General features: G+C 55.7%; 5 protein-coding genes across 32 annotated transcripts in view; all 5 read left to right on the top strand.

Annotated features, from left to right (window-relative positions):
• The window catches only part of LOC111151727 (radical S-adenosyl methionine domain containing 1), a 10,678-nt gene extending 2,644 nt beyond the window's left edge, over positions 1 to 8,034 (top strand). Inside the window, exons 4-10 of one of the 3 annotated variants that reach the window (XM_022509891.1) lie at positions 995 to 1,360; positions 1,543 to 1,606; positions 2,047 to 2,194; positions 2,345 to 2,399; positions 2,746 to 2,849; positions 3,036 to 3,185; positions 7,590 to 8,034. In XM_022509891.1, coding sequence (XP_022365599.1) covers positions 995 to 1,360; positions 1,543 to 1,606; positions 2,047 to 2,194; positions 2,345 to 2,399; positions 2,746 to 2,849; positions 3,036 to 3,153 — 855 coding nt within the window. In that variant the 3' untranslated portion in view covers positions 3,154 to 3,185; positions 7,590 to 8,034. Of the gene's footprint in view, positions 1 to 994; positions 1,361 to 1,542; positions 1,607 to 2,046; positions 2,195 to 2,344; positions 2,850 to 3,035; positions 3,186 to 7,589 lie in introns of those variants that run through there. The other 2 variants (XM_022509893.1, XM_022509892.1) reach the window with 2 other exon arrangements.
• An 11,157-nt stretch (positions 8,035 to 19,191) lies between these two features.
• LOC111151545 (MYCBP associated protein) lies at positions 19,192 to 39,010 on the top strand. Its single transcript, XM_022509609.1, has 19 exons — positions 19,192 to 19,267; positions 24,887 to 25,014; positions 26,062 to 26,221; positions 26,359 to 26,462; positions 27,203 to 27,386; positions 27,642 to 27,757; positions 28,511 to 28,661; positions 29,549 to 29,664; positions 29,746 to 29,861; positions 30,292 to 30,400; positions 32,059 to 32,248; positions 32,890 to 33,077; positions 34,039 to 34,185; positions 34,671 to 35,096; positions 35,480 to 35,601; positions 36,202 to 36,317; positions 36,717 to 36,853; positions 37,018 to 37,188; positions 38,843 to 39,010. The coding sequence occupies exons 1-19, from the start codon at positions 19,192 to 19,194 to the stop codon at positions 38,942 to 38,944; spliced, it is 2,859 nt and encodes a 952-aa protein (XP_022365317.1). The 3' UTR covers positions 38,945 to 39,010.
• Positions 39,011 to 41,969: 2,959 nt separating this feature from the next.
• On the top strand, positions 41,970 to 49,502 carry LOC111151745 (epsin 3). Its single transcript, XM_022509918.1, has 10 exons — positions 41,970 to 42,153; positions 43,687 to 44,363; positions 45,202 to 45,320; positions 46,008 to 46,088; positions 46,390 to 46,518; positions 47,458 to 47,545; positions 48,021 to 48,290; positions 48,469 to 48,585; positions 48,717 to 48,947; positions 49,165 to 49,502. The coding sequence occupies exons 2-10, from the start codon at positions 43,826 to 43,828 to the stop codon at positions 49,500 to 49,502; spliced, it is 1,911 nt and encodes a 636-aa protein (XP_022365626.1). The 5' UTR covers positions 41,970 to 42,153; positions 43,687 to 43,825.
• A 5,432-nt stretch (positions 49,503 to 54,934) lies between these two features.
• Positions 54,935 to 61,605, top strand: LOC111151587 (spermatogenesis associated 20). Its single transcript, XM_022509664.1, is given in 16 exon segments — positions 54,935 to 55,074; positions 55,188 to 55,252; positions 55,391 to 55,545; positions 55,630 to 55,695; positions 55,697 to 55,774; positions 55,864 to 56,065; positions 56,447 to 56,577; positions 56,678 to 56,782; positions 57,009 to 57,083; positions 57,180 to 57,389; positions 57,472 to 57,664; positions 57,979 to 58,147; positions 58,424 to 58,635; positions 59,939 to 60,138; positions 60,993 to 61,073; positions 61,241 to 61,605. Coding segments are annotated over 16 exon segments (2,238 nt in total). The 5' UTR covers positions 54,935 to 54,949; the 3' UTR covers positions 61,412 to 61,605.
• A 5,418-nt stretch (positions 61,606 to 67,023) lies between these two features.
• Positions 67,024 to 67,224, top strand: part of LOC111151233 (calcium voltage-gated channel subunit alpha1 G) — a 61,292-nt gene continuing 61,091 nt past the window's right edge. For all 26 annotated transcript variants that reach the window (XM_022509064.1, XM_022509058.1, XM_022509054.1 and 23 more), the window contains exon 1: positions 67,024 to 67,224. This exon is cut by the window's right edge and continues 41 nt beyond it. In XM_022509064.1, the coding sequence (XP_022364772.1) occupies positions 67,024 to 67,224 (201 nt within the window).

Below are 67,224 nucleotides of genomic sequence, written 5' to 3'. Positions count from 1 at the left end.
GTCAGCAAGCACTTGGAATATGGTTATTAAAATTTAGCTAACTTAAAATTAAATAGCCACATGTGGTTAGTGTCTGCTGTATTGTATAGTGCAGACAGAGGACATCTCTGTCATCCCGGAAAATTCTTTTGGTCAGTGCTAGCCGATCACTTACTGCCAAATGATTCAACATTGTAATCACATCCGAGTATATTTAGAGACAAAGCAAATGTGGTGAAATGTTACTTGCTGAATCTAAATGAAGGTGTTTATGGTACTGGTCTTTCAGTTTTTCTGGAGGTTTAAAGTATTTTTCAAAAAGGAAAAACTTAAAAATACTCTTGGCTTTGGAGTCAGACAGTCCTAAATCCGAGGTCTTTGTGTGACCTTGGACAAGTTACTTGGCATTTCTTTTTTTTTTTTTTAAGACTTTATTTATTTATTTGAGAGAGAAGGAGAGAGCGAGCACACAAGAGAGCATGAGCGGAGGAGGGGGTGGATCCCAGGACCCTGGGATCAGGACCTGAGCCCAAGGCAGACGCTTAACTGGCTGCGCCACCCAAGAGCCCCTAACACATCTAAAGCTTAGGTTTTTTTTGATCTATAAAGTAGAGCTAATGTCGGAGGATTATCGGATACATTACATGTTGTTTAAAAACGCTTTGCGGGGGCACCTGGGTGGCTCCGGCTGCCTTCGGCTTGGGTCGTGATCCCAGGATCCTGGGATCACGCCCCGCATCGGGCTCTCTGCTCAGCAGGGAGCTTGCTTCCCCCCTCTCTCTGCCTGCCTCTCTGCCTACTGTGTGACCTCTGTCTGTCAATTAAATAAATAAAATCTTTAAAAAAAAAAAAAAAACGCTTTGCGCACAGTGAACCATAACCCTTGGTCATGGCTTGACCATGGCCTTCTGGCTCCCTGCTGCGTCCTGTGTATCTGTCCTCAGTAAGGTCGGTCACATGTTCCTGTCTGACTCTGAGCTGGCCTCTGTGCTTATACCGGACCCTCTTTCCTCAGTCCCTGGATGACACCGAGCTCCAGCTGCTGGGGCGGACACACTCGGCCCGCGATGCTCTGCAGACACTGGCAGAGGCGCGGCGCCTCTTCCCCGGCCGTGTGTCTGTGGACCTGATGCTGGGGCTGCCCGCCCAGAAAGTGGGGCCGTGGCTTGGGCAGTTGCGGACGCTGCTGGGCTGCTGTGACGACCACATCTCCCTCTACCAGCTGAGCCTGGAGCGGGGCACCGCACTCTTCACCCACGTGCAGCGGGGCACCCTTCCTGCCCCTGACCCCGAGCTCGCTGCTGCAATGTACCAGGAGGGACGGGCCATGCTCCGGGAGGCCGGCTTCCGCCAGTATGAGGTCTCCAACTTCGCCCGGAATGTAAGTGCTGGGGAACAGGCAGGCTAAGCCAGGACTGGAGAACTGTGGCCCTCTGGGGAGGGTGGTTTCTGCTGGCTGCTCTCCAGGCCTCAGCTAGGACCTTCTATCCAGGTGGCCCTTACCTTAGCAGAAAGGGGCCCACCTTCTTCACTCTGAACGGACTATTCCCTCCCTCCCCGCAGGGGGCGCTCAGTACTCACAATTGGACTTACTGGCAGTGTGGTCAGTACCTTGGCATTGGGCCCGGTGAGTCCCCCGTGAACCTGAACCGTGAACCAGAGAAGGGATGACTCAGGAGCGGAACGTCACGGCTGTGTGGTCTTGGGCCACTTATTAACCTCTCCGAGCTTCTCTTTCCTTCTGCATAAAGTGCAGCAACAAATAACACAAATTTTGTGGAGCCATTGAATACATATTTTGAGATGCTGGATGTAGTGCCTGGCACTGTGGTTCTCAGTTGTTAGCACGTTTATCAGAATTACCGGGAGGGCCTGTTAAAACGTGGATCGCTAGGCCCCACGGCCAGAGTTTCTGATTGGGCGGGCTTGGTTGGAGTAATTGACATGTCTAGCATATTAGATGATACCTGTCCAGGGACCACATCTTGAGAACCACTGATTCAACTCTGAGCTGGCAAGCACCCAGCATTTTGTGGCTACTGAAATGGGGTTGCTTGATGTTGCCAGGGGCCCATGGGCGATTTGCGCCCCATGGGGCCAGGAGCCACACCCGGGAGGCTCGGATCCAGACCCTGGAGCCGGATAACTGGATGAAAGAGGTGATGCGGTTTGGACATGGCACCCGAAGGCGCGTCCCCCTGGGCCGGCTGGAGCTGTGAGCATCTGAGGGGGGCCTGCACCCCCAGAGCCGTCCTGCCTTGCCCTTCCCCCCTCCCTTCCCATCCCGCATGTCCTTATATGTGTGTTTAAGTATGGGGGAGGCCTATGTCTCCTCTACAAGACAGGCTGATGGTTGTTCTCCCAGGCTAGAGGAAGTTTTGGCCATGGGGCTACGTACGGACGTGGGGATCACTCACCAGGTAAGGCGGTGGTGGGGGGCTGTGGCACACCACTTCCTTCTCCTAGGTCTTGCAGAATCCCTCTCCCTTCTGTGCATGCCCACAGGCACCGCAGATGCAAACCTAGTTCTCTGGGCCGGGCAGCTGGAGGTTGGCCTTGGCCCAGCCAGGGCCTGATGGGCAGAAATGCTGGGCAGGGTGGGGCCATGGTGAGGACCCTGGACTAGGGCCGCAGCCCCTCCCCCCCCACTCTAGATGGCATGAGTCATTGCAGAAATCCCTGTGCAGACCCCCAGACAGGGGACCAGAGTAGCCTGGCCAACTCCCCGCCATGGTCTCTGCACCCCTCCCCCTTCTGCTTTCCCAGCACTGGGGGCAGTTTGAGCCCGAGCTGAGCCTCTGGGACGTGTTTGGAGTAAGCCAGGAGGTGAAGGTGCTGCTGGTGCAGGGCCTGTTGCTGCTGGATCACAGGTGTGTCGTGGGGGGGTGGGGGGCAGGAACCAGGAGGCCCAGGGAGCCCTGACTACAGATCCACGGGCCCAGGAGAGAAAAGGACGGATGGGGGGGCGGGGGTGGCTGGGGGCTTCATACTGTTGAAGGGCGAGGATTGAAATCGGTAAGATGAAGCGGTCACACCCAGGCCTCTTGTTTTTCCAGGGGTCTTCGGTGTTCCTGGGAGGGTCTGGCTGTGCTAGACTGTCTGTTGCTGACCCTTCTGCCTCTACTCCAAGAAGCCTGGGCACAGAGGACTCCCTCCCCTGTGCAAGGAGGATGACCAGACATTCCTGTGTCACAGGACCACGCCAGGTGGGCTTTGGGGGCAGGGCTGATGCTCTTCACTAGCAGGTGCTGTCTCAGTGCCCAGACTTGGCATCCCCAGGGGCATGGCTACAGCAAGGTGCATGGGAGGACATTTCTGGTTTGGGAACTGGTATCAGGTCCACCCACCACCACCAGAGAAGGAGTAATGGATTCTGCAAGTACCTCTCGCTAGTGGGCTCTAAAGCAAATCCTGGCTGGCAAGAGATTCTGAGAACTCTAGCTTTCAGGCTTCTAGTCCCTACAACATAGGGCAGGGCATAGAGGTCCCCCTGGCGTGTGCTGGGGGGCCCATGCCTACATCCAGTACAGCGGCCTGCCAGACTCTGAGGACAGTAGGAAAGATCAGAGCAGGCCTTACCCTTTCTCTTTGGGCAACCATGTTATATCTGGGGTGCCAGAGCCTCAGGACCCTCCTGCGACCCCCCACTTCCCTCCCCTCTACACCCCTTCCCTCTAGAGAGTGAAGGTGGGAGGGAGCTAAGCAGGGAAAGGGGAGGAGAGAAGAAAGAATTCAGGAACACCCAGAGCCTGGTAATTTTCCCCTGGCCTTTTACCTACAGAAACATTTGCCTGGTTTTATTTAAACAGCCTAACAAACTCAGTGAGCCCGCCTTGACCTTGGTCTTCTTTGTCCAGCCTTCTTCCCTGGAGGGTAGAATCCTGCTTTGGGGGGCCGAGCCTTCGTCCAGGGCTGATTCCTTCCCCCACTGTACATTCCATTTTGAAAGATTCCAAGCCTACAGAAAAGTTAAAAGCACAGTTCAATGTAAAGCACATAGCCTTCGCTGCGGGGCGTCTGTACAGTCTGGAAAGAGTGAGCATTCGGAATGTCACCAAGGACATCTCCGACCTGTAAAAAGAGAAAAGAGCCATGTTTCCAGACGTTATGCTGAGCCTGTAGAGTTACTGACTGCTAAGTTCTGGCCACATTTACTTTACCTCTGAATAGCCAGCTCGCTCGCTCTTTCTTTTTCTTTGCTGCACCCTTTGAAAGAAAGGTGTAGACATCAAAGATTTCAGCTTGTATCTCTTAAGAAAAAGAACATTCTCCTGCATGACCACAGCCCGGCTGTCAACCTGAGAAAGTGTCCATTCATGCAGTGACGTCTGGTCCTTTTTGTTATTTCCCCCAAATGTCTCCAAAACACCATCAAGTTCCTTGGCCAGGGCAGAGGGTGGGGGGAGGGGTGGGGGGAGGGGGAAGGCCACAGGCTCCAGGGACATTTTATGCTTTACTTATGGCCATCACATATGTTTGGTTTCTTTTGAAAAAGCCTCCTTCCTTTTTGTTTATTTTTATGACAGTAAATTTTTCCAAGTGGAGGCCACTTGTCTTACAGAATGTCCCACATTCTGGGTGTTATCTGTTTACTAATGATTGGGTTAGGTAAAACAGTCTGGCAGGAGGTACACACAGATACTGTGTAGCTCAGGGTACACAATATAGCAGGTCAGCCCACTCTCAATAATGCTGATTTTGATCACGTGACGAAGGGGGGTGGATGACCAACCTGCCCGTCATCCAAGTACATTTTTCTTGGAAATGAATAGATTATTAGTAGGGTGATACCTTGAGACCAAATGAATGCCCTGTTCCCTAACAGTCACTGCGGCAACGATGTCAGCATTCCCTACTGATCCTTGCGGAAATCAGTGACTACACCAGGAGGTGCAGAACGTGCGTTCCTAACTCTAACACCCTGTCCACATTTGTAACTGCCATTCATCCATAAAAAAAGAGCTTTCCCCATTTCTTTCTTTCTTTTTTTTTTTAAGGGCTGAAACTCTTTTTTTTTTTTTTTAAGATTTTATTTATTTATTTGACAGAGAGAGAGATCACAAGTAGGCAGTGAGGCACGCCGAGAAGGAGGGGGAAGCGGGCTCCCTCCCTATGCGGGACTCGATCCCAGGACCCTGAGATCATGACCTGAGCTGAAGGCAGAGGCTTTAACCCACTGAGCCACTCAGGTGCCCAAAGGGCTGAAACTCTTAACCTAGAAATTGTATGCAGGGTGTATGTGTATGTGAGAGAGACAGACAGGGGTAAGGGGGAGAGAGAGAGAAAGAGAGGAAGGGGGCATTTTTCTGTGAAGAGGTTCTGTAACTTTCTTACCTTAGCATATCAAAGGGTCCTGTGATGTCAAACATAATTTAGTACCGGTGCTCATCGAAGCATGCTCAGTGCAGCCTCTGGCCGGGTGACTAAGGATGGGGTTCCCTGCATCCTCTCAGATGTGGGAGCACGTGCATTTCCTGGGCACCTAGCGGGTGTGAGTATCAGTCCTTCTCTGACCCTGCGGTTAGGTGGTTAGTGTTACTAGCTCTCCTTTATTCATGAAATATTCAGCAAGCACTAATGGTGTGCTCCGCTAGGGGCGGGGCGTGCAGAGAGGAATAAGACCCACCCAGCCCTCGAGGAACTCACTGCTGGTGTTGATAAATGGGTCGAGAGATAAAGCCCAAGGTTATCGGTAAAGATGGGCGGGGCGAGCTAAGCCTGCTGGGAGTTTGGTTTTGAAGGGCCGGGAGCTAGAAAGGGTGCCTTCGGGTTTTTTTTGTTTTTTTTGTGTGTTTTTACCTCCCCCTCTGGCCCTGGGGCAGCTGGAAGGGTGAGCTGTGCTCCTGGGAGGGAGGGGGGAACGGACACCTTTCTTCCCAAGGCTTCCCATGAGCTTGATACCCAAGAAGTGAGCACGGGCTGGGGCAGGTGCCCCATCAGATAACCTAGGCACACTCAGGTTTCTCCCAGCTGCCAGGGCTCGTGCTACTTGAGATGTCTGGGCCCTCCCTGCTGGGGCACCTCCAGAGGCAGGTGCAGAGGGCTTAGACAGGAGCCAGAGCCCAGTGGGGGCGGCATGGATCACCTTCTGTGACTGGGCCTCCTCCCACTCTCAGCCTCCTAGTCAGAATCTCTGGCAAGTAGAGCCTAAGGCTGCTAGCTTTTATTATTATTTTTGTTTGTTTATTTTTTTGAAATATTTATTTATTTGACAGAGATCACAAGTAGGCAGAGAGGCAGGCAGGGGGGTAGGGAAGCAGGCTCCCGGCTGAGCAGAGAGCCCGATGCGGGGCTCGATCCCAGGACCCTGGGATCATGACCTGAGCCGAAGGCAGAGGCTTTAACCCACTGAGCCACCCAGGCGCCCCTGTTTGTTTACTTTTTAAGAGAGAGAGATCGCAAGTAAGCAGAGAGGCAGGAAGGTGGAGTGGGGGGGCGGAAGGAGGCTCCCTGCTGAGCAGAGAGAGCCAGATGTGCGGGGCTGGATCTGAGGACCCCTTGGATCATGACCTGAGCCGAAGGCAGAGGCTTAACCCAGTGAGGCCCCCAGGCACCCCGGCCGCTAGCTTTTACATGTGGGCCAGTTTGGGAAGCGCTGACATTTCCCCCTTCCATCCTGAGGGGATGACGTTAGGAGAATCGAGGGGAACATGGCTCCTTTCTGACATGATTTGTTGGAGTGGGGTCCCCCCATCTTTGTCTTGGGCCTTCCATGGTTCATCCATCAGGGGGTTTCTCCTCTGCCCTAGTGAGGCTCTGGTTGTCATCTTCCCACCCAGCAGGCTGAGAGCACAGGAACAAATGAAAGGGGGACAAGAAGCCACTTTGGGGACGAAGTGATGAGAGGAGTTGGGGAAGTGGAGTATGTCTGAGTGTATGGTTACAAACCGAGGGACCAAACCTTCCATGGGCTCTAAGAGCCGTGTTACCAGTTTAAGCCTTAAACTGAGTTGTCCCCATCCCCAACCAGGCAGTGTGCAGTGGGCAGAACAGCGATTTTATTTTATGGTATTTTATTCTATTTTAGTTATTTTTTTTAAGTAGGCTCTATACCCAACATGGGGCTCGACCTCGAGACCACAAGATCGAGAGCCACATGTTCTACTGACTGAATCAGCCAGGCGCCCCAGGACAGCTCTTTTATTTTTATTTATTTATTTATATATTTATTTTAGATTTTTTTTTTTTAATGTATTTGACCCAGAGAGAAAGAGAGAAGGAGAAAGCAAGCAGAAACAGGGGGAGCGGCAGGCAGAGGCAGAGGCAGAGGGAGAAGCAGGCTCCCCGATGAGCTGGGAGCCCGATGTGGGGCTGGATGCGGGGCTTGATCCCAGGACCCTGGGACCATGACCTGAGCCGAAGGCGGACGCTTAACTGACTGAGCCACCCGGGCACCCCCCGCGGGGCAGCTATTTTAAATTTTCATTTTACACATGGGGACATTCAGAGAGATTCTTGACTCAAGTCGTGTGAGGAGAAAGTAGCACACCATGGTGTAAAGCTTCTGGACATCCAGAACTTTCTGCTACTTCGTCATTTCATAACAGGTCGGTTAACCTGTCTCTTAAATTAGGCAGATTTCTGACCGCTTTCTGGCCTCTGTCCCTCAGGCTTGAAGCTGCTGTGTCTGCCCGGCACCACGTAGCTGAACTTGAGGTGTCTGTTTTCCCTCCCGAAGAGGCACCAACAGCGAGGCCGTCCCCTTCCTGGGACAGGACTACATGCTGCAAAGAAAAGGACTTGAAATAATAGGATTGCTATGAAGTCTGTGTTTTTGGCTCCTGGCCCCCAGGAATTCATACCTGGAAACAGAGTCCCCAAGGGGACAGTATTAGGAGGTGGGACCTTTGGGCGGTGACTAGGTCATGAGGGTGGAGCCTTAGTTTTTCTAAAAGAGGCCCCAGAGGACTCCCCAACTCGCTCCACCACCTGAGAAGATGTGGACGTCTGCAAACCAGGACGTGGACCCTCCGAGGACCGGAAATCTGCCTGCACCTTGATCTTGGACTTCCCCCGCCTCCAGAACTGAGAAGTAAATAGTTATTGTTGAACACACCCAGGTTGTGTTACTTTTGTTACAGCAGCCCAAAGGTGCTAAGACAAGGGGGGAATAACTTGGGTGATAGGTTGCGTTAATTGTTCAAAATGTCTACTAGCCCTCCTTGAGTGCTGCTCCCTGAGGACCCACGGGAGAGGATCTGCCTGCCCTGTTGGACCTGGTTAGGGGGACTGTGACAGTGGCCTTAAACTGCTGTAGGAGCCCGGGGAGGGGTTGGGGTGTGGGTGGCACTATCTCCTTCCTCTGCCACAGAGGCCTGCCACGTTCGGGTAGAGACTGTCAGTCTGGGTCCCAGAGTGAATATGGGTGCCGATCACAACAGATAGAAGCAGGAGTGAGAAATCACCATTTTGTTGTTGGAAACCGGTAGGTTTTCAGGGTGTCACTGCAGTGTAATTGAGACCGCCCCAGCTGACACAATCTGTAATCCCACCATTGAAAGATGGATGACCGTCAGGATTCCAGTGGGCGTCTGTAGGAATTCTTACATGCAAATGAGCATGTTTACACACACAGTTCTCCAAAAATGGGAGCATCTCGGTCTTGCCATGGAGCCTTCTCGTACCTAATATGTGGTGAGCATCTCTTCGCGTCAGATCTGTGTCCATAGCGTACCACTGCGTGGGCATGCCAAAATTTGGTTTTCCAGTTCCTTTTTGGTGGACCTGAGCGTTTAAGTGTTATTTTTATAAGCTCTGTGATGGACGTCTTAGGTAAATATTTGTACACACTGGCTTGACCATTTCCTTAGGTTTAGGATGAGTCCTAAGAAGTGGGATTACTGACTCTGAGGATATGCACATCCTTGAGCTCTGCAGTGCCAAAATAACCACCAGGAAGTTTGCCTGGATTTCCCCTCTGGCTGGCTCACTAGTGCTCATTTCTCTGTAATTTGTCAGTAGCAAGCATGATTGACTTTTCCAGATGGTCCCAAGCCAAAGAGTCCTCAACCCAGTCAGCTAATGGCTTGCCTTCCTAACTTCGGCAACTCTTCCATCCATCTGATCCCTCTCAAGTCAGGGAGCCAAGTGGGCACAACCTCTGGGACCACCCAGGTGGAAGGCTGAGCAGAAACTGTTGCCCTGTATTCTAGATTCCATCCGATTTCTCTTATGCACAGCCCCTCCCTCCCATCTTCCTCTCCCTGTCTTCCCCTTCTTTTCTCTAAGGGGATTTTTAAAGCCGCTTAAAAAAAAATTATTACACAAATAACATTATGGAAACATTAGAATTCTAAATGAAAAAGAAAGAATAAAAAATCCCCAGCCATCAGTGGCCCTAACACATTCAGTGGTTTTTACTGGCCTGTGTTCCCTTGCAAGGCAAATGAATGCAAGCTTTTTGCCCAGTTGGGCTCCAGCACAGATCTCATTTTGCATCTGCCCCTTTGGCCTCTCCCTGGGTCAGAAGCTTCATTCGATGTTGTTACATGGCCGTCCTGTCTCATTTTAACTGTTGCGCGATGTTCCAGTGGGTGAATCATTTCATAATTATTACCCTGATGGAAGTCACTTAAGCGGTTACCCGTTTTTCTCCACTATAAATCATGCCCTGGCAACGTGCTTTTATGGATTTAGCTTCTTTCTTCATTTCAGTTCTTTCCTCCGGTCAGTTCCCAAGAAGGAGAGAGTTTGGGTCAAAGTGCGGGAAGGCGCAAATGATTCTTGGTGTGAACTGTTAGAGTTTTCCAGAAGATGTTTCTTTTTCTATTTTCCAGCTCAAAAAATCATAATGCTCTTTTTCAACCATGGAGAAGAAAGCAAAAATTCTACTCCCCAGAAGTTCCCACTACTAACATTTGGACAACCATCCCTCCAGGCGTCTCTCGATGCATTCGTATACATAGAGATGCAGAAATAAAAATAGTTTCTCACCAAAGGGACCATATTCATGTGCCAATTTTGCAAGCTGTTTTTTTACTCAACAGTATGTCCTGGGTTTTTCTCATTGGTTCTACCACCAACAGGGCCTATGTGGTGGCGTTATATAGTGTAGTTATAGCTGTGAGCCAAGAGCCATGCCAAGAATTCTATCTGCATTAGCTCATTTAAGCCCCACACCAACCCAGTGAGATAAGTTCTATTATTATCATGCCCATTTTATAGATGCGAGAACAGGCTCGGAGAGGTAACTGACTACCCCAGGTCCCCTAGGTGGCACTGAGTTTGTATTCTCCAGGGCTCTGAAACCCATGTGTATACAAATAACACACGAATACATTCTTATTGTAAAAAGCACTAACCGTACAAGCATTCCCACAGCATAGAAAGTAACTTGTGCAGGTCCTCCTCTATACTCCACAGAGTTTCAGCACATGTGTCTATGAAGTTTAGGTTCACGTGTATGTGACAGAGAACCAAAGTAACATAAGCTAAAGCAAATGAATAATGTTTCTTTTTCTTCCAGTAGAAGAGGTCTGCCCTTGAACCTGACCAACTTACAGGTTTCCCTTTCTTTGATGACCTTTCTTATTTCGATCAAGCCCCCAGGGAGAGGCCAAATGCCTTTCTGAGGACCAGTGGGGGACAAGCAAGGTCTGGGCTCCTGGAGGTTGCTTTAGATCACTGAAGAGGCAAATACCCCTCCTCTGGGTCCACCACCACCAGCAATTCATGAGCAATACAAATGAGTGATGCAAACTGTCCAGCAGGCAACCCTAATCTTGAACAAGGTCTGCAGGTTCCGGGGACAATTCAACAATCCTACTCACACATCCCCCAGCTTGGATGTACCTGGATGTACATGGATGTACCTGGATAAAATGCTAAGTGAAGGAAATCAGACAAACAAGGCCACATACTATATGACTTCATATACATGAAATGTCCAGAATAGTTACGTCCATAGAGATAGAAAGTAGATGAGGGGGTGCTTGGGTGGCTCAATGGGTTAAGCCTCTGCCTTCAGCTCAGGTCCTGATCTCAGGGTCCTGGGATTGAGCCCCGCATTGGGCTCTCTGCTTGGCGGGGAGCCTGCTTCCCCCCTCTCTCTGCCTGTCTCTCTGCCTACTTGTGATCTCTGTCAAATAAATAAATATTTTTTTAAAAAGATTTATTTAATCATTTAAGAGAAAGAGTGAGAGCCCATGAGCAGGGGGAAGGGCAAAGCAGGGGGGATGGGGAGGGGGGCGCTGAGCAGACTTCCTGCTGAGTGGGGAGCCTGACACCAGGCTCAATCCCAGGACCCTGAGATCAAGACTTGAGTCAAAATCAAGAGTCAGATGCTTAATTGACTGAGCCACCCAGACGCCCCAAGAAATGTTTAACATATATTAAGTATGTGAATTCAACCTCTAAAGGTCACATGCCTTTTAAGAATTTTTTTTCTATCAACTCAATCTGGACCGCTCTACAAATCCCAGAGTTTAAGCTAAATGGCAACTAACCTCCCTGAGGGCTCACCGTGGCCTTGGTAGCCTTCTAAGAACTTCAACTGTACTTCTTGTTTTAAATTGAGACAAAATTCACATGACACTTCAAATAACATAGAATTCACCATTAAGGGGCCCCTGGCCGGCTCAGTCAGTGGAGCGTGTGACTCTTAATCTCAGGGTTGTGAGATCCGGCCCCACATTGGGCATAGAGATGACTCAAAGAAAAGTAAAATCTTTCTTTTTTTAAAAAAGATTTATTTACTTGAGAAAGAGAGAGCACGTGAGCAAGGGAGCGAGCACAAGTGGGGAGGGGCAGAAGGAAAGGGAGAAGCAGACTCCCTGCTGAGCAGGGAGCCAGATGCAGGGCTCCATCCCAGGATCCCAGGATCATGTCCTGAGCCAAAGGCAGATGCTTAACAGAGTGAGCCACCCAGATGCCCCCAAAATCTTTTTTATTTTTTTAGAATTATTTATTTATTTGAGAAAGAGGAAGAGCAGGGGTGGAGAGGCAGAGGGAGAGAGAATCTCAAGCAGACTCCCCACTGAGCATGGGGCCAGACTCGGCTTAATCTCACAACCCTGAGATCATGACCCAAGCTGAAATCAAGAGTTAGATACTTAACTGACTGAGCTACCCAGGTGCCCCAAGAAAAAATAAAATCTAAAAAAAAAAATTAAAATTCACCATTTAAAGTGTACAATTCAGTGGGTTTTACTATATTCATAAGGTTATGCAACCATCACCACTATCTAGTTCCAGAACATTTCTGTCACCCTGGAAAGAAACCCATATCCATTAGCAGACACTCTTCAACCCCCCACCCCCCACCCTCCATCCCTGGCAAACACTCATCTACTTTTTTTTTTTTTTAAAGATTTTATTTATTTATTTGTCAGAGAGAGAGAGGGAGAGAGAGCAAGCACAGGCAGACAGAATGGCAGGCAGAGGCAGAGGGAGAAGCAGGCTCCCTGATGAGCAAGGAGCCCGATGTGGGACTCGATCCCAGGACGCTGGGATCATGACCTGAGCCGAAGGCAGCTGCTTAACCAACTGAGCCACCCAGGCGTCCCTACTTTTTTTTTTTTTAAGATTTTATTTATTTGTTTGACAGAGATCACAAGTAGGCAGAGAGGCAGGCAGAGAGAGAGAGAGGGGGAAGCAGGCTACCCGCTGAGCAGAGTGCTGATTCGGGGCTTGATCCGAGGACCCTGAGTTCATGACCTGAGCTGAAGGCAGAGGCTTAACCCACTGAGCCCCCAGGCACCCCGAATAAATAAATCTTAATTAAAAAAAAAAAAAAGCACTTCTTAACATACAGTTTCTTCCATTTATTTTCGTACTGTTTCAATTTTATATACTTATACACATGTTATGCATACATATAATAGATATAAACATTTATTTGTGTGGTGTTTTAAAATCTGATTTTCGTGGTGTGCTGGCTGGCTCAGTCAGTACAGCATGTGACTCTTGGTCTCAGGGTCGTGAGTTCAAACCCCACTCTTGGGTATGGAGATTACTTAAAAAAAAAAAAAATTGATTTTCATGACCGCTGTAGATATTTTAAAGATGTGGGCCTTGGGCTTCCAAGGCTTAGGCTGCCTTTGTTTTTGAAGCCTCCATTGAGTCGTGAGTCCAAGGCTGCTGTGTGACTGGGCCCATCTGCTCAAGGCCAGACTTTTCACTCTATTGCTTATGAGCTGTGTGACCTGGGACAAGACTAAGGTTGCCAGATTTAGCAAATAAAAATACAGACACTCAGTTACATTTGAAATTCAGATAAGACAATACATTTTTACTGTATGTTCCAAATATTGCATGACACATACTTATACTAAAAAACATATGTATATATCTGTGTTTTTTAATATTTTATTTATTTACTTGAGAGAGGGGAGGGGCACGAGTGGGGTGAGGGGCAGAAAGAGAAGCAGACTCCCTGCTGAGCAGAGAGCCTGATGCAGGACTCAATCCCAGGACCCCAGGATCATGACCTCAGCCAAAGGCAGATGCTTAACAGACTAAGCCACCCAGGTGCCCTGTATATATTTGTCTTATCTGAAATTCTAACTTAACAGGGCTTTCTGTAATGTCTCTAGCAACCTTGAACATGACCTTTATTATCTGGGAAAGAGTTTTCAAATGGAATCCTATTTAATTCTTACAACTCCCTATTTTTGCCACAGAACAGACAGGCTCCGAGAAGTTGAGTGACCTAGCTCAAAGTCCCCCAGCCAGAAAATTATTGAGCTGGGATTTGAACTTGGTTGTGTGGAATTTGGATGCTCTGCTAAAATGGAACTCAAGAACAATAAGCCGTGATTCACTTACTGATAACATGGGAGTCATGAACTAACTTGGGAATGACACAAGTTTTCATTGACCGAGGAGGAATGTAGAAAAAGTGTTAGAGAATCAAATTTGAGGCAGCGTCTATACGGCCCCATCTATAGGAATCTTCTACAGCTGCCGTAACACACCACCACAAACTTGGAGGCCCAAAACAACACAAACTTTGTATCTTACAGTGCCATAGGTCACAAGTCAGAAATGGCTAAAATCCAGGTGTCCACAGAGCTGTTCCCCCTGGGGCTCTAGGAAAAAGTGGCATCTTGATTTTTCTAGCGACTAAAGCCTGTGGCATTTTTTGGCTCATGGCCACATCGCTCTGACTCTACCTCCTGCCATCATCTCCTTCTCTGACTCTGACCCCCCTGCCTCTCTCTTACAAGGACCCAGTGATTACACTGGGTCCGTGGGATAATTCAGGGGAAACTCCCCTTCTTTCCCCGCTCTGCGATCACATCTGTGAAGCCCCTTTTTGCTGTGTTGAGGTAACCAACTCACAGCTTCTGGCGATGAGGATGTGGAAATCTTTGGGGAGCTATCCCTCTGCCTACCGCACAGTCTAAGAGAGAAATTAGTGGAATGGAGTGCTCTGGGCCTTGACCCCAATCCCTTTCCTCTGCAGTTTTCAGAGGACTAACACACAGCTTACTTTTGTTTTTTGCCTTGCACTGATCCTGGGAAGTAGAGGAAGGCAGGCAGCAGGGAGCCCATTCTGTAAGGGAAGCCGAGGAGGGGAGACCCAGTGCCTGAGTCACACAGCCAGAGAGAGAGTCAGGCCTAGAGCCTTTCATCAGCATCTTCTCTCCCGGGTCCAGGCCATGTGCCACTGGAACAACGTTCTCACTGGTGGCCTGAGGCAATTCCTCAGGTAGCCGCCTCCCCCAATCTAGTGGAGGAAGCCCTCAAGGGGAGCCCGCTCCCTCAGCCCTCATCCTCCCCTCAGCAATCAGCCTTCTCCTGACCAGAACAAGGAGGGAGGGCGCGAGAGAGGGAAGGAACTGGCAGAGAACCTCCAACCTCAGCACAGAGCCCCAGACCTTGATGTCCACTCACCTCGGGGATGTCCTTGATAGCGGTCCAGACAGATGGTCCCAGCAATTTCCACACCAGAGGCAAGCTCTGGTTCTTAGAAAAGTCTTACAGCAAACCTCCTGGGCATGTCACTGTGGTTTATGGTTTTGCCTTTGCGTGCTGCTGCCCAGGGGGCCAGGTTCCCTCCCTGCCCCACAGATACTGGAAGGCAGCTACCAGGAACCCACTGGGGCATCTCCAGGCTTCCCCCCACCCCCACCCATTGTCGATGGCTTCCAAGTGCCAGACACTATTCCAGGAACTGGGATCCAGCCACGAGTCTGACTGGCAAGCGGCCCACTCCCCAGGCCCTCATGCTTCGGTGGGAGCAGGCCAACAGTAGGATGGGGTAAGGATTCTGAGGATAGCGAAACAGGATGAGACGACAGAGGGTGACAGCGACTCAGGGGCCAGTGCTGTCCCCACTCCAGAGAGGAGAGAGGTGGTTTAGGAAGGACAATGTTGAGATGCTAATCTGCGGTTTACTCCAGAGCTCCCCTTGCTCCTCACTCCTACTCTGTGTAGCCTAAAAGTCTCCCCTTGAGTCCTTCTCCAGGGAGAGGAAGGGCAGTTCGAGCCTGGGGGCGGTGTCCGGAGTCTTCACACCATCCCTGAGACTGAAGTCAGTCCCTTCTGGGGATAGAGTCCAGCTGGGGCCTGACTTCAGGGCCCAGAAGAATCTAAGATGGCCGCCGAGTGCTGGCTGAGCCACGTTCTGGTGAGGAGGCCAGGAATGTGATTTGTTGTTTCAGAGGGCCGTGGCCAGATGTGAGGGGAGTGAGCCAGATGTGGAGAGTGAGCCAGGTGTGTCCGTGGAGGCGAGGTGGAAGCAGCGGCTTGACCTGGGGGAGACAGCCCGAGGTGAGGGCAGGCAGCAAGATGGGAGAGGCTGAAGAACAGGCTGCTCCAGCCTTGGGCCTTGGGAGGGTGGCTGTCCCTGGGAGGGGATGGTGCATCCTGTGAAGGAAACACAGTGTCTATTTCGGGAGGCTATTAAGCCTCTGCAAAGAGTGGCTGACGACATGCCCGGCACCTGGCTGGGTAGAAATAAACTGAGACATAAGGCAGTAATTGAGGTTGTTGCCTCTGTCGACCCAGCCACCGCTTCTTCCCTGGGCTTCAGAAGGTTGCTGGAGGCGGGAGGCAGGGGGTGGGGGGGTAGGGACACTGCTCCAGCTAAATGATGCTGGTCCCTGCCCTGCCCTCCACCCCCAGAGCTTTCTCCTATTGGGGCCTCAGCTCCTGCTGTGGGGACACAAGGAGGGCCTGCCACCTGACCTATTGCCTTCTTACCTTCAGTAGCCCACCTCCAATGAAACCTCCCCCAGGAAGGCTTCCCTGATACACATTCTGCTGTTCCCAGGTTGTGATTAATCACTACCCCCTGAGCACATATGTTAAAGTTGGAAATCCACTTTGAGATGACCCAGCTCTGTATCGTAGGCAGACTGACCTTAGCTTCCCCCAGAGACACAGGACTGAACTCAAGGGAGTCCCTGTAATTGAAGGCAAAATCATGCACAAAACCACATGGTGGATAAAGAGAATGTGGTAGAACCCCACTGGGGAATATTATACGGCCATAGAAAGGACTAGAGCACCAACAGGTTCCATGACATGCATGAGGCTGGACACAAGCTGAGTGAAAGCAGGCGTACACAAGAGGCCCGACAGCATGTGATTCCACTTACAGGAAACATCCAGAATACAGGCAAATCAATAAAGAAAGAAGATCAGTGGTTGCCTGCAGCCCAGGTAAGATGGGAATGGGGAGTGACTGCTTGGTTTGTACAATGATGAAAAAGTTCCAGAACTAGATAGTCGCGATGGTTGTACAGCCTTGTGAGTGCACTAAACACCTCTGAATTGCATTTAGTAAAATGGTGAATGCTACATGTATTTTACCATAATAATTTTTTTAAAAAATCTAAATGCACACATCAGGGGAGAAACTTCCTAGCTTTGCTTAGATTTTTCCAAAGGTTAAGCAGCTCTGATCTGGTCTGACACCTTCATGAAGCAGATGGTGAGACAGAAGCCCAGAAAGTGGATGGGACCTGTCCAAGGTCATTCAGGGGATGGCAGCAGAGCCCAGCCAGGCTGTGTACCTGCCTAACCAAGCACCTCTCCCACCCTCTTCTTCCATTGTCCTTTAGTCTCTGCAGAACCCTCCCTGAATGGCCCTCAGACCTCTGTCTTGCTCCCAACCTGCTACTCACAAGCTATGCAATCTCCCGAAGCTAAAAGGCTTTCCAGAAGCTGGGCCCTTGGCTGAGTTTCATGAGTGTTTGTCTTTAGCTCTAGAGTGGACTCTGAGCACCCAGAGGGCAAGAGAGAATGTTTCTTATGTTCCTCCATATGTCACAAAGCTCCAGGTTGCTTTCTTCAAGAAAGAACTCCCTGTTCACCTGCAAGGAGCGGAGTTAGCCGACAGCCTCTAATGAACGTTCTTTGCCCCAGAGGTCTACCACTCTGTGTGATATGCAACACAGTCTGAGGCTCTCCCAGCCCAGTCCCACTTCCTCCCCCTTCATCTTTCCTAGGCCCTATCACACCCCCGCTCCTCCAGGCAATAAACACTTTGCACTCCTAACCACATCTCAGTGCCTGCTCCCTCGTGAGCCCAGAAGACACAGTGATCAGCTTGGTATTTTCATAAGTGCTCCATAAATGTTCATGGAGTGGACTGAACTGGGGACTCTCTGAGGGGGGGTTGGAGAGAGTGGAAGGAAGCTGGTGTTTGGCTGCCCAGGAAGGATGTTTCAATCATAAGGAGTGACCATGTAAAGGGGGCATGAAGAGGCTGTGCCCCCTGGGACAGGCAGGGAGCCCGGAGAATAACCACCCCCACAGGCATCTTCCCTATTTCCTCCCCTCTCTAGGGCAAACTACAGCCAAGCTCAGACATGGCCCAGAAGACAGGGCACAGGAGTCCTGGCCTTGGAATTGGGAGAACCAGGTTTAAATTGTACTTCTTGCTAGTCAGGTGACTTTATATCCTCCTCTTCTGTAGACCTCAGTTTTTCATCTGTAAAATGGGTACAGAGTGTATCTCCCCAGCCCTAGCATAATTTTGAGAACTAACTGGGAAGATTCTACACCTTACGGAGGGCCCTGTAGTGAGTAGTTTAAATGCACACTCTCAGTTAAACCTTACAGTGGCCTGTGGGAGAGGCCTTATGACCTTCACTTACAAGTGAGAAAAGTGTGGGTCAGGGACATCAAGGAGCTGGTCCAAGAACACAGAGCTAGCAAGTAGGCAGTCTGGCTCTAAAGCCCCTTTATTACTCCACAATGAGTGACTGCTACGTGCTAAATGTAGGTGCTAAACAGGGTGGGGACAAGTGACAGGCCTGCCATGATCTTATGGAGCTTACATTCTCACAAGGAACTCAAACAACAACGGCCAACCCCCTTAACAAACAGGATAACTCGAGAACATGTTAGGGCTCTAGGGAAAAAATACACGGGGTGCAATTATAAAGTTGAGACCACAGAGGGGCTACTTTAAATTAGGGAGTCAGGGGCGCCTGGGTGGCTCAGTGGGTTAAAGCCTCTGTCTTCAGCTCAGGTCATGATCCCAGAGTTCTGGGATGGAGCCCCTGCATCCTGGCTCTCTGCTCAGCGGGGAGCCTGCTTCCCTTCCTCTCTCTCTACCTGCTTCTCTGCCTACTTGTGATCTCTGTCAAATAAATAAATAAAATCTTAAAAAAAAAAATTAGGGAGTTAAGGGCTTTATCTCCAAGGACTGAAACCTGCAGTGTGAGAAGGGCCCAAGTTGTGGTAAAAGCCTCAATTATTTGGGAGGTGATGGATGGCCTGTAGCGAGCGCGGGCGGGTGTAGGACACAGGCGCCCGGAAAGGACAGGCAGGGGCCACCGAGTCCCTGAAACCCACGAGAAGCCACGCAGGGGGTTTCAGCCTGGCATGAAAGGAACGACCGGGCAGCAGCCGCCTGGAGACGTAGAGGGAAAGCCGGAGCCTGGGCCGCCCCTACCCTGCCGTCCCACCCACCTCCCCCAGTACTTGGCGCCTCGCCCCGCTCTCGCTGGCCACTGACGTCACGGCGCTCTCCGGCGCCCCTTTGACGTCACGCCCCGCTGTGCTCCGGATTCGCGCGCGGGAGGAGTGAACCACGGCGGGCGCGTGGGCGTGGCCGGATGAAAAAGATGGCTGCCAAGCAGTCTCCGCCCAAGTTGATCGGTGGGTGCGCGCCCCCGCGCGGGACGCTGGTTGCTATGGACGCGTCGGCGGCCGCTGGCGGGAGGGCGCGCGCGCGCGGGGTTGCTGGGGTGCCGCACAGCCTCGTTATCCCAGGTCCCCGCGGCGCAGGGCCGCGCTCAGAGCGCGGGCGACACCATGAAGTCTTTAAAGAAGGAGTCCCGCCTAAGAATACCTGCAAACAGATTCTTGGAGGCCGCAGAAGCCATTAAAGGTTGGCGCTGGCAGCCTTGGGAGCTCAGGAGAACCCTACAGGGGCTGGGGTTCTTGGACGGGATTCAAGACACGGGGCCTGGAGGACGGGGGTAACAGCAGGATGGAGGTAAAGATCACGGGGGAATGGGGTACGGAATAAGGCGTACCCCATACCTCAGGGATGATGTACAAGGCAGCGACCCACGAAGGGTGGGGGTCCAGTACCCTGGGCCTTGGGGATGGGGACATAGGAACACTGACAGAGGCCTCAGGGATCAACTGCTGGGGAGATGGCTTGGGGAAGGAAGGCATAGGAGACCTCTACGTCTAACCATATCTTAGGGTGGGACTCAGAAGGCAGGAGCCCTCCACTGGGTGGGGTGCAGAAGAGTCAGGAAAGAGTTTTAGAAGGGCCAGGAACTGGAGTCCTTGGGAAAAGAAGTTCAGGAAAGAATGCAAGAAACATGTCGAGGTGGTGAAACCAACACCTTGGGCGGATTCTTGAGGATGTTCACCTAAGAGACCTGCTGGAAAAACCCAGAAGAAATGACTAACTCGGCCAGTTCTGTTTCCCACCCTGTATATCCATCCTTTTGGGATGGATGACACCTATCCCAGTTGTTTAACCTGGAGCCCATTGCAGACATGACTACTTCCTGGCCGCCTCAGCTACCCTCTGGTTGCAGGTGGCAGGGTCCCGGGGTGTCTAACTGCACACTGACCCCCATGGACATGTTCCCATTTGCAGCCCACCCCCTGTTTCCATTTACTGAGGGTCTGCTGTGTGTGGGCACTGTGCTGGGCAGCAATGGTGTCAGTATCCACTGTGTGACCCCGGCCCACAAGAAACGCAGAGTCTAGTGACCTGTGGGAGGAGGAACCAGACAAATATGAATGCTGCAATATTGGGATCCCTAAGTGGTTATGGGGGCTCAGAGTACCTGACCCAGGCCTTAGATGCTAGAATCTGAGGGGAAGGTTTTCTGAAGAAGGTGGCATCTGTGGCTGGCCTCCTTCCTCCCCTCCCCTGCAAAAGGCAGTTTGCTTCTCCAGGTCTAGGGAGCCGGGAGCCGTGTGAGCTAAAGCATGGAACTAGGACACTGGTGGCCAGGGCAGAGGTGGTGGATGTGGAGGAGAGGGAGGGAGCCAGACAGGGCTGCACAGGTAGGCAGGGGCCAGACCAAGCAAGGGCTTCACTTGCTAAGTCAGAGTCTGGACGTGCTCTTGCAGGCGCTGGGGAGGCCCAAAGCCTCAGAGCAGTGGTGAAAAGCTCAGTGGGAGGAGAGGAGGAGGTCTGCCATCAGCAGGGACCCCTGGGAGGCCTGCTTAGTCATTATGGCTGGCTTTAATCCCTCTTTATAGTATAAAAGTCCAATTTAGGCTGAGTTGAGATGCTGTTTCATGATATAACTTTCTTAAGATTTAGAGAGAGACAACAGGAGCTGGTGGGGGAGGGGCAGAGGGAGAGAAGCCGACCCCCCACTAAGCAAGGAGCCCTCTGACGACATGGGGCTTGATCCCAGAACCCCAAGATCATGACCTGAGCCAAAGGCAGACACGTAACTGGCTGAGCCACCCAGGCACCCCTCATGATCTAATTCTTAATAGTGGACAGAGAAAGAAGAGCTGGGATCTTTTCCCAAGGGCAGTCAAGGTCTTTCCTAGCTACTGCCTCCTGCACACCTAGTTTCTGGATCTTATCAGATTTGAACTTTCTGCTGTACACAAATCAAGGAACGATTTATCACTACATAGTTATTTTTAAGAAGGGGAAATGTAATTTGTTAAATAGCCATTTGAGTTGAGAGCATGCACCAGGGTGAGGAGGGGAAAAAAACCTGTTTAGTTTAGCATGCAAGATACCTTTTTTTCCTCCTAAATATCTCAAGGGACGTCGGTAATGTAGTAGGACAATACTTTTATTCCCCCCACCCCCGATATAATACAGCTAATCCACAAATATAATCTTATGCTGTATTTCTCCAGGGTCTCTGAATTATAAGCAAAAAGGCAAGCAAATATCGTGACTATAAATCTGTTTAGGGATGCGAGCCCTTTTGCCTTCCAAGTTTGCTTTTGTTACGAAACTGGGAAGATTCCCAGCCGTCCCAGATGCCCCTCCCTGATCAAGTAAAGCTCAGCCCTGGTAGGGACAGCGTCTCCCTTGGTTCCCCCAGATTGCACTGTTCTCAAAGACAAGTTCTCAAAGACCTTGATCAACACGGAAAAAGGATAACATCTAGATAACACAAGAAACAGAAAACTCAAGGCCAGGTTTCTTCTCCAAGGCTTCCCCCGTTTTCCTCCACTCCTACCCAGCCTGAGCACCTTGCTTCCAGCTGCCTGGCCTACCTCCGGCCAAAATGTCGCCCAACTGCCCCGTGCAAGAGGGCTGGTCTTTGACCCCCTCACGGCTGCCAGGATCAAGGCAGAAATGCCAGCTGTGGGGCTCACTCAGCTTGGCTTTCCAGACCAAAGAACAGGAAAATAGCTGAGCTTCCATAGGTTTAGTAGTGAGACACATCCTGACCCTGCCGAGTACCCTCCCCCAGGTCCTGAAATGACCCCCACACAATCGTCCTTCCTCCCTGCTCTCCCCCGCTTGCCTCTCCATACTACTGCCATCCCCCGCCCAGCCCCCAGTCCACCTGGCTTACCCTCATTGGATGAATCACTCTGAAACGCTGCTTTTACCAACGCAGTCTCCTGGACCAAACCTCCTTCCTGCCAGTGAGAAGACAAATGCTTCAGCCTTACTTTACCAAGCTGACATGCCCTGATTTTTCTGTCATCCCTAATGGCACCCCCACCTCCCCCAACAAGCCTTCTGTGTCGCCATGCCCCCACATATGCCATGCTCAGCCCTGCCTCCCCCTTTGCTCTGTGACCTCACCTGGAACAGCTCTGTTTGCTGCTCTGCCTGTCCCAAGGTTTCTGGTCCTTCAGGGCCTAACTCAGCCTCTGACCCTTGCACGTGCTCTTCTGGACCTTTCTTTACAGCCCTAACCTGTAGGATCCGCATCCATTTGTTCCTCCTTTGATGTGTAACCAAACACCTGGTCTTTGCCACTAACTCAGGGCCTTATGTGATGCTGGTGTGTGTTAGTGTCTGCTGCTATTTTCAGCTCCTCAAGGGAAGAGCCCTATCTTCACCTTTTATACCACCTTCCCTGCAGTTCATAGCACAGAGAAATTGCTTGGTAAATATTCTGTAGGGTGAATTGAAATTTAAAATGTATATATCATTTTTCCAAAGACTTCCTTAACTAGAACACACTGCTCCCTGACTGTATGTTATACCAGAGCTTTGAACTGCATCCAAGATAACCTCAGAAAAACCTCAGAGCAGAGTTTCACGATTTTGGAAACCTTTAGCAATGTTGAAGGTTTAAAATTTACACATGGTGATTAGACACCCACCAGTGAAAAGCACACATCTGGAGATGTGTAATCCCTTGGGAAGCTGTAGATCCAGACGAGGTGACAGACGGAGGAAGCAAATGTCCTGGAAAACATAAATAATTCCAAAATAGTTATTTATGTGAAGTCTATTTATTTATTTACTTCACCCCTATGCCCAGTGTGGGGCTCGAACTCATGACCCCGAGATTGAGGATCATGCGTTCCTCCAACTGAGCCAGCCAGGTGCCCCCAGGTTCCAAAATGTGTATTAAAACCGGCCTGCAACTGCTCCCCGTTGTCTCTTGGACGACCACCAACACGGGTGACTTTGGGGAGAAGGGAGAGAGGAAGTAGAAATTCAAGCCTAAGGGTGCACCTTCCCGTGGGGCAGCAGATGGGACCAGAACGTGGGGTTAAGCCCATCTGCCCTGTTTGCGTGTGTGTGTGTGTGTGTGTGTGTGTGTGTGTGTGTGTGTACGCACACCGAGTCCTGCAGTTTCACTGACAGATACTCCTGGGTGTCTGCTGACCCCGTCACCGAGGAGAGGACTCTGACCGATAGGCCTCATTTAGAGTTACGCTGTTGGGATGATTCTGGCTTGGGTGTTTTGGCCACCATGTGGCCACTTCCTACAAAACATTTGATTTGGGTCATCAAAAACCCCCACTTTGATGTTTGAGTGATAATGGCCCCTTGAACATTAGAGCACTCTTGAGTAGCAGTGGACAAAACCAAGTTTTGGTTTAAAGTCCCTGAAGGCTGGACTTGGGCTTTCTTTTGCGTATTCTGTGTCAGGCCTTACCTAAGAACATTCTAAACCAGGGGGCAGCAGCCAGAGAAACAAAATGCATTTGAAACTGTAAACCCACGTCTGTGGAAGGAAGGCAGGGAGGGCGTCCTGGCTGGGGAGCGACTTGCTCTGTCCACGAGTTCTCAGTGCTGCGCTCCTGCTGGCCTGTGCAAGAAAGAGGCTCAGATCTCTCCACTTTCCTCCAGTCCCATGAGCCGCTTTTGTCAAGCCCTTCGTTCCCCCCATAGACTCCTAAACACTCCCCCCATTCCATCTTGCGCCCCTTATCCATTCCTTGCCATATTATGACCCTTGGGGTAAAGACCAAAGTCCTTTACACAGCTCACTAAGCTCTGAGCCATGTGGCACCTACTTCCCTCCCAGGCACAGCTTCCTACCCCCCACCTCGCTGCTCTCCAGCTATTTAAAAAATGTGCTTGGAGTTCCAGATGCCCACTCTCTTCTGTCGCCTCTAGGCCTCTCCGTGCTCTTCCCTTTGGAATGCCTATTCCCCAGAGCCTTTCCCGTGTCTAAGCTCCATCATCTTCAGCTCATAGTGTAAACATCACCTCCTCAGGAAGCCCCCCTGACCTCCCCACACATGGGGCTGGGGTACCTCCCTGGACACCCCCATAGTGACCCTAGTTCAGGGAACCTGTTTGATAGTCTTGTTTGGGCTTGTGCTCTTGGAGGCCCGAGATTCTGCTTTATATCCCCAGAACCTAGCACAATGCCTAGCGAGATGCTTAAACAGTATTTATTAAATGAAAGAATGTGAAATAAATGCTCAGGGGTGAAGGTTCTGCTTTGCCCAGAGCATCTGCATTTTAGCCAGTGTCCTAAGAAACCTGACGTCTTCACCTAGAACAATGCGTCAATGCCGCTAATGCGGAGAGCTGAGAAAGCATGTAGTCCCGTTGTCCCAAACTCCTATGCTTCAGAACCACCGAGGGAGTTTTTATAAAATACAGTTCCCTTGGCCCTGGCCCCAAGAAGTAGCTAGAAAGCTCTCTTAGTAAAACTCTTCAGAAGACCCTCAGGCAGACATTTGACAAATATTTGGAAAACATTGATTTAGTTGGGCTTTCTCTTTTTACAAAAAGGAAAACAGAGACCAGGAGAGGCTAGGTGATACACCCAAGGTTGGATAGCTTATAAATGGCACAGCCTGGAATGGACTATCTTCCGATCGCAACTCCAGCTCCAAAAGTTCCAGTCACTGTAGCAGGCCAAGGGGGACAGGTAGGGGGACATTTGAGAGAGAACTCCAGGCCACCTTGGTAGCCTCTGCTGTCTGTCTAGTTGAGCTCTGCCTTCTACCATGAACTCTAATGTAGATAGATATTAGCTTTTATATATTACAATATATATTATATATCTCTATTAGAATATACACTGCACATATATTTATATTTCAGCAGTGGTACCTTTCTGCTTCTCTTTAGAAAAGAAGAGGACAAAGGTAGCTGAACAGCCCACACCCCCCATTCAGGAAGAACCTGAGCCTGTTAGCAATGTCCTACAAGGGGATGACATTCTTGCCTTAGCCATTAAGAAGGAAGATCTAAAGAAGGTAAGGATGAAGTCCAGGATCCTTTATTGCAGGAGGATTTCTGGGTCAGTCTGCATGGTCAGGAACATCAACCGTGCCCACTGTCTCTCCACCATCTCCCCACCCAGAGGGAGTGTCTAATTCCATGGAAAAATCGAACATGGATTCTTCGCACTTTTGCATCTAAAGGAATTTTTTTAAAAAGATTTTATTTAGGGGCGCCTGGGTGGCTCAGTGGGTTAAAGCCTCTGCCTTCGGCTCGGGTCATGATCCCAGGGTTCTGGGATTGAGCCCCACATCGGGCTCTTTGCTCAGCAGGGAGCCTGCTTCCTCCTTTCTCTCTGCCTGCCTCTCTGCCTGCTTGTGATCTCTGCCTGTCAAATAAATAAATAAAATATTAAAAAAAAAGAATTGAAAAAAAAGATTTTATTTATTTATTTGACAGAGAAAGACACACAGAGAGAGGGAACACAGGCAGGGGGACTGGGAGAGGGAGAAGCAGGCTTCCTGCAGAGCAGGGAGTCCGATGCTGGGCTCGATCCCAGGACTCCAGATCATGGCCTGAGCTGAAGGCAGACGCTTAACGAATGAGCTACCCAGGAACTCCCATCTGAAGGAATTTGCTATGTGGTTTATTTTAACATTGCCGAGAGTCCTAGAGAACCATAGGGAAATGACATGTTCAGGTGTCTTGCTTCCCACAGAGGCAAGTGCCCATCATCCCCATTTCATAGAAGGGAAAATGAGTCTGAGGAGTACATTGCAGGTGTGGATACAGCTGCTGAACCCGCACCCCATGCTTTACCTGGAAGAGTCAGCTACTTCTCACCTGCACTGTCTGGAGGGTTTAAATGTTACTTTTTCCCTCCCGGACATCACTGAGACTTTAGTCTGTGGCATAGACATTTCCTCGACAGCATATGGACAAAGCTGGAACAACAGATTTGTCAGCCTTCAGGAATTCCACCAAAAATTAGGACCGAGGAGATGGGTGGTGTTTTTCTTCCTCCTGATCTCAAGTGGAATTCTCCTGTTTTGTTTTATTTATTTATTTATTTATTTTTTAAGCAACACATTCCTCGCTTCATTAAGACACAAGATCGACCTGCTGTTACCCAGAAATTTATCATTCGGAAACTCAAGCCCAAGGATCCGAAGAGGAAGGTCTGCCACTTAGTTGCACATCCTGCTACCCCAGATGCAGCCATGAAGCCCCTGGACTACTCTGGTACGGCCCCGGCTTGACCCTGTCAGCCTTGGCCTCTGAGTTCATGGGCCCAGCCTTGGGAGGAAAATGGGTCACCAACAGAAAGTAACTGCCTTGAAACATTGACATGAGCTAGTCCCTCCCTGCCATCTCCCCAGGCCCAGGCGACAGCTTCCATGGCTGTGACCAGATCCTGCCTCACCACATCCTGGGGAGTCTCCAGGACTTTAAGAGAATTGCCATTGCTCAAGGGAACACCCAGGTTGGTTTGCGCAGAGCTGTGGGGAGGGGAGCAGTCACTGGAGACATTCCGGTGGTACTCACCTGGTGGAACCAAGCACAACTTGGGGACTGGGGGCCCCTTCTGGGCCCTGGAATCTGAAAAGCTCATGACCCTCCCCCCGAAAGAGTGAAGCCCCTTTAGACTGGCTTCAGCTGAAGTCAGCAATTCACCGTAAGGATAGAGAGGTGCCTCAAGGAACCCCAAAGCCAGAGTGTGCCGGGCTCCAGTGAGAACCCAGAGAGGCATCGGGGCTCGGGGCTCCTGTTCCTCTGCGCACCACTGGCTTTATTAGCCCTTCGCCAAAGCCTGGCCTGCTCGCCTCTTTGGTGCACACGGTGGAAGAGGGCAGCTTCTCGCAGCTCCTGTGACTGCGCGTCAGTCTGTCTGTCTGTCTGTCTGACTTGAGCTTTGCTGGCTTTCAGCAAAGCTTTGCTTCCTTGGCTCCAGGCAAAACACCTCTGCCAGGTCAGGTGCTAAGAGGCCTGGGGTCATATAAAAATGGCTCGGTCACCCTGCCTGTGAAGGTGTCAGTTAGCATCATTTGTGAGGAGACAGAGAGACTGAGAGTTGCTATGTCAGGGTCCAGAAGAGGAGGGACTCTGAGCAGAGGGGGAGGACGGCAGGGGGTGAGGCCTGGAGAAGTCTCTGCTCTCGCCACTCCCCCACCCCCCGCCAACACCTGCTTCTTACCCTTTGCACACTCTCCCTGTACTTTTCAGCTGGCTGAGCTGATCCCCACCCCGCCGGCTCTGGTGACCCTCATGTCGGCGAAAGAAGAGCCAAAGGAGAAAGCCCCCAGAGAAAAGAAGGCACATCCCTGGGCCCCACCTCCTCAGCACAACTTTCTCAGAAACTGGCAGCGTCACATCGCCTTGCGGAAGAAGCAGCAGGAAGCCCTCAGCGGTGAGCACAGTGGACAGGGTTCCCCCCGGGCCTCGGCCACCACCCAGGCTCCGCTGCTGTGTTTTCCCATGGCTCCACCTGGCCGAAGCCTGGATGCAGCCTGGTCACGTTGTGCCCTCCACCCCCTCCACCCCCAAGTGCTTCCTGCTCTTAGTGGGTCCAGAAATCAGTCCATCCTGGGGCTGACCAGGCACAGGGCTAGGCTCCTGTTCTGACCTGAGGGAGGGGCTGCATTCTTGGCTCTCACCTTTCCAGAACACCTGAAGAAGCCAGTGAGCGAGCTGCTGATGCACACTGGGGAGACCTACAGACGGATCCAGGAGGAACGGGAGCTCATTGACCGAACACTTCCAACACAGCATGATGGGAAGGTAAGGACAGAGTTCCCAGGTGCTCTGTGAGGAAGGGGGTTCTGGATCCAAGGATGGCTGCCTCAGGTTGCACCGTTAGGAACAAGAAAATTGGGGCGCCTGGGTGGCTCAGTCGTTAAGCGTCTGCCTTCAGCTCAGGTCATGATCTCAGGGTCCTGGGATTGAGCCCGGCATCGGGTTCCCTGCACTGCAGGAAGCCTGCTTCTCCCTCTCCCACTCCCCCTGCTTATGTTATGTTCCCTCTCTCGCTATGTCTCTCTCTGCCAAATAAATAAGTAAAATCTTAAAAAAAAAAAAAAGGAACAAGAAAATATGCTCATTGCAAGGCATTTTGAAGCCCTTAAGGCCTTCACTGTTACCAGGCTTTCAGGGGCCTGACTAGCGAGGTTGCTCAGCCTGTGGTGGTCTGAGGTAGTCAGTTTGAGGGAAAAGATATCATGGTATTGGGATATTAGAATAGTCTCAGTGTTCTCCTAAAAGCCAAGGCTCCAGCTTTCAGGGGACCTGGGGCACCGTCCTCTGCCATGGTTTGTCAGTACGGTGCCTCTATGGGCCTGTGCCATCCGTCTGGGGCTACAGAAGAGCACAGTGGGTGCTTCTATCCTGCTCTCAGCAGCAGGGAATCCCCCCTAGGGAGAGCATCTGAGGTCTGTGGCACTCTTGTCCCGCTGGGCACCCCCCCCCCCCCGCCGCCTCCACCAGCCTCTCTCCAAAGTGCCCAGGTGTTGTGACTCCCCTGTCCTTCCTTGCCAGACCTGTGAGGAGACCAGTGGGTTCTGGAGTCGCCTGGAATACTTGGGAGATGAATTGACGGGTCTGGTGATGACAAAGACAAAAGCTCAGCGTGGCCTCCTGGAACCCATCACTCGCGTCAGGAAGCCCCAGTGCATCCAGGCAGAGATGGGTGAGGAGCGGGCTGGAGACGCGACGGCAGCTCGTGGCTGGCCTAGGAGGGGGAATGGCATGGCTCCAGATGAGAATGGCCTGGGATGGAGGCCCATAACCCCCGGAGGTCCAGCCCCCCTGCAGTAAGACAGTGATGGAAGGGGGACAGGGGAAAGTGGGAGCAGAAGCTGTGGGGCTGCTCTGTCCACGTGGCCACCATGGCTCGTGGTCATCGAGCCCCTGGAACATGGCTGGCATGGACTCAGGTGTGCTGTAAGAACTGCACACTGGGTTTCAAAGATTAGTACTAAAAGATATATTTTATTAATCACTTTTATATTGATTACATGTTGAAATGATACTATTCTTGATCTTGGGTTAAACTGTATTAATGAAGTGAATTTCACCTGTTTCTTTTCGCCTTTTCCAATGTGGCATCTCGGGAATTTTCCATGACATTAGTGGCTTGCTTTTGTGGTTTGCATGCTATTTCTCTGCTGGGTTCGGGCCCCAGCTGTGTTGGGTCTGCGAACTCCAGTGGGTTTCTTAAGCCCTCTTGTCCTCAGTTTCCCCACCTGTAAAGTACTGTGGGAGTGTTCAGTGGGACAGGGTGTGCAGTAGGAGGTTTTGGCTGGCTGTTAAACACTCAGTCAGATGTGGCTGCTGTTGTGATTATAATCGAAAGGTTTGCAGGGTTCTGAGCTGGTCGTGCAGGAGTCCTGCACAGGGCTGCTGAGGCAGTAGGGATGGGGCGGGAGGACCGGAGTCAAGCCTCACAGGGAAGCCATACTTTCCCCTTTCCCAGAAGCGGTGCTGGGGTGTGTGCTTGTGGCGCCCCTGATTAGTGGGTGGGGAAGAGACCCCCGCAGCCGACTGTGCTGAGGGCCCCTGGCCCCGCCACTCTAGGATTGCCGGCCTGGAAGGAGGCTGGGTATCGCTACACCTGGGATCGGAGTCTGTTTCTGATCTACCGACGCACAGAGCTGCGGAAGCTCATGGCAGAGCTGGATTTCAGCCAGCAGGTACGCCTCTGGGCAGTCCCAAGCCCCTTGTGATGCACCTGTCTTCGGTCAGCTAATCTTCCCTTTCTCGGTCTCTCTAAGGATATTGATGGCCTGGAGGTGGTGGGCCAAGGGCATCCGTTCACCGCTGTGAAGGTGGAAGACTTCACAATATTTGACAGGAACCAGGAAAGCTCTTCAGAAGACACGGTGCCCTTGTGAGTCGGCCCGGGCCCCAGGGAGAGGGGACAGGGAGAGTGGCTTCCCCCGGCACCCGCAGTATAAAGGGCAGACTCCCCACTCTGAAATCCAGGGCCTCCATCCCCGCCTCTCTCTGGGCCCCTCCCAACACCTGTGCCAGCTTTTTCTGTGACCATCTGCTCCCTCCCAGCAACCAGCCCCTAACGGGGATTTCCCTGCCATTCCTTTGCTGGTAAATGCCGTGCGTGCTGCATGGCCATGTGCGAAGAGTCTCTGTGTGTCCCAGCAGCACCTGCCTGTGGGGATAGAGCAGGACGAGGCCCGACTGGAGCTGAGGGTACTCCATCAGAGGGCAGAGCCCAGCACCTGTCCAGGCCATTTCCCTGGGTGCCATGGGGCAAGACTGGGGTAGCCTCAGGGGAAGTAAGTCCTTGGTCTTTCTTACAGAGATTTGGCCAGTTACCCTGATGTGGTCCCCATGCCTATTCTTGGCCCTTCTCTGCTGTTCTGTGGGAAGCCAGCTTGCTGGATCAGAGGCAGTAACCCACAGGACGAGGTAAAACGGATTCCACCCTCGCCCACCTGCTGGAAGGGCCTCCCTTGCGTGCAGTCCCAGGGTGACTGTGGCAGTCACAAGCAGCCTGGACAGTCACCTCTTTGCATTTATCTGGTCATACATTTAGCATGTCTGAAAACGGTAACAGGAGTGCTAACTTGCACCAGAATAAAATCACGAGGCTGAAAAGAGACTGTCACAAGCCACCCAGTTTGTACCCAGCCCCCAAGCATGTAAATAAGCAAACCTCAAACAGGTATGGCTTTGGGGCACCTGGGTGGCTCCGATGGTTAAGTGTCTGCCTTCGGCTCAGGTCATGATCTCCAGGTCCTGGGATCGAGCCCCACAACAGGCTCCTAGCTCAGTGGGGAGTCTGCTTCTCCCTCTGCCTCTCCCTCTGCCTGTCTTGTGCTCTCTCTCTCTCAAATGAATAAATAAAATCTTTTTTTAAAAAACCAAACAGGTATGGCTTCAAGAAGGTTCTAAAATATTCTTCAGGGGCGTCTGAGTGGCTCATTTGGTTAAGTATCCAAGTCTTGTTTTCAGCTCAGGTCATGATCTCAGGGTCATGAGATTGAGCCCCATATCGGCTTCCATGCTGGCCATGAAACCTACTTAAGATTCTGTCTCTCCTGGGTGCCTGGGTGGCTCAGTCAATTAAGCGTCTGCCTTGGGCTCAGGTCATGATCCCAGGGTTCTGGGATCGAGTCCCCCGTTGGGCTCACAGCTCAGCGGGGAGTCTGCTTCTTCCTCTCCCTCTGTTCCTCCCCCCTGCTCATGCCCTCTGTCTCTTTCTCTCTCAAATAAATAGTCTTTTTTTTTTTTTTAAGATTTTATTTATTTGAGAGAGAGAGACAGCAAGAGAGGGAACACAAGCAGGAGGAGTGGGAGAGGAAGAAGCAGGCTTTCCGCTGAGCGGGGAGCCTGACATGGGCTCAATCCCAGAACCCTGGGATCATGACCTGAGCCCAAGGCAGATGCTTAACCAACTGAGCCACCCAGGTGCCCCTAAATAAAGTCTTAAAAAGACCCCAAAAAACTAAAAACTAAAAAAAGATTCTCTCTCTCCTTCTTTCTCTGCCCTCCCCCCACCCCCTCAGCCCACCCCCCCACCACCTTGCTTGCAGGCATATGCCCACTCTCACTTTCTCTCTTAAAAAAAAAAGAAAAAGGGGCACCTGGGTGGCTCAGTGCTTAAGCCTCTGCCTTCGGCTCAGGTCATGATCTCAGGGTCCTGGGATCGAGTCCCACATCGGGCTCTCTGCTCTGCGGGGAGCCTGCTTCCTCCTCTCTCTCTCTCTCTCTCTCTCTCTCTCTCTGCCTGCCTCTCTGCCCACTTTTGTTCTCTCTCTCTCAAAAAAAAAAAAAAAAAAAAAAAAGAAAAGAAAAGAAAAGAAAAAAACCCGTCAGATCTAAGGAGCAGAACTGCTCATCAGATACACAATCTGTTTTCTCTCCCCTTCTTGCTGTGGATGGCAGCCTCAGAGACAACCGCTACTGGAGGACAATGCTAGCACTCAGAGCGCCCAGGCCCTGGAGGACTGGGACACGGGACTTTCAGTGCCAAACCCAAAAAGTTGCTTTCAAACCAGGATGAATTGGTCACCGGAGGCCAGAGCCTCCCTGAGAGGCATTTCTCTTACCTCCTCCTTCCCTAGAAGCATGTTGGAATTGCCGTCCGCTTGACCTTCGAAACTCTAGAAGGAGAGAAGACATCTTCGGAGCTGACCGTGGTCAATAATGGCACAGTGGCCATTTGGTACGACTGGCGGCGGCGGTCCCAGCCGGACTCTTTCCAAGGCCTGAAGAGAAACAGGATGCAGCGGTTTTACTTTAACAATCGAGAAGGTACCTGGCTGCCTCACTCCCTGCCTCCCGTTCTCCGTCTAAGAAGCCATGGTCGGGCTAATGCTCCTGCAAGGTTGAGCCACTCTCCCCTGCCTATTCCCTCCCATTTCTTCTGTGAATTATGTCCTCTCCCAGCTGTTCATGTCTGTAGGGGGGATGGTCGAACTCTTGAGAACACAGAGCAGTGAGTCACCAGGGAGCAAAAATTTTCTAGGGGTTCAGTTACCTAATTGCTCGCCCTGAGGCTAGGGCCATCTCCCCCACCATCCCTGTTTGCCTGGGACTTCCAGTTTTCACACAGAAAGTCCAAAGTCCCACATCCCAGGAGAACCCTCATTTTTGGGCAAACCAGGATGGTCTGTCACCCTGCCTGGGGCTCAGTTAACTGTATGTGCATAGGCATAGGGCTCAGTTAACTGTATATGCATAGGCTTAGGACTCAGTTAACTGTATATGCATAGGCTTAGGGCTCAGTTAACTGTATATGCACAGGCTTGGGGCTCAGTTAACCGTTTATGCATAGGCTTGGGGCTCAGTTGACTGTATATGCATAGGCTTGGGGCTCAGTTAACTGTATACATGCAGGCTTGGGGCCCAGCTAGCTCCTCTGTGGTGAAAACCTCTGTCTCCATCCCTCTCAGGTGTGATTCTGCCTGGAGAAACGAAAACCTTTACCTTCTTCTTCAAGTCTTTGCATGCTGGGATCTTCAGGGAATATTGGGAGTTTGGAACCCACCCCACTCTACTAGGAGGGGCTACCCTGCAGGTCAATCTCTATGCAGTCTCCCTGACTCAGGACATTTTTAGGGAAGAAAGGAAGTTACTAAAGGTAAGAGACCCAGGACCTTGGCCCCGTGGACACCAGAGAGGTTCCCCTGGACTTCTTGGTGCTGCCTTTGGGAATCCCCTTTCTCCCAGCCCCAGAGGTGAATGTTTCACAGACAAGCAGCTGGTTTTGCTCAACACACACTCCCCAGGGCTTTGTGATGTAAAAGGTGGGTGGCATGGAGAGTAGGAACAGCTTTCTGCCCCATCCTACCTGGAGGCCCCCAGAACTGCTAGAAATACCTTTTGTGTTTGTTCACGTTGTCTGACGCTATCTATCCCCTGGGGTCAGATTTAACTGGCAAACCTTTAAAACTAGAGAGAACCCCCTAACTGGTGGGGCTGACCCCCAGAGAGAGAGCGTGGGCTCAGGGGTGGGCGCTGGGCCCCAGGTCCGCTCCAGAGCTGGCCAGCTGGGACAGTGCTTCCAGGCGCTCTGTAGAAAGCAGCCTGGTTCCTACTGTGGCCGCTGGATACGAGCCAACTCCCATAGCTGGGGCTCAGCCCACCGGGAGCACAGGTGATATGGACAAGTGCCGCGTCTGCTTTATTTGCTGACGGTAGGCCCCACCTCTCTCAAGAGCAGCCCCTCTACTGTTCCTGTGGCACCCAACAGGGTGGTCAAGCCACGCTCGCAACAGGGCCCAAACCGTGTGGCCCCTGCCCCTTGCCCTTCTTCCTAACCTGGGGAAAATGCTGACTCGGTGACCTCTGGCCCCATGAGGGAGCGACATCTCCTGGACTGCTTCCCCCCTACATCCTGTCAGATATCTGGAGATACCCAGGGATTTTGAGTCTGGGAACAGGAGTGTGTGTGTGAGAGACAGACAGACAGACAGACAGATGGTGGCAGGAGCTCAACCCCTAGGAAGTCACAAAGTCCTAAGGGCTCTGGCTCCCCTCAACGGGGCAACACGGGTTTCAAAAGGCTGAGCTGCCATCTTGTCTCCCCTTCCTGTCCCCAGCACAAGCTGGCTGCCCACGAAGCAGTCACCATCGTGGAAAGTGTGCTGCAGGAGCTGCTGAGTGGGATCCTGACCCCGGAACGCGCACAGTCCCCTGTCGACGCCTATCTCACGGAGGAGGACTTGTTCCACCATAGGAATCCTCGGGTACAGTGCTGGCCCCTGCGCCCTCACACACCCCCACCCCCACAACCCTGGGCCTGTTCTGAGCTTCTGCCATGAGTAACTCACTTTCTCCTCCCAGCAGCCGGGGGCGGGGGGGGGGTACTATTTAGATCCTCGCTTTACAGTGAGGAAACTGAGGCCCAGGGCAGTATTAAGTCATTTGCCCAAGATTACTTAGCAGGTAAGTGGATGCTTGGCCGGAATGAGCTTCGCAGACTCCTTCATTCAAACCCCATCTTGCTTGGAAATGCAAATACAAAAAAAGCTGGAAGTCAGAGATACTCAGGCCAAAAGGGAAGTGAGGAGCTGCTCTGGCCACAGAGGCTCCTGCGGGCTTCTTCCCTGTAGCCTCCATCCATACTCTGTGGGTGGGAGTCGGGGAGGGGAAACGGGGGAGGCTCCCCGGGACTTTGGGGACCTCTCCCCACCATCTCCCTGTTACGTGGCTTTACTTGCCTTCGCTGCAGCTGCATTACCAGCACCAAGTGGTGCAAAGCCTGCACAGCCTGTGGCGCCAGTACTTGGTCGTGCCCCCCAAGGCCGAGGAGGCCCGGCCCAGCGAGGAGGAGCACCTCAGCCCCAGGGCCCAGCCGGCTGTGCCCCTGCCAGCCTCCTTGGAGAAGCCCCCCCAGAACAGGGAGCCTTCAGCACACTTGAAGGGCCCAGTCTCCGAATCCCAGCCATCCCGGCAGGAGAATGAGGCCCGGAGGGACTCCCGGGATGCTTTGGGCTCCCAGAAGCCTGGAGCCAGGGCCCGGGCTGCTCAACGGAAGAGCATTATGGAGGAGATCCTGGTGGGGGAGAGCCCAGACCTGAGGAACACAAAGAGCCCCTGGGAGCCAGATGGCTTTCCCCCGCCTGAGTGGAACCTCTGCCTGGAGGATTTCAGAAAGGTGCTTGCCTGACTCTGCAGGGGTGGGTGGGGTTGCGGTCCTGGGCTGGGTGCCAGGGCACGGAGGGAGGACCCCAGCAGGCCCCCAGGCCCCCATGGGCAAAGAGACCCTTCTGAGGGCCCAGGGGAAGCAGTCTCTTGGGTCATCTCTTTTGGTCTTGGGTGCCTAAGCCACCCCGGTGCAGTGAGGGGGGCTCCCTCTCTGACCCAAACACACCTTGGAGAAGAGGGTTCATGGGTACTTGGTTCCGGGGGTGTCTCCTCTCCACGGCTGCACCTGCTCCTGGCCATCTGTCCTCACAGCACCAGCCCTGTCACTAGAGGACGCAGGGACCTTGGTGTCCCACACAGGACAGTTGCCCATGGTACTTATGACCCTGCCAGGCAGTGATGGCTCTCCCGGAGGAGAGCCAGAAGGAAGATGGCCTCATCAGGCTCAATAAAGCAGCCCTGGAGCTGTGCCAGGAGCAGAGGCCTCTGCAGTCTGACTTCCTGCACCAGGTGTGGTAAGTGTACCCCCCACCCAGCTGGCCCTGCCTCCCCACTGTGGCCTCTAGCCCCATCTAGCCTGTGGTTCTGGGCACGCCCCTTGAGCCCAGGTGCAGAAAGGTGCTGCAGACGCTCCCCGCTCTGCCACCTGCCACAGCAGCACCCCCAGCCGCCTGCCCCCTCCGGAGCAGTTAGAGCAGAGCAAGTGCCCAGTCTCTCTCCCATCCTCTCGCCCAGTTCCCTCTCAGTGAGCAGAGGAATGGGCCAAGGAGGAACCAGAGGGCAGCGAGGAGAGGGGCACAGCAAGGGCACAAAAAGCCTCGCTTCTCCTGTGGAACTTGCTTGGCTATGGGTGGGTGCCTTCGGTGGGGCCCGTTGGGCTGGGCCCAAGCGTAGCCAGGGTCTTAAGCTAACTGTCTCCTGGGCCACTCTTCCCTGACTGCTGCTTGAGGGAAGCTGGATCCCTACCTGAGCTCTGGCACAGGTGCTGATGAGGCTGCCAGCCCCCTCCATGGTAGCCCCCAGCACCCCTGTCTTAGAAGGGAAGGACCCACGCCTCCACACGTTCAAAGGCAAATGAGGGGTGATGGCTTGGTCCAGTATGCCTTGCTCTCTAGTTTGCAGCTGTGGCGGGATGTGATCGATGGCCTGGTGAGCCATTCCCTGTGGCTGAGGGCTCTGCTGGGCCTGCCTGAGAAGGAGACCATCTATTTGGACATCCCGGAAGAGCAAGGTCAGACTTCAGCCATGCACTGCGTAGCCTTGCCCCCTTGCACACCCATCTTGTGGGATCTCCGTCAGGTTGATCCTTGGAGTTGGCCCCATTAAACCCTCCTGTCTACTGCCAGGATTTGGGACCTAGAAGTGACCTGAGTGACCACCTTTGTCCAGTCCCCTGGTTTTACAGGTGGAGTCCCAGAGAGGTAGAATGACTTGCCCATGCCATAGATGGAGTGGTGGGGGAGCTGGGACTGGAACCAGGCCTCCCACCCCCACCGCGCAGCTCATGCGCCTGGACTGGGGGCTCTGCTCCTTCCTGGGGGCACAAGGGCTGAGGATCCTTGGCTTTTCCAACCCTGCCTGTGGGGTCCATGAGGCCAGGTCACACTGTCTTCCACTCACCCTCCCTTAGATCGAAAGTCTCCTGGCACAGAAGGGAAAATGACTACCACGAAATTTGGGAAGGAGGACCGTAAAGGCACAGCCCAGGAAAAGAAGCAGCTGGGAATCAAAGAGGACAGAAAAGCAGCCAAGTTGCCAGGGAAAGAGGCATGCTGGGACATAGGGTGGGCCCCCAGTGGGGCTGGGGCGGCATCAGAGGAGCTGTGGCAGGCAGGGCACTCAGTCTAGCATGACGCCTTGGCTCTTGAGAAAGGCCTGGGCCTCCCCTGGGGACTCCTGAAGGCCGTGTGTGTCTCTGTCTCTCCAAGCAGGACCGTGCAAACAGCAAGAAGCACAAGGCGAAGGATGATAAGAAACCGATGAAATCCTCAAGTCGGGACAGGCTTTCCTTGGAAGACGCTGTCCCTGACAGCACGACCCCTTCCCAGGAACCCATAGATCCCCTGGTCATGGAGAAGTACACCAAGAGGCTGCACATGGAGGTGAGGGCCTGAGCCCTGCGCCCAGATCTCCCCTTGCTCACACCCACTCTGCGGACCTTCCTCCCCTCCCTCATCCATCCCACTTATTCCACGAACAGTCAACCCTAGTGTGTCCTGCTGGAAGGCGGAAGCAGAGCTGCCCTCGTGAAGGGCATCCCAGTGTGCAAGACAGGCCTCATGCATAAGCGACACGCCCCGTGTGTTGGGTGGCAAGCATTCTGGAAGAGCGAGGGATAACCCAGGCCAGGGGGTAGGGAAGGCCTGGGTGGGGGTGGGGGAGCTTCACTGAGAAGGTGACATCGAGCAGACTCGAAGGGAGGTGCGGGGTGGCCCTGTGGCCATCGAGGAAGAGCGCCCTGAGCAGAGGGGGCAGCTAACCCAGGGGAGGGAGTGGGCCAGGAGGACAAAGGGCAGAGCCACCGAAAGGGAACAAGTCACAGGGCAGGTGGGGCTCTGTAGGCCACCGTGTGGACTTGGGGGTTTTCTGAGTGAGATGAAGAGTCCACAGAGGTTTGACTGGAGGAGTGACACAGTCTGACTTAGAAGACCAGAGGGATGGACCAGAAGCCCCTTCCTTTCTGCAGCTCCCACTTCCTGTCTGTGTGAGGTGCGTCTTGGCAGAGAAGTCCCTCCAGGGAGCAGCACATAGAGTGACTTTCCAGCAAGTGTAAGGGTTGTGACGTGCTGGAGAACATGCATGCTGGTTTATTCTTTTTATTCTTCTTTTTTTTTTAAGATTTTATTTATTTATTTGACAGAGATTACAAGTACGCAGAGAGGCAGGCAGAAAGAGAGAGGGGGAAGCAGGCTCCACACTGAGCAGAGAGCCTGATGCAGGGCTCGATCCCAGAACCCTGGGATTAGGACCTGAGCCGAAGGCAGAGGCTTAACCCGCTGAGCCACCCAGGCGCCCCGATACTGGTTTATTCTTAAGCCTCGAGTCTTAGAGGTTCACCCGAGTATGTGTTCCATTCTTTGTTACTGTTTCAGAGGACAGGTCCACAAAGCCACACTTGATTGTCACCGTGTCTGATGGCGGCACTTTGCCTGCCTCCGGTGTGGACAACTAGATAGTTGGGACCGTGTCACGTACACTGGGGTAACGCTCTGGATCACATCTGAGCAGAAGTCCCATTTGCTGCTGGTGACATCACGCGATGTCTGAAGGTTGATGGGGTGTAGATAGGAGTCTAAGGGCTTTCTGCAATGAAGAATCCGCCTGCCCAGGCTCATGTGCTCCAGCCCCACAGGAGGGCACCACCCTGGAGACATTTCAGTCTGAGGGTCTGTGATCTTACCAGAAGGAAAGCTGGCCTCTGGGTGGCCGAGGTAGAGCTGGCCCACCACCAGGGGAGGGGGGAGAGGGGGGTAAATGGGTACTGCTCCCTGGAATTACCCCTTTCACCACTCCAGGCTCTTGTGCCCCCATATGTCCCAAGGGCCTGGTGCAGGATTACTTCCTCAGATGGTTTGAAAAATAAAACTACCTGCCAAAACAAAAGTTCTGTAGAAACTCTGCAGGTGTGGTTTTACCCCTTTTGCGGCTCGATGTCCTGGTGTAGACCCCTCTGCCCGCATCGTGTGCTGGGTGCTGGCTTGTGGGGTGCCTTCCACAAAGTGAACCTCTGCCTGTGATTTCACTCCGTTCTTCCAGGTCTACGGGCTGCTGGACACCCTAGTGACTGATCTGATGGTCCTGGCTGACGAGCTCAGACCCGTAAAGGATGTCGAGGAGACTTTGCGTCTTTGCACCTGACTCATGTGCCCCAGGGGCCTTCTGGGAAACTGGTTCACAAACAAATCAATAAAGAACCTTCACGTTCCCACCACTTCCTTTAGGCCTTCACGTCTTGGACGTTAGATCTTGATGAGGGCAGCTCACGGCCAGGGTCCCTTGTGTCCCACCTGCCTCAGATTCCCCTCCTCCTCGTTCCCGGAGCCATCCAACAGGAGGAAGGAGAGACACACCTGGAAGGTGATGTGTGGGATAATGAGCGGAAGAGCAGGCTGGCACCAGGATAAGGAATGAATCAGGTGACAGGACAGAGAGCATCAGCCCTCGAAATCCTTGCGTCTGACCTTACTTGGCTCACGCTTTTGGAGTCACGCTTCCTGGAACCAGGTCTTCCCCAAGTGTCATCACCCAGTATGACTAAGTGTGAGACCAGGAGAACTGGATCCCATGGGGCCTGGCTCCCTGAGATCCTCCCACTTCCACTAGGTCAAGGGCCAGGTCCCAGTCTCTGGGGACCATGCTCACCACACTGTAGGACCCTAGAGGCCAGATCCCTATGTCCTCGGCAGCCTGTCTCATCCCCTCCTCATGGCAGGCCAGTTGGCCCCCCTGGAACCACTTTTTGCCTGAAAAACAGCCTCTGGACATTATGCTTACCCTCTTGTTCAGAGAAATGGGAAGGGGACAAGAGGTGGTTCCTGGAAAGGAAAGGCGGCTTTCAGCTCAGACTCAGTTCCCAGATGGCTTTCAGCTGAGTGGGCTCCAGGCTCCCAGAGTTCAGAGAGCAACTTGGCTATTCGGGGCTCAGGGCCTTAAGTGCTGGTGGGGCAGAGGTGTAGGCGGGAGATGGAGAGGTAGCCGCAGCCTCCCACCAGCTCGGTTTTGCGTTTGGCTGGATTTTGCATTTGGCGCTTCTGATAAAAACCTCACAGGCTTCAGCATCCTCTAGTTGAAAGTGGGAGGAGCTTTGGAGAGAGCAGGTCACTCATTTCTCAGAGGCAGAGAGGGGCTATGCCTGGAGCCTGGATGCGCCCTTCAGGGTGGCTGAGGGGGCCAGGGGGAGCCCACAAAAAACAAATGCACCAAAGGGCCAGCCCTCCCCCCAATGGTCTTCCTGGCCCAGGGGAGATGGGTAGGAGTGGGGCGGGTGTTGGAGCCCCGCACCCCCCACCCAATTTCCTTTTGAGGCAGGGGAAGGGTTAACTTGCTGCAGGGTGGGAGTGGGCCACCAGCCCTGACTCTGGATCTGTGCCTCCCAGGGACAGCCAGCTGGCAGGCCTCCCACCCCCGAAGGTGCCGCCTGCCCAGCCAGCAGGAAGGGGTTAACAAGTCCAGCGCTTCCTCCTGTGTCCTGTTACTGCTGAGGCAGACCTGCCCGGCCAGCTGAGCAACTTTCCTCGGAGTGCTGCCTGCCGAGTGCTGCCTGCCGGCCGGGCAGCTAAAACACCAGCAGGCAAGAGGCAGAGCCGCAGCCCTTTCTGGGGACCCTGCCGCCACCCTTCCAAGGGGTCTGCGCCTCCTGGGAGAGAGTGGGCATCTCCAGGGCGCGGGTCCATGGTGGATGGCTCTGGGGACGCTGCCAAGGCTGTGCTGTCTCCCTGCCGAGCGGGTCGGAAGGTCACTGCAGAGGCTGCTCACGGTCCCGGGGCTGGGGCCAAGGGAGCCTGCACCAGAGGTAAGAAGGCCCCTCCCTGGCAGCTGCAGTGCCTCTCATGGAAGGCTTGGGGCTTAGTCTCCCTCCCAGATCCCAGGGAGAGGGGTGAGGAGGACAGAGCCACAGAAGATCCTGGATGCTTCCTGCCTGCTGCCCCCCCCCCCCCCCCCCTGCAGCCCCCCCCCCCCCCCAAGCAGGACTCAAGGCCTGGCTCCCTACCCTGGGGCCAGCATCTTTGGTGGCATTCCCCGGTGTACTCCCATTCCCCTCTGCCCGCCCCTCCTCCTCAGCCCCGGGGCAGCCCCCACCCCATTCCAGGGCCCCAGGACACAGCCACTTCAGGGCTGACTTAAGCTCAGAGCTCTAGCTCACACACCTGTCCGTCCACTGGCAAGAGTTACTCACTCCCATCCCCTCGACCCCCCCCCCCCATGGCTCCCTTTGACCCGATGCTGGGCAGGGGCTGGGGCTGCCTTAGCGGAGGATGGGAGGCGGAGGATGGGAGGCGCTCTGGGCTGGTGGGGCACACTCACACTTTGGCCAAACTCTTGCACGTGACTCAACATATCTAAGCTCTTTCCTTCTCCCTGAATCCCCGCTCCGGGGATGCCCTCTACTTCCCGCCCTGACACTTTCCCCACTCCTAAAAAAGAACCTCCTCTCCCCTGTAAAGTTCTCCTTGGCACCCTCTATAAAGCAGAGAGCAGAGACTTGTACCCGGTGGCCTGTCCCCACCCCCCAGTATAACCCTCCCCACTCTGCCCCCTACCCTCCTGCCTCTGGGGAGGGGAGGCCACCCCCACCCCATGTCTGAATGAGCCTCTCAGGCTCTGCCTTCTCAGTGTCCTTCCCTCCACCTGACAGGGTCTGGCTCAAGGTCACCGCAGTAATTCCATACCCGCCTGCCCGGGGCCTGCCGCTGCTGCCACTGGCTGCTGGGTTTCTGTTTCACTCCCTTTTATTTCTGGGCATATTGTGTTCGATAAAACCCTGGGCTTGTAACACTGCTGGCAGGGCTCCCAGCTACTCCCTCCCGCGTTCCTTCCCTTCCTCCCCCCTCCTTTCCATGCTCCCTGGGCCTCACCCTGCCCCCCTTTTCCTCCCCACCTTGTCCCTTTTAACTTTAGGGGAGGGAAGCCCAGGCACCTTCCTGGGACTTCTGATCCCTCCCTTCCCCCAGCTCCAGCAAAGGTGTGCCGAGAAGGCTCCACCATCCCCCCTTCTAGAAGGAGAGTCCAGGCAGGGCTGCAGGGTCCATGCTGAGGGCCCCTCCCAGTACCCAAGGCTGGGCTGGAGGGCCGGGGAAGCTAGGCTCTGGTAGGGCTGCTGGTGGATTCAGGATGTCCGACTGGTTCAGCTGGTTTCTGTGGCCAGCCCTGGGAGGGGCGTGCACTCAGGGCGGGCTGTGGGGCACAATTATTTCTTCTTGCCTCTTGCCGCCCTCCAGCCCACCGGTTGGGGAGGGAAAGATGGGTCTGAGTCACTAGTGAGGGGGAGGGCAGGACTTAAACAAGCGTTGGCCTTGGCATCCCCACAGAAGGCCTGCCAGGCTGGACGGACAGACAGCAGACAGAAGGTAGGCAGGCTTTTAGCCAGCATTCCATCCGCCTGGTGTCCCATGGGATCCCCTCCTCCGGGCCCAAGCTCTCCCAGGAACCTGGGCCCTGAAGAAGCCGGCCTAGGCCTGCTGGCTGGTTTGACCTGAGCCCAGGACTAGCCAGGCTGGGTGGAGGGGAAGTCCAGTTTGGGGCGGCGGGGGGCAGGACAGGCAGCTTCTGACTCCCACGGTAGACTGGAGACGTGCAGTCTCCATGGGTGGTGGTATTGGTGGGGGGGTCACAGGTGGTGTGGACACTCTGTGGGTCCAGCCTGTGTGTAGATATGTGTGTGTGTGTATGTGTGTGTATACCCATATGAGAGAAACAGCTGTGGTGGGGGATTCTGGTTTGGGTTTCTGGTAGGGCCCTGGGAAAGCCTTCTTCTGTCTTGAGCCTGAGTTTGGTTTCCCCAGATGGCCTGGTCCTGAAGTTGGGGGTGGGAGGGTAGCAGGCTTACCCTGTTTCCCGCTCGGCTGGGGAATCAGGGGTCTGCCGTGCACCCAGGACCTCAGGTTTGGGGCGCTCAGACCAAGCCTTGCCTTCAGGGAGCTTACATCCTGGCTGAGATGGAATTAAGACAATAAAGCAATCAGATGAATTAATTACAAAACCAGTAACCCTGTCAATAAGTATCACATTTGTCTCTAGAGACCTAGGTGTTGGTCCCAGCTCTGCCCAGCTTATACACCACTGTAGGCAGTCCATGTCCCCTCCCTGACCTCAGTGCTCTCCTGTGTACTACAGGGGTGGCAGTGACTAGGTCTCTTTGAGAGGCCAGGGCCCACTTCCTGCCCCGGACTCCTCTCGGGCTTCTGGCCCAGCTCAAGTATCCCCTGGGAGCTATCCTTCCTCACCCTGCCACTTCCCCTTCCCTTCAGACCTCCAGCTGTCACCTCCACTGGAAAGTCCCCCCTGATTTTCCTAGCTTGGGTACTCCTGGGCATGGCACAAGTCTGTGCCCCTGCAGCTTGATGTGTGGGGGCCAGGACTTGTGCTCTGGGTCTGGCTCAGTGTCAGTCTCAGAGAAGGCCCCAGGAGCTAGGTGTTGAATGAATTAAGGTGCACAGACTTGTGCTGTGAGAAATGGCGAGAGTGGGGGCGAAGGAGCTGGAAAGGATAGGTCCTAAGCTAGCTCCTGGCAGACATGGGAGCCATAGCCCCTCAGGAGCAGGGCAGGCAGGCATTCCTGGGGGTGACTTTCATGTCTCTTGCAAAGGGAAAGGGCTGGATGGGGGAGAAACGTGTGTCGCCCGGGGTAGCTCTGTGAACCTCACTTCCCCGTCTGTGAACCGAGGTAATAATCTCATCTTTGTGGTGTGACTGTGACCAGCAATGAGCACACGGAACCAGAAGTGCCTGCTGAATAATATGTAAAATAAGAAATATAAAAATAAATGCCAGCCAGAGCGGGGCTCCTGGCTGCGGGGACCCCTGGCCAGGCCTTCGGTCCATGGCTGAGTGGCTGTCAGGGAGGGTCCATCACCCCTGAGTTCTGTCTCTCTCTTGCTCAGACCCATGTGGAACCCAAGGATGCAGCCGCCCTGCTGAAAGCACGGCGGCCCATCTCTGGAGACTGTGACCTCGAGACGGTGGCCCTCGGCCCTCCACCTCCGGCTGGGGCGGGGGCCGCCCATCTCCAAGTCCCCAGCCATGACGACCTCCGCACTGCGGCGCCAGGTCAAGAACATCGTGCACAACTACTCGGAGGCAGAGATCAAGGTGCGCGAGGCCACCAGCAATGACCCATGGGGCCCGCCCAGCTCGCTCATGTCCGAGATCGCCGACCTGACCTTCAACACAGTGGCCTTCGCAGAGGTCATGGGCATGCTGTGGCGGCGGCTCAACGACAGCGGCAAGAACTGGCGGCACGTGTACAAGGCGCTGACACTGCTGGACTACCTGCTCAAGACGGGCTCTGAGCGGGTGGCCCACCAGTGCCGCGAGAACCTCTACACCATCCAGACGCTCAAGGACTTCCAGTACATCGACCGGGACGGCAAGGACCAGGGTGTCAACGTGCGTGAGAAGGTCAAGCAGGTGATGGCCTTGCTCAAGGACGAGGAGCGCCTCCGGCAGGAGCGGACCCATGCTCTCAAGACCAAGGAGCGCATGGCGCTGGAGGGCACGGGCATTGGCAGCGGGCAGCTGGGCCTTGGGCGCTCTCACGGTTCCCCGTCCTCCTACAACTGTGAGTGAGCCCCAGGGCTGGGGCTGGGGGGACGGCCCAGGTTCCAAGGACTGTCGCATTCAGGGAGATGGGGGATGGAGCCAGGGAAGGCAGGTGCCTGGCACAGCAGGTGGCCTGCAAGTTACCATACAGCGGGATCTTAACTGCTGGTCCGGGAGCTGCCCCGGGGAAGTGGTGGCCGCAGCCCAGGCTCTGTGGTCTGGTACATGCCATATTCTGCGCCTCTTCCAGCTGAGTGATCTAGAGGGCTGCCTCTCTGAATCTCTGCTTCCTCATCTGAATTAGGGAAAATCTTATCTTCTCCAGTTGTTGGATGTGAGAATCAAGCGAGACCAAGCCCAGGAATGCCCTTGGCCTTGTGCCCAGACACATGGCACTGGGTGCTCCATCGGGGCATTCCTCGTGACCCCCTGCTCAAGGGCACTGTCCTTGAAAACAGGGGTGCCTGCAGAGCCGTTCTGGACTCTTGATGGAGTTGCCTTGACTGACTGGAACTTTGAACCCTCCCCCCTCACTGGACCCCAGGCAGGATGGGACCCCCTTCCCCTACTGGAAGAGTGCAGGAGCTAGAGGAGGGAACCTGGCTTTGAGCCTTACCTCAGGACCCCAGCCAGTCCACCCTGAGCTATTGGCACATCTGTAAAGTAGGGACGGGAGTCTCTGATGGGACAGATTGGCAAACCTTACACAAAGTGCCAGGCACGCCGCCTGGCCCCCTGGAGCCTTCAATGGCCAGTTGTTAGTTTCTCTCTCTGAGCCTTAGCTTCCTGGTGGGGAGGGGGAGGGGAGGTCACGGGCACCTCTTTGGTCACAGAAGCCGCCGGTGTGGTCGTTGCAGCCTCCTCCTCATCCCCCCGCTATACCTCGGATTTGGAGCAGGCCCGGCCCCAGACGTCGGGAGAAGAGGAGCTGCAGCTGCAGCTGGCCTTGGCCATGAGCCGGGAGGAGGCTGAGAAGGTGAGGCCCCTGGGGTAGCCTGGGAGGCCCCACAGCCGGGCTGGGGTTGGCATGGGGGGTGGATGAGGGGTAGCAAGGAAGGGTACCCCAAAGGCCCGCACCCTTGACTCCCAGGCTCCTTCATTCTGGGTCCCAAGACCCCGGCCCGACTCCCAAGGACAGCACAGGCCTGTGCTGCCTCCCTGCCTCCCTGCCTCCCGTCCCTTCTGGCAGGGCCTAGAAAGGGCCATGAGTGCCTAGTGGGTTGAGGGTACTTGTGTGTCTCCTGGGCCTGCTGTGGCCCCATGGAAGGGAAGCAGTGAGTGGGCACAGAGATAAACTGACCCCACAACCCTTGGCACCAGCTGTCCTTTTGGGGGGACAGGGACACCCCCCAATATCTTCTCTGCCATCACCTCTGTGGATTCAGGTAGACTGGGCAGGCAGCTGGACCTCCCACGGCAGGGCTTTTGGGGGAGCACTCAGAGAACCCAGAAGAAAAGGATCAGTCTTCTGGATTTTGAAACTGGTTGCAGATCCAGGCAGGGAGAAGGCCACACCCACCTTGCTGCCTGGGAATGGGCCTCTCACCCCCACCCCCGGTGGGCACTTCTCTCTCCATCCCCTTCTCCCTGCCGGGCTATGTTGCCCTCCCACCTGGGAGTGGGAGCACTGGGCCCTGTTCACCCCTCTCTTCCTCCCTCACAGCCGGTCCCCCCAGCATCCCACAGGGATGAGGATCTACAGCTGCAGTTGGCTCTGCGTCTGAGCCGGCAGGAGCATGAGAAGGTAGCGGGCCAAGCCTCCTGTGCTGGTGCAGGTGTTGGTGTAGGAGCAGGTGCAAGTGCAGGGGCTGGTGTAGGTGCAGGGGCTTGTATAGGAGCAGGTGCAAGTGCAGAGGCTGGTGTAGGAGCAGGCGCAGGGGCTGGTGCAGGTGCTACACAGGCACTAACCAGGCTTCTCCCGCTTCACCCAGTGGTCCTGCTATGCCTAACCTCTCTCTCACTGCACTCTTCTCAACGCCAGCTCCAGTCCCCTCAAGTCCAGCCTGGGCTGCTCATGCTGTCCTCATTCCTCTTGCCTTCTGCAGGAGGTGAGGTCCTGGCGGGGAGATGACTCCCCTGTGGCCAATGGTGCTGGGGCCGTGGTCCGCCATTGGCAAGACAAAGAGCCAGAGAAAGAAGAGAGAAAGGAGGAGGAGAAGCTGAAAACCAGCCAGGTAGGGGGAGGCTGCTGTGCCTGGGCTGACTGAGCCTGCGACAGGAACTGAGTTGGTATTTGTAGAGTTTAGAACCACACTTCATATATGGTAAGGGCTGTTTAGGCATTTATTGATGAAACTGGGAGTGGAGGGGTGCAGTAGTCCCCAGTCCCAGACCTCGCGGGCTGATGACTGAGCAGACAGCAAAGTGGGATACAAAGAATCCTGATCTGAGTCCCCTGGATTCTGGATTTGCTGCCACTCTGACTTGGGGCACATCACTGTTATAGCCTCAGTTTCCCCCTTTTGTTGGACAGCTCCACCTCTGGTGTTCTAGGATTATGTGATGCTGTGGATGCACCTGGGGCAGGGGCGGGGGCGCAGGCACATGGTACTGACAGTATCTTGGGCTTATACACATACTGTCCAAGAACAGGGGAGTGGGTAGCTCTTGGGAACAAAGCTACCCTCCAAAGCAGTGGATGCTAACCCTAGGGTGTGTCTGTCCCCTTTCTGCCCATGTTCATGGTGGCTAGTTTCTGACCTAGGAAGGCAGACTAGTCATAAAACCTGTCTTTATCACCGATGGGCTGGGGATCAGGACAACTAAGGAAGGGGTCAGGCAGGCCTGGGTTTATCCCAGCTCTGCCTCTCCCTAGCTGTGCGACTTCATGCAAAGCATCTCCACTCTCTGGGCCTCAGCTGGCGCATCTGTAAAATGGGCACACTACTACCCGCACGACCTACTGCACAGGGTTGTTATTAAAATCAGGCACTAAATGGATGAGGAAACATTTTATAAACTGCAAAGCACTGTACAGAGATGAGGGATCATCAGTAGATGTTTGTGAAATGAATAAGGGAAAGAATGAGCTGGACCGAGGGAGACAGGCCAGGGACCGCCCTTCCTCTGGTCTCACCCACTTCTGAGCCACGGCTGCCTCTCCCACTCTACAGTCCTCCATCCTGGACTTGGCAGACATCTTCGCACCCACCCCGGCCCCGCCCTCCACCCACTGCTCTGCTGACCCATGGGACATCCCAGGTGGGCATGCAGGGCTGCAAGATGTTCCCAGACTGGCCCCAGAAAGCCCCTTCCTTTCCAGCCATTTGCTGGCACCTCCTCCCCATAGCTGAGGACCATTGGCAAGTCACTCACCCCTCTGAGCCTCAGGTTCCTCTGGGACGTGGGGTTGTAGTGAGGGATTCGAGAGCACGTCTGAAGAGCCCACCTCATGGAAAACTCAGAGATGTTCTCTCATTTCCACTGGTCACCCTGGCTTTCCGGCCCCAGCCCATCCCTGACTGGGAAGGTGGTCTGAACTGCCCATCCCTGGGAGTCCAGGCTCCTGGCATAACTTGGTCAACAGGGGCTCCAGCTTGCTGGGTCAGTCCTGAGTCAGCATCTCATTTGTGAGATGAGACCCTTAGCCTCCCAACTCGGTCTGGGTAACTGGGAAGGGCCCTGGACTGGGTATAAAGGTGGGCCTGAGGTCATGTCTGTGCTGTTCCTATTTTAGGTCTCAGGCCGAACACAGAGCCCAGTGGCTCCTCCTGGGGGCCTTCTGCAGACCCCTGGTCTCCTGTTCCCTCAGGAAGCAACCTGTCCAGAAGCCAGCCCTGGGACTTGCCCCCTATGCTCTCCTCCTCTGAGCCCTGGGGCCGGACCCCAGTGTTGCCCGCCAGACCCCCTTCCACAGACCTCTGGGCACAGAACTCCCCCCAACACAAGCTCCCCAACACTGGGGCTGACCCTTGGGGGACCTCAGTGGAGATCTCCAGTGCACCTGGTAAGCGGAGGGCCAGAAGGTGTGGGTGAGGGGCTGGAGGACTTCTGGGTCCCCTCCCTCCAGTGCCAAGGGACAGCACAGCCTGTCCGTGTTAAGAGGGCTGCTTGCCTGAAAGGGGTCAGACCAGTGTCTGCCCTTTTTGTCAACCCACCTCCTCTCCCTCTTCCTCCTTGGCCAGCTCTAGGTGGTACCTCACCCTTTGACCCATTTGCCAAACCTCCAGTATCCACAGAGACCCAGGAGGGGCCAGAGTGTGCCCAGGCCCTGCCCTCTGGGAAGCCCAGCAGTCCCGTGGGTAAGCAGGAGTCAGGGGATGATACAGCTCTGGGGAATGAGGGGGCCACTCACAAGTGACTGCTGTCCTCTCCTTCCCACAGAGTGACCATTCCCTCTCCCTACCAATGAGTTCTATCATCTCTGTTCCAGAGCTGGACCTGTTTGGAGACCCCATCCCCAGTTCCAAGCAAAATGGCACCAAGGAGCCAGATGCCTTTGACCTGGCTGTACTGGGGGAGACGCTAACCCAGCCCAGCCAAGAGGCCCGAGCATGCCGGACTCCAGAGTCTTTCCTGGGCCCTTCAGCCTCCTCTTTGGTCAACCTTGATTCATTAGTCAAGGCGCCCCAGGCCGCAAAGATCCGAAACCCCTTCCTGACAGGTAGGATACCCCTTGTCCCCGCCAGGGTCTCAACACTGGGGCCCCCCCTACTCTCTCCATCACTCTTCTCAGAGCCCGGCCCCTGCCCTAAAAATCTTACTCTTCTTCCCTATTTCTGAGATTCCAGATCTTGCCTCCCAGCCACCCCACCCACACCCGCATTTAGGGCTGTGTCCCCTCGTGAGCCCCAAGCTCCCCACCCACTCTCATTCCGCAGGTCTCAGCGCTCCATCCCCCACCAACCCCTTCGGTGCGGGCGAGCAGGGGAGGCCGACCCTGAACCAGATGCGCACCGGGTCGCCGGCGCTGGGCTTGGCGGCCAGCGGGCCGGTCGGGGCGCCCTTGGGCTCCATGACCTACAGCGCCTCCCTGCCCCTCCCGCTCAGCAGCGTGCCGGCCGGCGTGACCCTCCCCGCCTCGTTGAGCGTCTTCCCGCAGGCGGGCGCCTTCACGCCGCCGCCGCCCGCGAGCCTGCCGCAGCCACTGCTGCCTACGTCGGGTTCTGCCGGGCCCCTCCAGCCGCCCCCGCAGGCCGGCACCAACCCCTTCCTCTGAAGGCAGCCCCGCCCCGCCCCCGCCTCCTCGGCGCAGGCGCGCGAGCCCCCCCACCCTGTGCGGGGAGGAGCGGGGTGGGGCGGAGTTCTCGCCCCAGGACCCGCCCCAGGAAGCCCGGAACGGCTGAGACTCCGCCCCGCGGCCAGCGCAGGCGCCGGTCCTGGCCTCTGCCGCCCCTCCGCCGCTCCGGGGGCCCGAGACTGAAGACTTCCCGGGGCTGAGAGTACTCCCGCATGGTGAAGACTGGAGCCCGCTTTCTCAAATCCCACCCGGTGGACTTTTTGCGAGGCGTGGCGGCTGGGTCAGGACCACAACGCGAATCTCCAGCTGCCGTAGAAACGAGTGCTCCGCAGTGTGGGGTGCAAAAATGCTCCCACTTTCCGTACAACCCTCACAGCCTGGCACCTTCGCTTCCAGATGCTCCCCAGGCTCTCACTCATGCTCTCGTTTCATTCATTTACCACAGATCAGCACTGGGGATGATCTCATGGCAGGGAACAATACGCAGGTGTTCCCATTCTTTACGCACTCGTTCTGTGCTAAGCACTTTAGACAGATTATTTAATTTAATCCTTACAACAGGCGTCTGAGGTAGATAATGCTATTCCCACTCAAGACTGGCTACAACATTTGTGGGGCCCGGTGCAAAAATGAAGAGGTGGGGCCCTAGTTCCAAACTAAGAATTTCAGAACGGGGGCAGCAGAGCATTAAACCAAGTGCATAGCCCTTGGTCTTGCTCTCATTTTATACAGGAGGAAACAGGCTCAGAGAGGTTAAGCGGCATGCTCAAAGTCACAAAGCTAGCAAGGATTTGGGGCTGGGATTCAGACTGTCTGGCTCCACAGCCCTGAGCTCCTAGGCTGGGCCCCAGGTTTCATTTGCAAATATTGACCTGTTGTGAACAAAGTGCCGGGCTCATCTGGAAGGGATCCAAGAATTGCAAAGCGGCCTCCAGGAGCTTAGAACTCAGTGGGGAGACAGCCCCGGTACTGGAGCCCTGGTGTTCCTTTGTTTTACTGAGTCACCTTAAATCTGGCTCTACCCTCTCCCACCTTCCTACACTAGGGCAAGAAATTCAATCCCAGCCCTGCCAGAGAGCATGACCCCTCCCAGGGGCTTATGTAAGGTCTGAGAAACCAAGGGAAGAAGGGGCAGGGCCTGGTACCTCGTCCAGAGGCCACCATGGTCACCCACATTCCCTTTCTCCTCAATGCTTTCCCACCACTGAACCACCTGACACTGATTTGTCCTCAGTGCTCAGGGTCTGGCCCTGCTACCAGCCACCACCCCCTTTTTGGGTCACTGAGGTAAAACAGCCTTCCATAGTCCAGAATCACCGAAGTGGAGGGGGGGGGGGCTATAATGCTGCTCACTTTCTTAAGTGGAAGGGGGACTGGAGAAAGGAGCTACTTTTTTTTTGTTTTTGTTTTTTGCTTTGTTGGAAGGGAGGCTGTGACTGTTACAGGCAGGATGGACAAGAGCACCTGCTTAGAGGAGTCAGACCTACAGAGTTCAAAACTCTGCTCCAAGATTTGCACTTAACAATAATAATCACTTCGTAATAAGAGGTTATGCTCCCTGACCTTGAGTAAATTACTTAACCTCTCTATGATGCTGTGCCTCCATTTCCTTATTTGTCAAACGGGAACAAGAGTTCTTTCCTTATGAGGTTGCTGTGTGGCTCCTCCCAGGCCAATGTCCATTGGCCCAGGGCTCACCTTCTTCAGAGACTACCTGTGAGTAATGAGCCCGTCATACCCCTCATTCCTGGTCTTGCCAGGCAGGGCCCCCATCCGGCTTCTGCCACACACACCCGGGAGGTCTCTATCCTTCTTGGTCGCTGACTTAACCCGTTGCCCCTCCCCTATCTGGGCTCTCCTCTTCTACCCTGGCTCTCCCTTGTAGACTTTCCTGAGGACTCCCAAGGGGTGCTGCCTGACCCCCACAAAGAAGAGATTTGTAGCCTTGCTCCCTGTAGCTATAGCTACTTCTGGACCATTTGCTTCCTGTCAGAGCCTTCCTTCCTGGAGGCTGGAGGCACTGGGCAGTCCCGCCTGCCCTCCACCCAGGGCTGGGCTCCACCTCATTCTCCCCATGCTTCAGTCTTGGCTCACCATCTCACCCAGATCTTGCTTAACCCTGCGTGACTCCATTATTTAGGAGGATGACCTTGACCTCTCAGCTACCCTTACCCATGGTCACTCTTGGCTTTGGCATCACTCTCAGTTCTTTCACAGGCTTCCTGTTCTCTGATCTTAATGTCATTCCTTCCAGGGAACACCCACCAGACCCTCTTCCTGCCCACCTTTCTCCAGCAACCCCCAACCTTCTCAGAGATCTCTGCTCTCCTTCTTATCTTCTCTCAACCAAATCCTTCCCCTTGATATTTGCTGTAATTAGCCTCATCCATCTTGAAAGTCTTTCCGTCTTTCCCATCATATCAAGTGCCCATGCTACCTCTCTATGTCGCCTTCCTTTCTCCTCCTCCTGACCCACTCCAGTCGGCTTCTGCGGCCAGCTCCACCTCACTAGAACAGTCTTGTCGGGCCCACCCAGTGGCCCACGTTGCTGAAGCCAGTAGGCCTTTTTCTGTCCAATCCCACCTGGCTATCCCAGAATCCAACCATGAGGACCCTTCCTCCTTGCAACTCTGTCCTGTTGCCTTTGGGACTCCACCCTCTCCTGGTGTTCCCTGGACCCTCTGGTGGTTCTGTGTTCCATGGGTGCACCCCTGAGTTCCCTGAGCCCAGACCTGTGCCTGCTTCTCTCCTTGTGCTGCTCCTTGGATGGGCCCTTCCATGCCTGCCCTGTCTGCACACTGAACCCCCCCAATTCCTCCGACCAACCTCTCCTCACCACGTTCTCTCCACACGTGTATCTCAAGGGCACCTCCAACCAACCTCCCCAAAACTGACCTCATGAACCCCACCTGAGCCTTTCTGTGCCCCCTCCTCAGCAAATGGCCTCACCCCTTGGGGTAAGCCCTGCTCTGCAAACCAGTCTTGGCACCTGCCTCTCCCTCATTGCCAATCCCGAGGATGTCTCCTCCTCTACAGGCCTCAAGACTCTTCTCACGATCTCTGCCTCCACGTGCAGACCTCCACCCCCTCTGCTAGGTCCTGCCAGGGCCTCCTAATCAATCTTGTTTCCACTCGTGTCCCTTTTCAGTCCGTTCTCCACCAGGAAGCCAGAGGGACCTTTCCAATGTGTAGGGTCACTCCTCTGATCAGGGTCCTTCACTATCTTTCTTCTCTCATCAGCAACCAAAATGCCTAACTCACAGTTCTTGAATCCCTCCAGGACCTGGTGCTTGGCCTCCTCCGAACTCATATCATCTCTCCCATCTCTCTTTGCGTTGCTCTCTGCTCCGCAGCCATGCCTGCCTTCCCCAGTTCCTCAGCCCTGACTCACTGCTATGCCACAGGCCCTTTGCACATCCATTTTTCCTGCTTCTCCAGCACTCCCCCAGCACAGCCCTCTCCAGACCCCAGCCTCTTGTTCTTCCACAGCTGCTACACAAGTGTGATTTCCTCAGGGAAGCCTCTCCTGCCTCGCCTCTCCCACCGACCAGGCTCCTTGTTAAACTTAGTCATGGCACTTCTCACAGTGGGTGGTTGTGCATTCATGTGTGTGGCTGTCAGACTCACTTCTGTCGCCTTCAACAGACTGAGCAACACAGGGGCAGGAGCCTGGTCTCTCTCCACCCACCACTGTACCTAAGCAGAGTGCCTGGCAGGCAGTAGGCACTCAATAAATATTGGCTGAATGTAGCAAATGAGACAAGTGTGTTAAGTACATGATAGGACAAGACGTTGGCTCATCCTTATTATTCAGGGAAGCCTTCTTGGAGTGGGTGGGATTTGCACAGGACCTTGGGATAGAGCCGCAGAGCCCAAGCTCACTGGCCAGATGGGTTTGGATAAGCCATGCCTTCTGTTCACGCATTTCTCATTTGTAAATGGCAAGGGTTGGACAAAACGACCTGAGGCTCTGGCATCCCACGGCTCTGACATCCTCACAACCCTCCATGTTCCTTCCATGAGGGGGATCCCCCGGGGGGGGGGGGGGGGGGCGGCAGGTAGCAGCTGGTTTAGGTCTAGCGGAGTCCGCCCAGTTTTGTGCACAGACCCGCATCCTCCCGAGCCCGGGCTGCCCGGGCTGCCCGGGCTGCCACCCCACGCTCGGCCACCAGGGGGCGCGCGGAGACCAGCCACGGGGCGGCCGGAGTCTCGCGAAGACCCGCCCGCGGCCTGGTGGGTGCCGCGGCCCGCCCCTAGCAGCCTTCGGGCCTCCCTTCTGGTCCGCATCGTCCGGGCCCCGGCCGCTAGCAGCTATTCTGGGCCCACGGGCCTGGCTGGGCCGCGGCTTTCTGCTGCCCCGCGCCGGGTGGGGCCTCGCCTTGAGCCGCAGGTACCAGCGGGTGAGTGGGCTGCTGTGGCGGGTCCTGCGCCCAGGGGGCCCCAGGATGGGTCCTCACTGCACTGGTCCTCAGTGCCTGCCCAGCCACCCCTCCTAACTCCTCCCCACGCCAGTCTGTTCCCGCGACGGGGCCCAGGCAATAAGGCCCTCCTTCTCCCCTCTCCCGGTCCCTTCCTGCTGCAGGGCTAGCTCTCCAGGGACTCTCATGACACCACCTCCCGGAAGCCTTCCTTGAACCCCAGTGCTGGGCCAAGGATCCTCAGCCGTGTCACCCTGGGCTGATCTGTCACAATCCTTATGGCTGCAGGGCCTGTCATTTAGGTCTGCCCTGTGGCGCCAGGCTCCTAGGCTGAGCCCCCCAGAGGTCTGAGCCAGTTTCTGATTCCCTGGACCACCTGGGGGTCTGGTCTCATAGAAGTGCCCAGGGGGTGGATGTTGAGTGAGAAGGCCCCCAGTGTTGATTTTTCCTCCTGTTGCCCCTCACCTGGTCCAGTCCCAGATCCACTTCTTGCCCTGTCTAGCCACCAACCCCAGGCAACGTCCTGCCCAGATCACCAACCCAGGCCTGCCAGAGAAATACCCTCAGAGCGGCCATCATGGGGAGGGGCCCTGTTGGGGGGGGTTGTGAGGGGTGGGGGGCGGAGAATGGAGACTGAAGGCCCATTCTACCCATTGTGACTCACCCTGACCTCACAGTCATCATCCTTCCCACTGCCAGGTCCGAGAGGTTGGGGGAGACTAACCTGGCAGAGAGCCCCCAATGAGCCACCTTTCTTCACCCCCCCAAAAACACAAGGGGGAACACAAAGGCCACGGTCTCCCCCGTGGTTCAGAAAGGTGGGTTGGCCTGGGAGCCGGAGGTTCCGGGAGAGGGGACAGAAGGCAGGGTGGGGTGGTATGGGCCTCTGGGGTAGGCCCTAGGGTGGGGGGTATCGGTAGAAACCCCTCACTTGACCCACCTGCCCATGTCAGGGGTAGCTCCTCCCGGGACAAAGACCGAAGTGTGACGGTCAGCAGTACAGTGCCCATGCCTGTTGGAGGGAAGGGAAGCCGGACCAGCTGCTCCCCATCCACACTCCAGAAGGTTCCCAACCGCCTGATCAATGAGAAGTCACCGTACCTCCTGCAACATGCTTACAACCCTGTGGACTGGTGAGAACCACTCCTGATGCCCTGTCCCCTGGGGGGGGGCAGCTGAGCTCTCAGCCCCCCCACACCCCCCTATCCTGGGGCTAGTGAGTGATGCCCAACCCTGCCGGGCCTAGGTACCCCTGGGGACAGGAAGCCTTCGACAAAGCCAGGAAAGAAAACAAGCCAATCTTCCTTTCAGGTAAGGTAGCCACCTTCCCTGGGATGGCAGGAAAGGAGCAGTAGTGGATAGGGGAAGGGTCCTCTGGGCCTGGGACCTCCCAGGAAACCTCCAACCAGACACTGGTACCCCTCCCTGCCCACCATGGTCCCATTCCAGTGGGGTACTCCACTTGCCACTGGTGCCACATGATGGAGGAGGAATCCTTCCAGAATGAGGAGATTGGCCGCCTGCTCAGTGAGGACTTTGTCAGTGTCAAGGTTGACCGGGAGGAGCGGCCGGATGTGGACAAGGTGTATATGACCTTCGTGCAAGTAAGCTCTCTTCCCATTTACCGGGCCGGGGGCTTTCCGTGCACAGGAAAGCCGTGCTCCCTTCACGCTCGCTCTCTCTGCCAGGCCACCAGCAGTGGCGGGGGCTGGCCCATGAATGTGTGGTTGACTCCCAACCTCCAGCCCTTTGTGGGGGGGCACCTATTTTCCCCCTGAGGATGGCTTGACCCGCGTTGGCTTCCGCACAGTGTTGCTGAGGATACGGGAGCAGGTGGGTGTGCTCCCGGGGAACTGGGGGTGCGGTGGGGACTGTGGGCGGGTGTGTATGCTGACCTCCAGGCCCACCCCTGCCTTCCACAGTGGAAACAGAACAAGAACACTCTGCTGGAGAACAGTCAGCGTGTCACCACAGCCCTGCTGGCCCGCTCGGAGATCAGCATGGGTGACCGGCAGGTGCCCCCCTCCGCCGCCACCATGAACAGCCGCTGCTTCCAGCAGCTGGATGAGGGCTATGATGAGGAGTATGGTGGCTTTGCGGAGGCCCCCAAGTTCCCCACGCCGGGTCCGTGCCTCCCCATGCCTGCCCCACCCCCATCCCAGCCCTCTGATGCCCTTCCGGCCCATCTCTTCTGACCCCTGGCTGTGTCATTAACCGCCTGCTTTCCTGACTGACCAGTGAGCTCCTACCCCCCCGCCTGCCAGGAGCTCTCTAGTGAAACCTAACTTCTGGTCTGAGCGGCAACCCCGTGATACTGACCTGGGTAACGAAGTTCCATCCTCCATGTTGACCATTGACCTTCAAACCCCCACGGTGTCCTGGGGAGACAGCTTGTTGAGTGAATCCCTAAGCCCAGCCTGGCCAAAGGCTTCCAGATCACCCAGATCATTCCTCTGCCCCCCGGCGTCCCCCATGCTCTCACCCAAGCACTCTTGGTACCCACAGTGATCCTGAACTTCCTGTTCTCATACTGGCTCAGCCATCGATTAACCCAGGATGGCTCTCGGGCCCAACAAATGGCCTTGCACACCCTGAAAATGATGGCTAATGGGGGCATCCGAGACCATGTGGGACAGGTGAGAGGGACTGGGCATTCCCTCAAGGGGGCAGCTGGAGGCAGAGGGGTGGGGGGCAGAGGCTGGGGTCGGCCCCCACCCCACGTCTTGCCTGGCACAGGGTTTCCACCGCTACTCCACGGACCGCCAGTGGCACATCCCCCACTTTGAGAAGATGCTGTATGACCAGGCACAGCTCGCGGTGGCCTATACGCAGGCCTTCCAGGTGACCCTTGAACCCAGCCCAGGGCAGAGACTTAGGCTGTCCACCTACCTCTGCTGCCTCTCCAGGGCTTTCTTGGGGACTTGTGGCCCCCTGCTTAACTTCAGCCCTAACCCCCTCCCATATGCCCAATCTCCCTCCCCACCCTCAGGGGAGAACGCTGACTGCCCTCTCTGTACCCAGGCCATCCCAGAGACCTCTGTTTACAGTCTCCTTCCTCCCGCTTCAGATCTCCGGTGACGAGTTCTACTCCGATGTCGCCAAAGGCATCCTGCAGTACGTGGCTCGAAGCCTGAGTCATCGGGTGAGTGTCCACTGAGGCAGGTGGGCCTGGCTGCGGGAGGGCTTGGGGCCTCTGCTGCCCTCAACACTGGGGCCGGCCAACTCTCCTCTCCCCCAGTCTGGAGGTTTCTACAGCGCAGAGGATGCAGACTCACCCCCAGAGCGGGGCATGCGGCCCAAAGAGGGTGCTTTCTATGTGTGGACGGTCAAAGAGGTCCAGCAGCTCCTTCCTGAGCCTGTGCTAGGGGCCACCGAGCCTCTGACCTCGGGCCAGCTGCTCACGAAGCACTACGGGCTCACAGAGGCCGGCAATATCAGCCCGAGTCAGGTGAGGATGCTTGGGGAGAGGGGAGGGGTCCCAAGGTCTGGCAGGGGAGGGGGCTCCCTCTCACAGGGGCTGTTTTCCTCAGGACCCCAAGGGGGAGCTGCAGGGCCAGAACGTGCTGACTGTCCGGTATTCGCTGGAACTGACCGCTGCCCGCTTTGGCCTGGACGTGGATGCCGTCCGGACCTTGCTCAACACGGGGCTGGAGAAGCTCTTCCAGGCCCGGAAACATCGGCCGAAGCCACACCTGGACAGCAAGATGCTGGCAGCCTGGAACGGTGGGGGGGCCGGGCCTGACACCCTATTCCCGCTTACAGATTTATGCTTCGAGAAGCCCCTTGTAAATGTCAGGAACCTGCTAGATACCAATTCTCCCTTTAACCGGTTTATCACCCCCAATTTACAGATGAGCCAACTGAGGCTTGAACAGCTTAAGTGACCCACCCCAGGTCATGCGCAGGGAGCAAGAGCTCTTACCCATTCACTCCATTGCTCCAGAAAGGTGTTAGGTCTTTGGGGGTGGGGGTAGGGGCAGACATACCTGGAAGTGCCCGGCTAGCTTCTCACGACCAGCAGTGTCTCCTCCCTCCAGGACTGATGGTGTCTGGCTACGCTGTGACTGGGGCTGTCCTGGGCCTGGAGAGGCTGATCACCTATGCCATCAATGGTGCCAAGTTCCTGAAGAGGCATATGTTTGACGTGGCCAGCGGCCGCCTAATGCGGACATGCTATGCGGGCTCCGGGGGAACCGTGGAGCACAGGTCAAGGGCGGGGCAGCCTGGGAAGGCTTGTCTCCCTGGGCATCCCAGGCCTATCTCTGCCCCTCTCCCTAACCCTTGGTAGGCTCCAATCCCAGCTCTGCCGTCCGCTCGCTGTGAGCTCTTAACTTTCCTGGACCCAGTTACTCACCCAGAAATGGGCTAAAGGCACCCACTGCGGAGGGAGATTATGAGGGTCCTGGCAAACGGCCTCCTCTGGGAAAGATGCTCTCTCCCAGGGCCTGACTCCAGCCCCTTCCCTAATGCCTGTCCCCCCAGCAACCCGCCCTGCTGGGGTTTCCTAGAGGACTATGCCTTCGTAGTACGGGGCCTACTGGACCTGTACGAGGCCTCGCAGGAGAGCTCCTGGCTTGAGTGGGCTTTGCGGCTGCAGGACACGCAAGACAGGCTTTTCTGGGACCCCCGAGGTGGCGGCTACTTCTGCAGTGAGGCCGAGCTGGGGGCCGGTCTGCCCCTGCGTCTGAAGGACGGTCAGTGGTGGGGGTGGAGCTGGCGTGAACCCCATTAGGGCCTGGTTTTCCCTGGGGGAGGAGGCGTAAGTGAAATGTAGTGGTAAAGAGCCAGTGTGGGTTCACATCGCCACCACTTACTAACCAGCTGACTTGCAGCTGTTCTCATTATATTCCAGACCCTCAAGTTTCTTAATATGTGAGACAGAGCTCACGTCGGTACTATCTTACAGGGCAGATATAGAGATGGATTTAGCCATTCGGTAGAACACACTGGGTAGCAGTAACTGAAGGACCTGCATTCGCATAGCACGCAAGGCTCACCCTCACGAAATACAGCATAGCAGGGAAAATGCGGTAACAGATGATAGTAAGGACTAACACAAGAGTGCGGGGACGGATGCGTAGTTACAACATGAGTGCCATCGGGAAGTAGGAGCCCGGGCCCCTTCTGCTTTAGTACGATTCCCCATCACTGGATGCGCCTGGTCTGTTCATGGTCTCTCTCCTCCAGCTCCAATGTAAGCTTCTCAGGAGCAAGAATTTTCCTTTTCCTTCCACAGCCCCACAGTCTAATGTCGGCTTGGCACATAGCAGGTGCTTTGTAAATGGTAGCCAAAAGAGTGAAAGGAACTGGGGAGAGAACGACAGTGAGGCCCAACTCAGCTAGGGGGAGGTCCGATCAAACCTGGGACAGGCATCGTTGAGCCAAGGGTTAGGAGAAGCCTGGAGGATGGAGGACGGAGGATGGGGCCAAGGCCAGCAGAGCGGAGGCATCCATGGGGGCAAAGCTGGATCCCTGCAGGGTCTTATAGGCAAGGAGTGGAAGTCTCTGAAGGGTTTTAAGTAGGTTGTGATCTGGTCCAGTAAGGTCTAGGAATATCATTCTGACTGTGCACAAGGGACCTTCAGAAGGGAGCAGGGGGACCTGGGTGACCAGTTAGGAGGCTGTTAGTGGCATTCAGTCCCTACGAGGACTGGCCGTGGACAAGCTGGAAGTATGAGATGGGGAGAAAGCAGTGGGATTTAGGTCCCTTCTGGCCGCAGACCCAGCGGACTCTGGGTGGATTAGAAGTGGGGGGTGGGGAGGGGCGAGGACGATGTCTCTCCGGCTCGAGCAGCTGGATTGAGGAGTCCACAGTGAGATGGGGGAGCTGGGGGGGCCAAAAGTTCACCCTGGAGCAAATGGCTGAGAGAGCGAAAGCTCAGCAAGCGTTGCTGGTGGCCTTCCCATCCCCCACCACCATGGCCACAGTCCCAGGGGCAGGGTCCCGGGACCTAGCGACCCTCCCTCACTGCCCCCACCCTGCTGCCCCCCTTGCAGACCAGGACGGCGCGGAGCCCAGTGCCAACTCCGTGTCGGCCCACAACCTGCTTCGGCTGCATGGCTTTACGGGACACAAAGACTGGATGGACAAGTGTGTGTGCCTGTTGACCGCCTTCTCTGAGCGCATGCGCCGCGTCCCCGTAGCATTGCCCGAGATGGTCCGCGCCCTCTCGGCCCATCAGCAGACCCTCAAGCAGGTATGTGTGTGTGTGGGGGGGGTGAGGGCACTTGTGCTGGGACCCTGGGTGGGAGGGGGCTCTGGAGCTGCAGTGGGGGATGGGGACGTAGGGTGGGGCTCCTGGAGCTGTCCCCCAGAGCTCAGGTCTGGGAGTGTGTGGCCGTCTGGGAGTGTGTGTGCAGGTGTCTCCGTGGGGACATCCATAGGACCGTTCTACGCAGCGGAGGTACCTGAGTGCACACGCATCTGAGGAGCCGGGGCTCTGGCACGGCCTGTTACTGGGGCTCTCGGCGCGGGGAGGGGGGTGCAGGGGCTAGGTATAGGTCCCTCTGGCTGGCAAAGTGTTTCTCTGTAGGTCTCCATGTGTCTGTGTAGTTGGCTCTGCCAGCGTGTGTGCAGGTCTGTGCTTATCTGTGTGCAGGTCTCTATTTGCCTTACTGCTGCGTGTGCAAATCTAGGTGCGTGTGGCCCTGGGGGCATGTGACTGTGTGTGTGCAGGCCTGCTGAGTGTGCGCTGGTGAGTGCTCACCGGTCTGCATTTGCCTGTCTGCACTCGCATGACCCGTGTTCAGGCTTGCCTGCTTATATTTGCATGTGTGTGCCCGCATACCTCTGCGCACGTGTGTGCGTGTTGTGCGCTGGGGTCTGTGCCCCTGGCTGCATCTCCCTGTGCTCATATCTCTGCCGCTGTGTAGGACCCCATCACTTTGTGTGTTCCCGGGTATGTGTGTGCACCTCCAGGCAGTCTCCTGGCAGCTGGTCTGTGCTCCTTCCTGGGGCTACAGTGCAGCGTGGCGGGAGAGTGGGGGAAATCCTGGGGTCTGGGCCAGCTCCCTGCACCTGATCCTGGAGTTACCCTTCTGTTCTGACCAGATCGTGATCTGTGGAGACCCCCAGGCCAAGGACACCAAGGCTCTGTTGCACTGTGTCCACTCTGTCTACATCCCTAACAAGGTTAGAATCTGTGAGCCCAGCCCTGGCCTCCAACTCCCCTGCCCGAGCTCCCACCCCTCTGCACCTCTCCACCATCCCCTTCTCTGGAGGCCTGGGAGCCGAAAGCCACATGGCCCCGCCCATGTCCCAGAGCCCCCCGAGGACCATCTCCACTGCTGCTCCCACAGGTGCTTATCCTGGCCAATGGGGACCCCTCCAGCTTCCTGTCCCGCCAGCTGCCCTTCCTTAGTACCCTGCGGCGGCTGGAAGACCGGGCTACGGCCTACGTGTGTGAGGACCAAGCCTGCTCAATGCCCATCACGGAGCCCTGCGAGTTACGGAAACTGTTACACCAGTGACTGTCTCAGCCACCTCAGGCGGGGGTGGGAGGCTGAGCTGCCCCACTGGCAGGAGACTCTGGCCTGGTAGGGCCCTGCGCACGCTGCGGCCGTCCCTGGGCACCCTGTCACCTGGGGCCCTTGGCCACCCTCACAGCTCCCCGCATGGGCACCCACTCTGGAATAAACCGAACAGCGTCCCGCGGGAACCTCGGGGCCTCCGCCTTGCTTGTGAGAGGGGGCCACCGGCTGACCCCTCCACCTTCTCCAATGATGCTTCCCCAGTTTGTGGTCATTGCAACTTTAATGAAACTCAGGGCAGGGGCGCCTGTAATGACCACTGGGTGGGGGATTCGGGTATGGACTCACCCTGGAGAGGCTAGGCCAATCCTGGCCCTCTACGGGATTTGGAAAGGGGCCTGCCCTGCCTTTCCCACTGATTCCTGTTTTAAGCTGGGGAAAGGGGTAGGGGGATGCTTTAAATGAGCATTCATTTTTCAGGGAATGCTGACATTGGCATATGCTCTGGTACGTCACAGGAGCTGCTTTCTCGGGGCTAGGGATGTTTACTTTGGGGTTGTCCATTCAGCTCCCAGCCTTATCCCAGGATGGAGCTAAGCAAGGCCTCCCTGTGGGAGGTTAGACTGTCTGTGCCCCTCCTTTCACACAAACCAGTCCAAGGAGGGTTCTCTGTCATTTGGAACATCTACTGGGTTGGAAGTGCTTCTCCAAATCTGAGTCCTTCCTGCTGCAGGGGAGGCCGGTGCTTTCCTCTGACCACCTCCTGTGCCTTCAGATGCTCACAAGTCCTCCCCTTGGCATCTTCTTCGCAGACCCCAGAAACCCCACCTAGCTTCCACCTGGGGGAAGGCAGCGGGAAGCGTGCTTCAGACAGGGTGGGTGTAGCGGAATGGGGGTGACAGGCAGGGAAAGGGGAAGGAGCTGTCTCCCTCCCCACACCCTTCAGGGGTCTGCTTGGCTCTGGGGCAGCAGGGGTGCCCAGGCTCAGCAGAACAGACAGCCAGAAGAAGCTGCTAGAGATAAGACTCGAATGGGGAATGGGCTGCTGCTTGTGGGGATGACAGCGGCGGGGAGGAGTGGGAGACCAAATTGTCACTGCAGGGTCTGCACACAGTCACACACAGCCACACACAGTCAGTGGGACTAGCTCAGCTCTGACTGGGCAGCTGGGCCCTCGATGCAAGCCACCGGCCCATCTGGAGGGGATTAGAACTCCGGCCAACAAGGTCAGGTGGCCCTTTTCTGGCTGGAGCCTGCTCAGCCTCGGGCAGGAAGTCTGAGGCTCCGGCAAGTGGAGCTGGGTCTGGGGGGCGGTGAGAGGGGAGCGGGGAGCTGGTGAAGCACAGGTGGCCTTTTTGGCAGCACCATCCCTGGCTCTGGAAAGTCTAGGCAGTTTGCAAAACCCTCTGTCTCCATTTCACTGACCCTCACGAGTAAGGTGACAAGGCAGGTGCCTCTGACCTCCTCTAGATAGATCCTCAAGGCCCAGAGAGGGTCAGAGGCTGGTCTGAGACCACAGCACACCTGGTTCTTCCCGAGGTCCTCAGGAGATTGTAAACACTGCTGAGCCTCCCTCTTCCCCCAGGAGGCACAGGCATGGCTGTGAAAGGGGCTGCATTTGGTGTGTCCTCCCCTCTCTAGCCAGTCTTCCCTCTGCTCTGTGTCCTCTTTCCCTTTCCCTGGTACCAGGCATGCGCTCCACAAAAGGATTCTGTAACAAGTTCAAAGGAAGGCGTCAGGGCCTTAACAGGTCAGGCTTCCGGGAGAGCTAGCATTTTCTGACAAGGGCAAGGCTGAACAGCAGTCTTGCTCAGACACGGGCTGTTAGGTCTGCTGCCTCTCTTCCCTTGGTCGGTCCCTCTTGTGTAGGCTCCCTGCTCTACACAGGGCTGTCCCGGAGGAGATGGGGACCACCGCCAGGGGAGACGGGACCTCCCGGTTGGAGAAGTCACTTCACTAATTTCATCTATCTGAGCCTCAGTCTTCTTATCTAAAAAATGGGACAACCACCACCCCATTCCCAAGGCTGCAGGTGACGCCATGAGATAATGTATCCTCGTCGAGCAGAGCATCTCACAGATGGGAAGAGTGTCTCAGTTCCTGAGGGAGCCAGCCAGGCTGTGCGGGAGGTGTAAGGGGGAGAGGGCTGGAAGGGGCTGGAGGGGGGCTGGCAGAGCAGGCCCTATGCGAGGCTGTCCCTCAAAACCAGACATCATCTTAGAGAACACGGAGGCCTGACTACTCTGTGAGGAAACGGGGGCCCAAGGAACTTCCTGTCCCTCATTCTCCCCCCTGACCGGGGTTACTCACTCGTCTAACAAAGATTTATTAAGTATTGAGTCCGTGCCAAGCTGGACCGGACTAGGCTCTGGAGAGCAAAATGGACCCTTGGTCTGAGGGAGCAGAGAGCCCAGAGGGACAGACCATCATTTCATGACTACACACATGAGCAAGTGCCATGAGGTTCCAGATTCTTGTCTGGCTCAGAACTGTGCCCTCAGCACCTTGGCACATAGTAGGCACCACAGCACTTGCTGAAAAAGGCTGCTCTGAGGAGGCCATGGCAGAGATGAGATTTGGAGGGTAGGAACTAAAGATGGTTTCATCCCTCCTTTTGCTTCTCTGTAGGTCCTGCCTCCCTCCTCCCCTTGCCCCCCTCAGGGGAAGAGAGCATCTCTGACTGGATGTCGGAGTCCCCCTGGGTGCCCCCTCCCCCAGGGGCCAGGATGCCTTAGGTGGCAGGTCATCCCAAGTCCTAAATGTGTGTCAGCCCCACACCCTGGCTCCTCTCTGGGTATGTTCTAGAACAAAGGTCAGCCCAGAGACAGAGGTGGCCCAGGTAATGGATAGAGGTGTGGGGCCCGCCGACCACCAGGAAATCTGACCACCCGGCTGGGCGTGTGTCTCTCAGCTCCTCGTCCCCTCCGCAAAGATGGGATGATTAAAGTCACTACCTCCCGGTGTCTGCCCTGGGGCTTCTTGACCCTGTCGGGGAAGGGCCGACGGACTAGGCAGACTGCGGACCTGCGGGAGGGACCAAGGTGTCAGACGCGTGGAATGAACCAGAAATAGGCCCCTCTCCCAGAAGACCGCTGAGAGTTCGAGCCTGGCAGGGCACACGCGGAATGAGAGCAGAGACTCCCGCCAGGAGGGAAAGGCACTTAAGGGATCTGCTCATTAGCATGAAATGCAAATGAGCTCGGCCTCATTTGCACAACTCAGCGCCCGGATTCGGCGAAAGGGCAACCCGGGAGGCTGCAGCGGCGTGGCCCTACCCATTGCACTCCCTGCAACCCGCCCTCGAGGGAGCTGAGACACCCACCCTAGGCGGCCGGTGGCGCTCGGGGGCTGCTGGGGGGGGGGGACCGACTTGGGAGTCGGTGGGGGAGGGGTGGACGGCGGGGGAGGGAGGTTACCCGGTCCCTGCCTCTGCCTCTCCGCAGTGGCGTCAGCGCCCCGAAGTCTCGGGACAGAGAACAGACTGACCTGCTTGGTTTCGTCACCGTGTCTACCTTCTCAGAGGTGGGAAGTGCTCCCCGACGCCTAATGTTAGATGCCCTCCGCGCCCCACCTCACTCCAGCGCCCAGCACTCCCGCGGCGCTTTGCTCCCGGGCACCTGCAGCCTTGTGGGCGGCGGGGAGAGAGGGCTGGAGCTGACTGAGCCCGGGGACGCGGGGAGGTGGGGAGGGGTGAGGCCCAGGCTGTGCACGTGAGTGAGGGCGCGCGGAGAGCCACAGATCCTCGAGGACCCGCGCCGGGTAGAGGGGAGTGTGCGCACGGCCTCCCAGCCAAGCTGGAAATCCAGAGGGAAAACTGAGGCACGGAGTTGTGGGGGTGGGGGGCGGTTAGTGAGACTCTGCAGGTCGAGACTCAGAAAGCCCAGCTCCCTGCTTCCACCCCCTCCCACACACTCGAGGCCCCTGCAGGTCCCTTCGCGGGAGCCTCTCTCTGCTCCTCGGCTGCTCTGGGGGGCCCGGGCCCTGAGACCGGCATGACCTCTCTGAGGCCACGTGTTCAAGCGCGAAGCCCCAGCGAGAGAGCCAGAGCCTTCAACGGATCTCTAACTGCAGAGGGGATGAAGCTCAGGAGTGCCGACGTGAGGTCAGGGTCAGTGGGTCAGGGTCAGAAGGTCAGGGTCAAAGTCGCATTAGTGGACCTGGGAGAGAGGTCTACAAGGCCAAGAGGTTGCTGGAAACCACGCCCAGACCTTGCTCGCCCCTGAATTCCCTTGGCTCCTCCCATTTCCACAAGACTGCCCCCCCAAACCGAAGCCCTACCCCTGGGACGTCCTGCTCCGCTCCTCCCCTTCTTCGGTCCTGCTCCCAGGTTCGACTCCAGGGTGGGCGATTTAATCAGGTGGAGACCCAGGATTTCGCTCTGGGGTCCTGGTCACACCCCACAGCCCGGCCGCCAGCCTCTCTTCTTCTCCAGGCCCGCCCAGGGCTGAGCCCCACCCTCCGGCTGTGGTCCAATTCAGGGGTCGTGGACAAAGGATACCCCGGGGTCCGCAGCGCTATCCCAGGACCCGGCGCGGATTACTCTGATTCCCCGGGGCTCCCTCCAGGGGAGTCCCAGAGACCCCAGCGGCCAATAGGAAAGTGGGTTCGGTCTGGGTAGCCGTCTAATTGGCTCTGGCCTTCGGGAGCCGACCCAGGGGCAAGGGGAGGGGAGAGGGGCGGTCCTGGGCTTCGGGGTGGGAACCGGATTCCAGCTGTGGTTCTCTTCCCCGGCGCCCCCGCCCTCACTGCCACGGCGGCCCGCCAATGGGCGCGCGCCTCGGGGCCGACGGCGCGCAGCGATTGGCTGCGAGGCTGGCTGGGGAGAGGCGGGGCCGAGGCTTGAAGTTGGAGTGAGGGATCCAGCTGTGGTGTGAGCCGGGCTCCTCGCCGCCGCTTTCGCTTGCTCGCTCCGCGTCTCGGCCGGAGGAGGAGGCAGTGGCGCCGGCGACAGCTACGGCAGCGGCAGCCACCGCGGTGGCTGCGGCGGCGGCATCTCCGCCTCCACCCCCGCCCGGGACGGCCCCCCACCGTCTCCCCGCCCCTCCCGGACCGTGAGCCCGCCGCGGGGCGGAGGAAGGAGCCGCCCCCCACCCCCTCCAAACCCACCCCAAAGAGATCCCTCCTCCCCTCCCCCCGCCGCCGCTGGCGCCGAGCCGGGACGATGCTGACCCCTTAGATCTTGCTCCAGCTGCGCCGCGGGAAGAGGGGGCGTCCCCTCTTATCCCCCGCTCTCCGACCCTCTTCTCTCTCCCCCTCTCCCGGCCGCTTCGCGGAAGGTAGCGCCGAATCGGGCGACCGGAGCCTGGGCGCGAAGCGAAGAAGCCGGAACAAAGTGAGGGGGAGCCGGCCGGCTGGCCCGGGGGGGCCCCAGGAGCCCTGGGGAAGCGGGACTCGCGCCGGGCGGGGCTTCCCTGCGACCCGGCGCCCCGCGGGCAGCATGCCCCTGCGGGCAGGGGGAGCTGGGCTGAACTGGCCCTCCCGGGGGCTCAGCCTGCGCCCTAGAGCCCCCCAGATGCGCCCCCGCCGGGGCCCCCCGGTGGCGTGAGGACACCTCCTCTGAGGGGCGCCGCTCGCCCCTCTCAAGACCGCTTGGGGCCCCGGCTGGCCAGAGGATGGACGAGGAGGAGGATGGAGCGGGCACCGAGGAGTCAGGACAGCCCCGGAGCTTCATGCGGCTCAACGACCTGTCGGGGGCCGGGGGCCGGCCGGGGCCGGGGTCGGCGGAAAAGGACCCGGGCAGCGCGGACTCCGAGGCGGAGGGGCTGCCGTACCCGGCGCTGGCCCCGGTGGTTTTCTTCTACTTGAGCCAGGAC

The sequence above is a fragment of the Enhydra lutris genome, unplaced genomic scaffold (assembly GCF_002288905.1).
Source record: "Enhydra lutris kenyoni isolate GAN:26980312 unplaced genomic scaffold, ASM228890v2 scaffoldscaffold26, whole genome shotgun sequence".
Lineage (NCBI taxonomy): Eukaryota > Metazoa > Chordata > Mammalia > Carnivora > Mustelidae > Enhydra > Enhydra lutris.
Note: the sequence above shows the minus strand (reverse complement) of the source record. Positions and strands in the feature narration are given on the sequence as shown.

What these genes read in the sequence shown, in the direction of transcription:
- LOC111151545 (XM_022509609.1), top strand. Translation starts at nt 19,192, where the DNA reads ATGAAGTCTTTAAAGAAGGAGTCCCGCCTAAGAATACCTGCAAACAGA. An exon ending in GGCCGCAGAAGCCATTAAAG is followed by an intron (nt 19,268 to 24,886) that starts GTTGGCGCTGGC and finishes GCTTCTCTTTAG; the next exon opens with AAAAGAAGAGGACAAAGGTA. An exon ending in GGACATCCCGGAAGAGCAAG is followed by an intron (nt 36,318 to 36,716) that starts GTCAGACTTCAG and finishes ACCCTCCCTTAG; the next exon opens with ATCGAAAGTCTCCTGGCACA.
- LOC111151745 (XM_022509918.1), top strand. Translation starts at nt 43,826, where the DNA reads ATGACGACCTCCGCACTGCGGCGCCAGGTCAAGAACATCGTGCACAAC. An exon ending in TTCCCCGTCCTCCTACAACT is followed by an intron (nt 44,364 to 45,201) that starts GTGAGTGAGCCC and finishes TGGTCGTTGCAG; the next exon opens with CCTCCTCCTCATCCCCCCGC. An exon ending in GCCGGCAGGAGCATGAGAAG is followed by an intron (nt 46,089 to 46,389) that starts GTAGCGGGCCAA and finishes TGCCTTCTGCAG; the next exon opens with GAGGTGAGGTCCTGGCGGGG.